The following is a 61788-nucleotide window of genomic DNA, read 5'->3' on the forward strand; positions in this document are numbered from 1 at the left end:
TTTATCTGTATTAGTAGTAAGCATTGTTTGTTTTAACATGGCAGATTGCAAGCGATGAAAGTGATGGCTGGTGGGTAATGCACTCACGGGTGAAATATGTTCAGGTTGTCTAGTGATTTGACTCCTGCAGGTTGTACATCGGAAGACAAATTGGGATTTATCTTAATAAAGATATTAGGGGGCTGGAAATAGCAATATTTCCATAACTATGTACTTTGTATACAGAACTTCAGAGTAGACTCGGTTACAAGTTACATAAGGAAACAGAAACATAAAACAATTGGGTGGATTGAATTAAAAGGGAAACACTTTTGAAATTTTTTCTCATAGATACTGTCCCTTTAATTCCAACCTGAGGTTCAATATTAGATGAATTGTCAGGGTTTGACCCACAGTCTCCTGATGAAGTGTTGCTTCTCTGGGTCTCTGGGTCAGTTTCCTTTCTCTGTAGGTAGGGAGGCGGTATTTGGACATGCCACCGCCCTCTTCCTTTGTGTCCAGCCCTGCCCCTTTTTGAAGTCACTCCCCCAGAAGAGGGAAATCTCCAGGAAGTTCCCAGGTATACAAATAAAGCCAGACACAGAAAGACTTCGCTAACTTGGGCTCTTATTCATATATAAATCCCCATGCTACTATGTAAAATTCCTGATGTCCTGCGTGGTATAGCTGTGCTCAGAGCTACGCCTAAAAGGTCCATGTTTGGCCATAATGGAAGGTGAGCTCGGCCATGGGCCATTTAAAGAGTCCACTTGGGAACTCAGAGCTCTGCTCCTGAGTCATCTTCTTCATAGCAAGGCATGATTAATAAAAGCAAAATGGCTGCACCCTTGTTTTACAGGAAGTGGGCAGCCAGAGCAATCAAGTGTGAATTTTACACCAATATTAATTGTGAGTAAGAAGATAAAAATCTGCCACATCAGCTACTTGCATTTTCAGAAGTGAAAATTAAAAAAGTAAAGTGTGGTTAGAGGACTAAATGCATGAGAGCAAGCTGAGAATATGAAGCGTTGCTTCTAAAGTCCTATGGATTATAGGCAGAGAGCGAGAGCTTCAAAAAGTCAATAGACATGAACACCTGTTAAAATAAGTGACAATACAACCCTATGAAATGCAGCCACAGTGATACTAAAGTGACCACGAGTAGTGTTTTCGCTGCTGCCATAGGGCGGCGCTCTTCTCCGCGTCTGCTGTCCGCACTGCTGAGCCCTGGGAAATGATGTCATATCCCAGTGCTCCATATAAGGTGAGCTGGACACACCATACTATGGATGCTGTTCTAGCTCAGTACAGCCTTCTTAGTGCAAATGGGCCAGTTGGGTTGCATGGTCACCCAAGAGGGTTAACTGCTCCACTGCTTTGTGGCAGAAGGCCTGCTACCTTAGGCCTAATTGGCCAAGGAGAGATTACACGGCTAGTGACCGTGAAGCACAAAACTGCTTTTCTGTCATAATTGTGTGGGCTCACAAACTTGTATCACAAATAATGATGGTTTCTGGACTGCGATGTCAATATATATTGTTTAATGTATACCTATATATATTCTTATTGTGTTATAATTAATCACTTTATGTTCTAAAATGTTTTCTCAATTTCTCGAATAAAATCTTTTCTGTGTGGTGTACCATGAAACTGTGTACGCTTTTGTATATTGTCAAGGGTTATGTGATTTGTGTTAAACCTAAATTATCAACCAAATTCTTCTACGTGTATTGATTTAAAGTTATAGCCTTGCACAATAATAAGGATTCACTTTTAGATAAAGAAAACCATTTTTATTGAAAAAGAAATCATGAACATACAGAAAAGCATCAGCAATTTGAATGAGCCAAATTTAAAAACCATCAAAATATTCTAAATGAACGACAAGAAAACATTTGGAAGGGTTAAACAGAAACAATACAAACAATACAAATTCTTACCGTATTTGCTCGATTATAAGACAAGGTTTTTTCAGAGCAGAGAGGTCTAACTACAAGATCTAGATCCCCCGCAGCGCTGCAGGGGACCTGGATCTTCCTCTCTGGCAGCCGGTGGAGGTCTGTGCGAAGCTCCGCTGCTGCCGGGGCTTCTATGACGGAGTGCCGGCATCACATGGCCTTCCGGTGGCGGAAGTGCCGACAGCAGTAGTGGAGGTAGTCTGTGCTCATCTCGCAGACATTCGCCGGCTGCCACCACTACACACCAAGGAATCTGAAGCACGGGGAGAAGTCTAAGGAAGCACTGGTAAGTTGGGGAGGGTAAGAGTGGTATATGGGGGGTATAAGGGCTTTCGAGAGGCAGAGCGGGATATAGGGGTTAAAATGAATATAAGGAAGGCAGACTGGCATATAGGGGGCTAAAAGGAACATCAGGAAGGCAGATTGTCATATAGGGGGTATAAGGCATATATGGGGCAGAGTGGCATATAGGGGGTATAAGGCATTTCTGGGGGCAGAGTGGCATATAAGGGGGTATACAGCACATCTGGGGGGCAGATGTGCATAATTGGGGGCAGGTTGGCAAACAAAAGGAAACAAAAACAAAAAATGCATTTTCCTCAATCATAGTTTTTATTTAATATGAAATAGTTTACATCTGAATTCATATTTACTGGTAAAACTTTTTTTCTTATAGGGTAGTCCTATATTCAGGCTTTTTCTTTTTTCCTAAATTAATATTCATATTCTGGGGAGTCGTCTTATAATCAAGCAAATACGGTATTAACCAATAAGAATATGAATTCCCATGAACTAATTAAGTCATTATTCAATAAGGATAAAAGGAACAATAATCAATATAACCAAAGACAGGTAACTAGAAATGTTAATGATGAATAACACCGAAATGCAAATACAGTGATATAAGAAACAATAACAATATACAAAACAATATATATTCTGAGTAATGTTGTAAAAATCCAAACAACCATTATATTTCTAGAACGTTCATCATTTGAATAGATTCTTAACAACACAATCAATATATTGAAAAAAAATAGATACAAGTATATGTAACATAGGATTAAATGTATGTGTTAGTAAAACATCTGATCTATATAAAAAAACACATATAAAGTACTATCGGCACCTAAAGTAAATGTTACTCTATGAAAATCCTGACATTATTTTTTATATTTATTTACTCCCATTTGTTACCCAATATGACACATACTTCTATGCATTAAAAACACGTATAATCGTGTTAATAGTTTACCAAAAAGGAATATATACATATAAAAAACATCTGATGTCTATACCTTGGACAAAGGTGTCTTAACATTATGTTCTCAGGGACTACATGATTACTCCTCTCCATTATGTTACCCTCCACCTGGTGTTACATTGCTGATTGTTGTTGATTGGTTGAAGCAGCCTTTGAGGACAAGAAATTGATCAAATAATGCTGGACCTGAGACCCATGAGGCTAACAGTTAAACCAATTGACAAACAAAAAAGCTCAAGCTATAGGTGGCTTTACATAATAGTCCTAATATACTACAAGCTTGACTTCTGCCAGGTGTTCCAAATTTTTATTTTAATTTCAGAAAAAACAGCCAGAGGAAACAGAGGCACCCCATCTCCAGAAATGTGACATATAGTACAATTATCACCCACCTGGCAGGGTACTGACCCAAATGGGTTTGATGGCATAGAAGGAAAGGCAGGGCTGAGGATTAGATGTAGGAGAAGAAGACCATAGGAAAAATAAAATCGATATCACACGTGGATTTTTTTTTTATTGTTTATTTGTATTTACTTAACATCCTTATTCACTTATATAAACACAGTAACTCATATGTTAATTGTGAATTATTCACACACTAAGTCATCCTGACATCATTATCTCTGTGCTCAAGTCCCATAGCTGCATTCTATGGATGGACAACTTCCAAAGCCAGTCAACCAAATCCTTCAAGATGAGTCCGTTCCAATGATCAAGGTTTCTTACCTTTTATATGCAAAAAAAGTCCTATTCCACTGCTCAGACCTGCAATGAATTAGTAAGGCTTATGAATCAAAAGAAATATAAATAGTTATCATCATTTTATATTGATGATCCATCGTTTATGATCACATGCTCTTACATAAAAAGTTACCAGCCTTTGTTTAGCCGCATGTATGATGGCTGTTAATGAAAATAAAGGATGGTTCATGGAAAAATATATATATAAAAACTACTCTAAAGTAGACCATATATAATAAACAACCCAAATTATTCCCAGAAGTAACATTGACAGTTTGAGGAGACAGAGATTCAATGTTTTTCCCCCCAAAAAACGTACATCTACATTAACCCACAAAGGTTAAACTAGAGTAGTGCGTGTTACAATGAGTAATGCATCAAAGAGCCACCAACATCCCTCCGCTCAATGAGAAATATACCTGGAGATCAGTCTTGATGAACGTATTTAATTAGACTCACATTAATGGTCTTCTGATGCTGGCTCAACCCAGAAGCTTTAAAAGTGTCAGCTTAATAAATGTTTATGCAAACTTCTCCACCTTTCTGTAAGAGGTGTTTTAGACATCATGACCAACCACTTCATGGTTGAAGCCCAATTTTCTTAAAAGGCTGCCAATGAAAATATGAATTAGATGCCTGTAAAGTTTCTGTAAACATTGCTTGGCTTCCTACACCTCTCTACTTCATATAAAAGGACTCCGTTTAAGAGAAGTCTCGTATTTCCCTTTTGCGACCAGACACCATTCTTGCGGTTTGATCTCCTGCCATGAACACTAACACCATGAGACAGAATGTCAGGCATGTGTTCTCTTCGTTTGCATCTCATGTATCCACATGTGGTGATTCTATGGTTTCCAATCATGGTAGAATCCATAAAGCCCATAAAGGAGATTATGATACATATCACCATGAAGTAAGCCATATTTCTAATGGGGCATTACACAGAAGCCGCCACAGACGATGCCACATGGCTGATGTTGTTGGACATCCTAACGCTCATCGTAATACTTCACATATTACCCGCAATGGAGTACCCTATATGTCACGTTTTCGACATTTCAGATCATCAAGTGCTCATGTTGGATCAGGACACAAGGAACAAAATCTTACATCGTTAGGCCATCTACCTGGAGTGGGAAATGTACATAGCACTCAGAAACATGAAAGTCGGAGAAAAGGTCAAGATGACTGGATGAGCCATGGCCTACTTAGTATTAACGAGAAGGAAACCATGCAGATTCTGAATGACCGATTGGCGTCCTACCTGGAGAAGGTTCACTCACTGGAACAAGCAAATGCCGAGCTGGACAAGAACATACGTGATTGGACTGCAAGCAATCAGCCTAGCTCCCTCCCTGACACCAGCCAATACTTCTCAACTATACAGGAACTCCAGGCTCAGGTAAAATAATTAAGGGACTATTTGCACATGGGTATTGTAAATCAGAGTAGTATCATGCCAGGACAATGGGCTTGTAAGCTTACTATGTTTTGCAGATATTTAAGATTATAACAGAAGACTTGCAGCTCATATTGTGCCACGACGTAGATTTACGTCTAGAAACCAATATGTGCTACTGGCATTAAGTCTAATGAGAATGATAATTAAAACATGTGAATGCATTTACCTATTCTTGATAAACCCATGGTACTTAACGAGATGGTGATAACCAATGTTAATATAATGAGATTCCTGAGTGGCAAAGTAACAGACCCCTTATTTGCTTGTCATCGTTTTTATAGATTGCAACATCTACCACTGGAAACGCTAATATTGCTCTTCATATAGACAATGCTAAGTGGGCGTTGGATGATTTTAGAAACAAGTAAGTTACATTTGAAGAGAGAATTAAAAGTATAGGTTAGTATTGTTAAGTAATCAGCCGTTCCATCACCATGATATCTTCCCCTTTCTAAAGGTACGAGATTGAGTTGAAGCTAAAGGCCAATGTCGAGGAAGATGTGAATGGTCTGCGTCGAGCCTTGGGGGGATTGAAGATAGAGACAAGTGACCTAGAGGCCCAGGTCCAAAACCTGCAAGAAGAGCATCAGGAAATGAAAAAGAACCATGAAGAGGTGACTTATCATTAAAACAGATTATATAGATATGGAGATATGGATATTAATGGATATTAAAGGTATATCTTATTTTTTTCTTTCTTATGAAAGGAGGTGAACAATTTAAAAGCCCAGCTGGGACAGAGGGTCAACGTAGAAGTGAATGCCGCCCCATCAAGGGACCTAAACACAACTTTGTCGGAAATAAGACAACAATATGAAAACCTAATGGAGAGAAATCTAAAGGAAGTCGAGAGTATGTTCCTTGCAAGGGTAACTAAGTTCTCTTCGTAACTCTCTAACATTCCACCGATGGAATATCTTATTTCTGTTAGCGGCAGTAAAATAAATATTATATATACAGTCCTGATAAAGGAAGGATACCAAATTTCCAGTAACATGAACACTCGTAAGACATACCAGGACAGGAGAAGATATTTCAAATATTAACCTATGCCATGAGCAGATATCGGATAACTAAACTTGCTGTTTCTGTTAGAATTATCACTCCTTTGAACATATTCCTTTATCTTGAAGAGTGAAGAGCTGAATCGTGAAGTGGCATCTGGTGCCGAACAACTTCAATCAGTACAAATGGACGTCATTGACTTGAAGCGCCGTATACAGACCCTGGAAATCGAGTTGCAAAGTCAGCTGAGCATGGTAAACAAACAAACAAAAAAAAAACAAAAAAACAGTGATTAGACTTGTAATTCATGTCGTTGCAAAAAATGCTCATATTTGTAGTGGAGGTCTCCAGAAAAGAAGGGAAGAAGAGGAAGCATTACATGAACAAAATGTACACAAGAAAGATAGAAAGGCATCACTAAGAGTTGCACCAAATGTTTTTAGGCAGATGAATAGCCACTAGACACGCTGACCAAACATTTTTGGTTTGTGGTCCATTTGTTTTCAGACAACAAATACAGGAGGAACAGGGAAAAGGTTGTACCCGTGGTGGGTGCAGAGGCTCTGTCCTGTTGCAGAAGTATTTGGATGAGTGTGTGGGGCCTCTGCGCATACCATTGGGGACCACCTCTTCTCCCAATTCCCCCTATTGGGGGAAGAAGTTGGAATGAGGGAAGAAGTTGTCCCTGTGGTGGCTCTGAGGCTCTGCTGTGATGAGCAAGCACACTGAAAAGTGCTGAAGAGGACAGAAGAATGCAGACAGGGAAGAGGTTATTGTAGAAGGTAGGAAAAGAGTGAGATAGAGGGAGAGAAAGTGAGGAAAAAACTGATTTCAAATGAAAATTTGGACCTTTCTCCTATCAAAAGACGTGCATTTTCTCCTTTATTTTAATAATATATCTCGTTTTGTTTTATTTTTTTCCTCCTCTCTTGTAATGTCTATCCAAATGCAGAAAGCAACTCTGGAGAGCACTTTGGAGGAGACACAATCCACCTACAGCTCTCAGCTCAACCTTCTTCAGGGAATGATCGACAATGTGGAAGCTGAATTGAAACGCATCCGATCTGAAATGGAACGGCAAAACTCTGAATACCGACGACTCATGGACGAGAAGACCCACATAGAGAAGGAGATTGCCACCTACAAGGGTCTACTGGAGGGACATGACACCAAGTGCGTAAAACATCTAGCATAGGCTTGAGGGACAGACTTAACTGAGACCCTTTCTTATTTGAAACACCAAAAAAAGGATTTGAAATATCTTAATTATTTTGAGATAGTGTGTTTATATCTGAAGCACACAATTATTTATCACAGCAAGAGTTGGAGAACATTCTATACACACTATAAAGATAATAATGTCTAAATAACCTTATCATTATATAAGCACTTTTTATTCCTTCAAATCACTGAAACCTGACATACATTTTGTAAAATAGACTGCTGCGGGGTAAATAGTTTGGTTTTTGTGAAGATTTTTCTTAGTTGATATATTTTGTGATTCTTCCTTTGTAGGCGTATCGAAAATAACATAACTACAGTCTCAGAAGGTAAAAACACATTTACTTGAATAAATTAGTGTTCCAGCACTATTACCGCTACACCTTTGCTTAAAATAACAAAAAAATTATATATATATATATATATAATTATTGTTACTACTATTTATACAATGCTAACATAATTTGAAGAGTATACCAAACCATAAAAATAGAGAGAAAATTTGAATTTGAATCTGGTACCTATGTAGTCATGTACTATCAGTGGCACATTTACCAAACCACCCCCTCCATGACCACATGACCATTGCGGGGAGCTAGGATATGATGTCATATCCGTGAGCTCAGTATCTTATAGATGGACGGTTCTTTTTTCTGCAGTCAATAGAGCTCTACACCGTCCTCTATGGTGTTAATAGCACAACTATGGAGATCAGAGATCTCGCTTGGGTCTTTGTCTTTCTCTTACTGGGCACTGGACACACAGTGAGTTTGGGGAGGTGTTCAGTAAAACCCAGGTAGTACTAAAAGAGTTTGCTCCAAGCCCTTTGAGAAATTACTGATTGCCAAGATGTTACTAGAAGATCCAAGCTGAAGCATCATGGACAATAGGTCACTGGTCCAAAATGTAAGCTTGGAGGAACTTAATTCAGTCTCTTACATTATTACTTGGCCAGCCGTGATTAGCTTTGAAAAGGAAAAGAGATTAATAAGACCCAAAGGTCAAATTGTTGAAGAGATAAATGTTATTTCATTTTCCCATTGTATAAAATTCTTGCTTTTGTGCTTTAGTGAAAAGAAATGTGTGACACTCAGATTATTTATTTTATTTTCTGTTATAATTATTGGGTTTTGCACATTTTTAGATCCTAAACCAACAGAAGAAGAACATACTCCAGAACCAACTCCTGAGACTGAATGTAAATAAGGGGAGACCTTTCTTCGGAAAAGCAAAACAACAAAGCAAAAAAAAAAACTACAACAAGAAACTTAAGAATTCTTAAACAAAGAGCCCAGAAACAACTTAATCACACTAAATTTTGGAAGAAACAATTTTAATTATTATCTCTCCAAAATGATCCTTGCTTTAAATGTAAAATTATGGTGGTAAAAAGTATGTGGTGCATTCTACGGTTTGTGGGGAACACTTTTACCTATGTTCATCTGTAGAGTTGACATATTCTTACCAGTGGAATTATGATTATGAAGACGTTGTTCACGTTATGGAGCAAGTCTGCATTTAATTAGCCACAGCTCTTCAGGAGCATGAAAGTGATGGAGTTCTTCTTATATGGATGACCTACGACCAATAACAGTAAGGGTACCTTAGACCACAGCCAGGTGAAAAGTGTAGTCACGTCTGAAAACGGGTGGAAATATATAGATATACAGCAAGAGACCTCACAACATTTATGACGTTCCAGGAAACGTTGCATATGTTGGGTAGTCAGTGGAAACAATATTGTTTCTATACCCACTTTCTCGCTCGCCAATGCTTTCCCAGGATTTGCAATGGAAACGGGTGGAAAAGACGGCTTTTGCAATTTTTTTTCAAAATATATATATTTTGCCGACTTCTTCTTTAGAAACCAAGAACCTTATGACTGTATTAGCTTATAGTCCATAGGTAAGTCCATAGGTGGAGTTCCAGAATTTCAGGATCGCACTTTGACATCTGGACACCTCTATGATGTCCATCTAGGATGAACTCCGAGGTCTTCCAGTTTGGATTAAGTTGTGTATTATGAAATTATGAAGCTACTACGGCCCATAATAGTACTACGGCCAGGCATACATATTTTACAGAGTCTCAATGGCTTTTGTACATTATGGGTTAATACAAGTTTAATGAGTTTTGAACTAAAACCGCAGAAAAGGATAGGCCGTGATTAATTATAGCAGTAAACGAAACGATTCCAGATTTATAGACTTACTCAACGATGTGTTGTTTCGTGAATTTAGTCACTGTAGAGGAAGTAGTTTAATTAACGCCAGATGACAAAGAGGTAACAGTGTGACCCACTAAGCACAACCTGTATGATGTCACAACGATCATGAACAGTGATCACATGTCATAGGACATAAACAAAGATGGGTTTTTTGGACTGTTTTGTCAAGACAATTATTCAGTTACGGTACTGATTGTTCCTTACAATAAACTTCGGGCTGCAGCATTCTGTTGCTTTGTGTGGTTTTTAAGTTAAAAAAACATGAATATTTACATTAACCCCTTAAGGACAATGGGCGGTCCCTAAACCCATTGAAAACAATGCATTTTGAGCCCGTATATGTACGGGCTTTGTCATTAAGGGGTTAAACCTACCGTGTTATAACAACGACATAAACAAATATAAAAAATAATTTCTCAGCACCAGATTCTTTGCGATCTGTGTCTAAATTGTAATCTGTGGGGGGTTTTTTAATGCGTATATATCCCCCACCTATAAATAAAGGCCTAGTAACGGTAGCTGAAAAATACAGATTTTGATGATTAAATCAATTTAAATTAGTGTTCTGGTGTTTCTATATTTTGTTAGTGCGCTATTTTCTGATAAAAAAAAAATGCATTTTAATTTTCTGGATTTTTTTTTAAAATTCATACTATGAAAAAAGTCTAAAAACAAACTCTAAATCCAAGAAAAACAAATTTTTTGGCCCAAATTGTAGCACGACTATTATTTCTCTAATCACCGTTTGTGGTGGTGTATTCTGGCTGGGGCCATTAGGCCTAGGTTTAGGGTGGCACGTCCAGGGGGCACCAGCCCCTCTGCCACATAACAGCGAGGCAATTGCCCTTCTGCTCAATCAGGCAAGCTTTATTGCCACTGCTCAATGGGCCCAATTAAAAGAGAGATCACTAAAATAGCGAGGGAATTTAAACACGCATGGGATAGATATAAAGCTGAATTTAGGACAAGACCAAGGCCTAAGTATGGTCTCGGTTTCTACATCGGGAAAAATTGGCAGACTAGATTATCTAAATGGTTCTTATCTGCCATCACATTCTATGGCCGTCCCATTAACACGATGTAAGTGGGGACAGTTAACGATGGAGCCCCAACATATGACATATCCCTAGCAGTAAAGATGGTGGTGATGAGGTGTCACTGCCCTGGACCTACACAATATTATGGCAGATCAGCGTATATTCTTTACATGAATGTGTTTTCGATTTCCTTTTAGGAATCACATTAACCAATAGATAGATAAAATGTTCATTTACCCCAAGGGCCAAACAATACCTGATAATGATATTAGAGGTAATTTATCATCATGATAAGGGCAATTAAGAATACTGTCCCACACACAATCACACATACACCCATGACATTAAGGTGTAACCATTATGGCTTTTAATTCATTGTCACGCTATTGTTTTGGCTGATGATCAATATTGTTCTTTGTTGGTTTTTAATCCAAAACATGTCCTATAAAAATGTATTAGAACATCCTTTATAATCCACTACAAAATATGAATCCATATGATTTCTCCAAGAGCTTCTATAAAACACCTTGGTATTTCACTGGATTCAAATTACTAACACCACAATGAGTGAGATAAGCTTAAGAGCCGTGATGTGGCTTCTCTCAAGTGCCTATGGTTTAAATCTACGGTAATCCCCAAGGAAACAAGTTATACGGGGTATTATCTATGATCTTAAGTAATTGTTTTGTAATGATAAGTTCATGAATCAGTGTTTCTCTTGGTGATCTCTGACCTTGATTTCATGACGGCGTGAAGCTGTGATAAAGGGTAGTAAATAACTGGAATAGACTTTTGGGGCAGGTTGTACGCTGCAAAGGAATTTATGAACATTTTTTAGGATGCTACCCTAAAGATCTTATAAGTAACAATTGATTCAAAAATGGCAAACAAGATGGGCCGATTGGTTATTTTCGGCTGTCACAGTCCATGTAACTATGCATGGTCTCCACAGGCCTGATCATGAATGTCCAGTGAAGGACATCTGCCCATTAGATGGTAGTGAGCATAAAACTGAATGTGCGCACTTGGTAGAAGGTATTTCAAACTTACCATCATTTCGAGAGTTTGCTGTGGTTTGGGTTGTATGTGGGAAGGTGGGTTGGAGGCAGGTCTGCCCTTTTACCATACTCAAAAAGCCACCATATGAAGACTAACTTCAGAGTATCAAGAGGTGGCCACGTAAGAGCTGCATTGGAGCAACACAGACCCTCCTTGATCTTACAGCTCCTTGGGCTGGTGAAAGGAGATCAGAGGACCTCTCAATCAGCCCATGATCCACACTGTCTGCAAACAAGGGATGGTGCAGCGGCTCCACGGGATGGAGGGACGATGTCTGGAAATCCATATGATATGGGGTTTATCTATAAAACTCTAGACATATTTCATCTTACGAGCTTCACATTTTAGGCTTGCTGGTGGTGGCCCTCCATAATACATGAACACCAGTTAGATGAAATGTTCCTGACTATAAAGGTTTATTAATTGAACAGTGTGTTGGGGCAATGTGGAACACTTCCACTAATCAAACGTTCTCAAATAAAACAGTAGGAACGCAGTTTAGTTACTTATGGTAATAACAGAAAGGTGTTTTGTGATGTGAAACACACTTCCCATTAACCCAGGGACACCAACCTAGATACTTAATGGCATAAAGCATTTATAGGTGATCATACTTTGATATATGGATTGAACAACGTACAATAGGTAAGAATATTTCAAAGGTGGAGAAATGTTTTGACAAAAGGGCGAAGTCCTAGAGGGTCAGAGGAATAGATGCCATGTAAGAAATGTTTTGTTTATTTTTCTGTACTTATATATATGATAATTTATGTATCTAGTACAGTATGATAATAGAACATTATAAGAATGAGTGTTTCACACTTTAATAAGCCTCACCCTTCCTTTCTCTAATGGGTTCCCCGAAAACATAATGGCGCATTAAACAGCTGATTGATTATATGTTAGGGCTGCTTATATATGTCCTCTTGAAAAGATAATTATAGAAAATTAAATATTCTCCTGCTAAAAAACCCAGCCTTTTTAATAATGGCCATCATTATCTTCATCATCACCCAGATCACAGAAAACAAGTATACTTATCAGTAATACGTCAAAAATCAAAAACGTTTGTTTGTTTTTTTTTAATTGTTTGTAACAATTAAAATTCACCACCAACTCTTCCCTTTCAACTGTGAGACAACTACATTTGTTTAACTTCCTTTTTTAGCATAAATTTTAAAAAAGTAAAAAAATATTATTATTTTATAAGTCTAGTAAAAATCTAGTAAAATAATAATAATAAAAAAAAAAATATATATATATATATATATATATATATATATATAATATACACACACTGTATATAAACATCTATATATGTATACATATATAATAAATATAACATAACTGCAAAAGGGTTTTCTAATAATTAATTCACTTTTTCGGCTTAAACATGGATTAGTGAACACATCGTGCCGCTGGAACACAGGGGTGTTAAAGGGGCTCTGTACACCTATGAAAATAGGCCATTTCCAGGTATAAAAAGGGAATTTACAACATCATCAACATCTGCGTTTTATTTCTGAAGCATTTATTTTATTTTATTATTTTAATAGACAAAATGAGATTTTCTTCAAAAAATAAAATGAAAAAAATAAACATGACCCCAAATTTTTGAACAGTAGTATATTATATATTATATACATTTTTTATTAAACCTTAAGCAACTATTATTATTAGTAGTAGTAGTAGTAGTATTGTTGTTTTTATTATTATTATTATTATTGTTTTTATTATTATTATTAGTAGTAGTAGTATTGTTGTTTTTATTATTATTATTATTATTATTATTATTATTGTTTTTATTATTATTATTATTACTAGTAGTAGGATTGTTGTTTTTATTATTATTGTTGTTGTTGTTGGTTTTTTATTATTATTATTATTATTGTTGTTGTTGTTGTTGTTGATTGCCCATACCACTAATATTTATGACATATCCCATGTCCATGTCCACCATTATTAAGACCCAAGACATTTATAGTAGGTGTGTTAACATTTTGGCTTTTTTTCTCCTTTGATGCTAATTTGCACCGGGTGTGGTAAAGCCTCATGTGTATCATTGCAACAAATCTGTAAATGTGTTTAGATCATGATTTAACCACCCGCATTGTTGTAAGATGTTTTTACGCAGTGTCACAAATCTTATTACTGGATGAAAAAGAAAAAAAATAGACGTTTATACGGTAATAGAGGTGGCTCATAAAGGATAAAAGCTTTTTAATCAACGCCCATCAACACGCTTTTAAAGGAGTTCTTAAACAGAAGAAAACATTTAGTCTGTTCGCTGACGAACTTGCCGGTTATCGTCTGAAGCTTGAATTGTCATCATGAGCCATAGCGTCAAGCAGAATAATTCACTCGCCGGAAAATTTAAAGGCAACCATCATGGTAACCTCTCTCCAAGGATTGCTGGTCTCATTTCTGCCATCCAACCTCAAGGTTTCAAGAAGGTCAATCATGAAATCCCTAAGAAACCTATTATCGTCCAAAAAGCATCCGAGAGCAAGGCGACCTCGGTCGTCAAGCACCACTCTTTTAGCCACGGATCTGGCTACAGTCGAGTGCAAGTGAACTTCGGGAAATACAACGAGCAGAAAAAGCATGGCCTGCTCACTGCCAACGAAAAGGAAACCATGCAAAAACTGAATGACCGCTTGGCCTCTTACCTGGAGAAGGTCCGCTCGCTGGAGCAGGAGAATGCCCGGCTGGAGAAGAAGATCCGAGAGTGGTGCGACACACATCGCCCACAGATGTTGCCCGATTTCAGCCATTATTTCGCAACCATCGAAGAGCTCCAAACTAAGGTAAAACAAATGAAGAAGACAAAATGATTGGTTAGACTAATCACAAATCGACGGTTTACGTGCTTTTATGATATTGAAATTATATTGAAACAAAATCTATAAATGTGTACAGAAGTAAAAAAAAGTATTACGAGAGGTCATATTTATTACGCCAATAAAAGTTCCATTTAGCTTTAAGCAAAAAATAATACTATGGTTTATCTGACCTTAAGTCAACACAATAGCCCTAAAAAAGGGATCTGATTTTATATAGATTTTAGTTTCATTTTTTTATTGTTTATAAGTAGCATAGAAAATGTCTTAATATTAATATTATATATTATATATTTAATATTAATATTATATTAAAAAATTAAATTTTATCGGCAGATCTGGGGGTCTCTATTGTGTGGTCATGTGATTGCTCAGCACTTACAAACTACAAAGCAGTAAGAGAAGTGCTTTGTATATAAATAAGACAACAGTAGTAGAATGGTAATAAAAACCCAGATATAAAGTATGTATAGAAACATTAAGAATAAATATAATACATAATAAATCATATTTATTTTTAAATGCATTTAAAAATAAATAAATACTTGTTTTGAAGCATACATTTATGTAATAATGGTACATTTTTTTTTAATATGAAAAAATAATAATAGATAACGATGTAATATGACGGTTTTTACTATATTAGCATAATGTTAATCATGCCTCATGTTAAACTCTGGCAGGTTTGGGTACTTTGAGGATCTGTCGGCTAGTCCTGGAGTGGATTTAGATCCAGAGTCCTGGGTGCTTCCAGTATTTTTGTACCCGCTCTAAATTGTGCCACCGATACAAGCCTCCTTTTTGGTGGCTTATCACAATATGTACACCACTTATCATGTAAACCCGATAAAATGTATTATTCATGTCTTTAGGTATTGGTAGCAACCTCAGAGAACACGCGGATCGCTCGCAGAGTTGATAATGCTCACCTGGCTGCAGGTGATTTCCGAAACAAGTAAGTACTTCACCCTTCAGTAGGTAGAAAGAAGATGGCAGATCCGTAAATACAGCAGGGAATAGTTTATTAGAGTGGAGCTAAAAATATGTGTTAACTAGGTGGATACAAGATACTATTTAACCCTTTTGTTGGCAACTGTGTAGATTGGCTGGTTTAGTGAGGTGGCACCCCTATTGGGTGATCAGGCTTTCGGGTGCGTCTGCTCAATGGGGTGGTTACAATTGAGATAAATGATCCCCAACCACTGGACTGGGAGCTGTACATCATTAAGAAAAGAAGCACCAGAATATGACATCATATCCCAAATGTCCAAGAATAAAGATGGTGACATTGGATACTGTGGGAACTTGTCGCCTTTTACCACCAATGATCAGCATAACGCAGGCTTGTTGTCGCATTCCTTTTATTACCACAGTCAATAATTTCCCCACGTAAGAGCAGAAGGATGACCCCATGGCTTAACAATGTTAACAAATAAGCAATAAAGACCACAGCTAATGACCTGCCGGTCTTCATCAGGGGACATATTGGACTTCTGCTGTGCTAGGATGGAGGAAGGACCTTATTTGAGAAGTGTGCTCTAGTAAATAAAGTTATTGCTGTCTTCATTGTTGTTTGTTTGTTGTCCATTTGTCTATTTGAAGGTGTCAAATGGAACAACGGCTGAGAAACGATGTTGAATTTGATGTAAAGAACTTGCGCAGTGAACTCCAAGATCTCCAAATAGAAGTCCAGCTTCTGGACAACCAGAATCAGAACTATCAGCAAGATTTGCTAAGCATGAAGAAAAACAACGAGGATGTAATGTATAGAGTCAAGAAGACTTGGCATGAACACTAACACTATGTCATGAAGGGGCAGTTATATTGAATGCATCCTCAATTTATATATAACGGAGCAAAAAGTGTCTTAAATTTACCCTTTAAAGTCTTTACTGACTGGTTGTAGGTGATACCTGTTACAGGGCCAACATAGAAAATGATGCAGTTACATATGCTTTTGGAACCCTTAGATGTCTCTTCATCAGATGAAGTGGAAGAAGAAACTTCCGAACTTCTAATTGCTCATGCTGCAAATGTTGGCCCAATAAAAGGTATCGCCTTCAACTAAAGACGCCATCTTCACCTGGACTAATACAGGTGTATCCATTTCCCTTTTCTGCTGGCCACTGAGTTAAAACACAAGGACAAGCTTAGCTTATTTGATAATGTTCCCTATCCGTCGAGTTAAATTGTATAATAGTGCAAGTATCGCCAGTCTAGTCTTCTTGGTTGAAGAAGAAAATCCAACAAAGAACTAGTGGAACGAGCAGGGTGAGACCTTTATCACAATGCCGCCATTTAAAGAAATGTAACAGAAATATATACTGTACTTGGGTATCAAAACAATTGATAATGCATATTATTTTTGCATGTGTCCTGAAGATGGTAAATAGTCTACGGAGCCAGCTTGGGGCCAGAGTCACCGTGGAAGTGAAAGCACCTCCATCGATGGATCTAAATAAACTTTTGTCCGACATTCGAGAACAATATGAAGAACTGATGGAGAACAACAAAATAGAAGCCGAGAAATGGTTCATCGAGAAGGTTTGCCTGTCTTTGATGTAATAAGGGTGGGGAAAATTAACTTTATTATTATTATTTATTTATATAGCGCCATCAAATTCTGTAGCGCTGTACAATGGGTAGACAGGACATTACAAGTAGTTTGTAACAGAAACAATAGGTGAGGAGGGCCTTGCTCGAAGGAGCTTACAATCTATCTTTTTCTATTCTTTCTTCATCTTTAGAGCGCTGAACTTAAAAAGCAGTCAGATGGCTCGCCAGAAGAACTGCCGTCATTGAAAAGTGAGATGATTGAACTGAAGCGGATAGTCCAAACCATGGAAATAGACAAGCAGAGTCAACTAAGCATGGTACATCTTCAAACCTAACCATAACCTAACTCTATGTGCTCAAGGTGACCTCTACCATTTAAGTGACCTAATTAGCTGCCTTGAGGCCGAGCCGTTGGGGCACCAAGTTCTCCTTTATGTGATCAAACAAGTGAATTCAGGAGAAGGGACAGAGACTTTCCAAAATGAGCTATACCCTAGCACCAACCTTGCATGTGCTAAAAATATAACGATAATATTAGGTCTATATGTAATCAACCACCAGGATGTGCGTTAAAAAAGCCAATCTACAAGTCTTCCATATTCTAAGTTACTTGAACACAGGCGGTGGTGGGCTTTCTCAAGGAAGCTTACAGATCTGGGTAGAGACCAGCAGAAATGATGGCAACAATTCAGTTTACTTTACCATTCCTTCTATTCATGATTGCAGAATTCAGCCCTGGAAAGCACCTTGACAGAGAAAGAAGCCAGTTACAGCTCCCAGCTGTCCCAGTTACAAGCCATGATTCACGAAGTGGAGGCTAAGCTTTCACAGATAAGAGACAAGCAGAGGCAACAGGGCTACGACCATGAGGTTCTAATGGATGTCACAATGCATCTGGAGAGAGAAATCACCACTTACCGGCGCCTTCTCGATGAACAGGACATCCGGTAAGTAAATACCAGCCGTCACTAGGAAACTGTTAAGATTACTCAGATTTACCCCTTAAAAGAAAGCAAATCGATGTTAAAGTAAGTGAGCAGCCACAAGTGTAGATTGTCAACCTATGTTATGTCACCTTTTGTGTTAATTGTGGGTTTCTTCAGCATTTTCTGCGAGGTTGTTGGGTAAAAGTTGACTTGGCTGGAGTCCTACATGAGTCCTGTAGGGATATCCCTATGGGCATGCCCTCATCTTTTGCATTTCAGCCATTAATGGTATTTATTAAGAAACCTTTAGTAAAGGGGCATGATATAAAATAATATATTGAAGACAAAAGCAGTGGTTCAAATAGTATCCTTCTATATCATATAAGTACTTTTACAATAGAGTGTTTACAAAATTGCTTAGTTATACATCATTCAAGGCCGGTCCTAGACTCTAAAAATGTCTGACTATGTAATTATTAAATTAACTGATAAAGCTGAATGTTAATTTGACTACATTTTTTATGTCACTCTACAGTGTTCCAAGACCGTCCGTTCCAGGAGTAGAAGGTAGGCACTGTATTTATAAATAAAATAAATATAAAAATAAAATTTTATATAAAATATAAAATTATAAATAAAATAAAGCTGACAATAAAGAATCGTATCCTTCCATGGAACACATGGACAAAAAAAATTGTATTTTGTATTAATGTCAAAGCAGACTGTAAACCTTGTGTGGTTATTAACTGAAATCGAATAACTAGCATCTTTAAAGATTATTAATGTGACATTATTTTCCCCAGGTCATTCAAAAATAGTGAGAGTTCTCTCCATCACTGAAGAGGTTGAAAGTCGAAAAATCCTGACTCCACGAGACAAATGCTAGGGAACGGAAAATGGCCTACGACTTCACACATTCTACCAGTTCTCATGAAAGAGTTGCTTATACTTACTTGATTGTTTTAGAGGTCTGTGAGGATGTAAGTTTTTCTTGGTGCTGGGGCATCAGTTTCAGGAACAATTTAGCTCTGTTTTTTTTTGCTACTTAGCATACCTGGGAACCCTCCTGGTTGCCGGGTGAGCGCTGCTCCTCCGGTTCTCCGGGTCAAGACCCAAATCCTCCGGGTCGCGGGAGCGGGGTCTGGACACGCCCCACTCCCCGCCTATTTTTCCTTTAAACGGGGGTGTTTCCCGCTGCCCTCAGCGGGAACTCCCCCGACGTCAGGGGGACCGCCCACCAACGTCAGCGGGACTTCCTGCCGACGTCAGTGTGCAGTCCTGGCCGCGTCCCGCAAGGGAAGGCTCCGGGTAGCCGGAGCCCAGAAGTTCCCAGGTATGCTAATTAGTAAATTATTATTTATAAGGTGACTTCCTATACTGTAGTGCTAGTACATTTTTCGTCTTGAGTTAGATTCACCTCTCTATGACTCACTATGTTACATTATTTACAATTTTATCCAGATTATATAGGTTAGGCTGGATACAATTATTTATGACGATATTTAATAATATTTATTGCTCATCTGAATGTTACGGGCTAGGTCAGGGTCAGATCTAATAGACAGCTTTCTTTCTGCAGGACATTCAAAGCTGTCCTAATTCTCCATTTTTACAGCATATTAGAGACAAGCCCACACAATGAGTCCAATAGCCAACAGCTCTGCCCAATAGCATGAAATTAGCCCAGAATTAGCGCAAAGTAGGACTTTCATGTGTTCTGAGTTGAGTTTCTACCAATGTATATGAAATAAACTCCTTGATGTCACAACATGAGACATTTCAGGAAATGCAGACCGGAGGAGGCAAAAAGCCAGCTTTTTTTGTGATATCCCCTGAGGAAGCGTTTTTCAATACTTCACTTAAACTTTGTTCTGCAGGCATAGGGGTGGCGAGATGGCAAGAAACCTAGCAAGGGGTAGGGGGGAGGGAGCTGAGATCTAGAAGGGGGTCAAGATAGGGAAGAGAGAGCTTTTATAAAAAAGGAGAGGTAGAAAAAATTATAATGGAGGGCAAAATTAGAAATTCAGTGGGCCTTAAACAATGACAATACTACTACATGAAAAAACACAGAGAACAGATGAGTTAACAATTGTTGATTTATTTTAGAAGGTTCAAGAACACATGGCAAGGGGCTATTCACTAAATTGGAAGTCGGTAGGACAGTTGGCAAGCGAGTTTAGAATACATTATGAAGGCCTAACCTCAGTGAACGTCTAATGCAGGAAGGCTGCATAAAGTATAGTCAAGTATGTGAAATTTCTCCAATGTCTCCTCACTCATTGAATGACGCATCATGAAGAGCCAGCTCAGTCCTTGCTTCACACCTTGTCAGTGTTAGCCCTTCATAATGACTAGGAACATGAGGGAGTTGAAACACAACTCTACTGCCAGCCCTCACGTTTGAATAAACACATTTACAAAATAAACACAAAAACCATGATGTGTTCAGCATCTGTAAAACGACCCAAATAAACATCTAGCTTGTAGCTCAATGGCTTCCCATTCCCATCTCTTACTCCATTCTGCACTTCCTGCAGTCATCTCAGCTGGCACTCCAGTGTCTCTGATTGAAATGCTGATTCCATGAGTAAGCACTTCCTGTCTGCATTCACTCAATGTCAGCTAGAGCTGCTGGAGGCTTCTTATCATATGTTACAAAATTTGAAAGGAAAAGGGAAGGTGAACTGTGATATAGAAAGGGAAGCTAACGTTATATGACGGGAACGGTTAGCGCACCAAAGAGAGTGTAAGTGGATCTCGCACAGAGGAAACTGAGAAATAGTGATATTAGAAGCCCGTTAGGAGGAACCCATTGCAGGTTCTGAATATGTATTTGCCTGCAATCTCCCGACCCCCATTATTTCTCATGGAATACACCAGTCAGTCGCTCTTAATAGCAAATCCTATTCCAAACTTTTTTTCCTATCAGTCTTTCTCCTCTTTGATGTTTCCTTTCGCCAAATGTTTCTTAATTTTAGGTGAAGGACAGTTGGTTGTGCCAAAAAAAGTGAGAGTGGGAGAATTTCATAAAATATACTCTGGAATATATCACCATAGCCTCTGATATTATGCATGCAATTATTATGAAATAAATTGCTTTCCTGTTCCCATGAACTGTTTCAATGTGTAAATGCTTTGATTATTGGGTATGTGATTATTTCCATCATCATAGGAGTAAAGCCTACATCACAGCCATGGTAATGGCTTCAAAGAGGGAAACCCTGTGCCATTCCGTTTTGGTGTTCTCTTGACTCCAGCCTTTGAAACAGGGGCTCTGTCTGTACCCCTTGATGCATCATAACTGTTAGGTAGTTACAGACACACAACAGACAGAAAAGCAGGACTGGAATCGAAGAATAAAGGGGAACTGTAGCGAGGACAGAGGAACTGTAGCGAGGACAGAGGAACTGTAGCGATGACAGGGGAACTGTAGCAAGGACAGGGGAACTCAGAATGGCAGGGCACACGGCTTGGAAGCCCTCAGGCAGGGCACATGACTTGGAAGCCCTCAGGCAGGGCACACGGCTTGGAAACAGCTTGTCAGGTAGGTAAGTCTGGGACACACCGGGGTCTGGTACACAAATCTGGATCATGAACGTAGCCAAGGTCATATACAGGAGATCAGAATGAAGTACAGGAACCCAAGCCAAACAATGCAAAGGCCCAGACTGAAGGGCAGAGCAGATATAAAAGGGCAGGGCTAAACTCAGGTAACGGGGCTCAGAAGAAAGGGGTGCTCCTGAGAGGGAAGGGTGGCCACTAGTGGCTGCAGGTGGACATGACAACGAATAATTATCACATAGTCCAGGCTGGTTACCCTGACACCAGGTTTGGGTATTTCTCCGTCTAGGCCCCAAAAAAAGTGAAAGGAGTCACCAATAACAAAAAATGTCTTAAAACTGACCTGTGGGGACCAACAAGAAAAACCTTCCAAAGAACACAGTTTTGGATGTGTAGGGCCTCATTAACGAAGCCGAAAGGTTAATTGTACCCAGGTGGTTTTATATCTCTTTTCAATTGCAATCTATTCAAGGATTGCTATTCAATTACTTGAACTCCCACCAAATTCTTGTCTGGCAATGTCCTGTTTCAGTGTGTCTTGTAAAAAATGTCATGGGGTATTTACCCAACGCAATAAAGTGAATGTCCAGTATGAAAAAATGTGTTGGTACTTTATGAAATATGACAAATCTTTTAGAAAATCAGAGTAATGTCTTAAATAATCCAGTTAAATAAGCAGGACAGGCATTTGCATGAGACAGAAAGAGTTTATTGAATACTTAGGCCCACTAAACAAAATACAAACTAAATTTGTCAGGAGAAGAGATACAGGAATGGTCCGCTAAACCAGGAGAAAGAACACAAGAGATAAAAAACGTTCTGATCTCCTTCATTCTTATAGAGATAGGGTTTTATATTTCCTCTGTTCTGAGCCTTTTCACTTTAGCATTTCATAGAGTGGTGGTGAGATCCTGAAAGAGACAAAAAAGAGAAGAACTAAATACAGTGATTAAGAAAATGTATATTATTTAGACTGAAGGGAGTTTTTGGATGTCTTTTAGTTTCCAAATCATTTGTCATCATAACGGTGACATTTCTCTATACGTAAAAGTTTGCATGTTTTGCAGAAATAAACTCAACTTCCACTAGAAAAAGCAATGTTGTAATGTAGTTGTCATATTAATCGAATCTTAAGATCTTTAGGAACAATTATCAAGCTCGCTGTTTTTGGTATGGATGTATTTTGTATTTTGCATTTTGTTTTCTGTTTTATAGAATAGAAAGACGTTGAACTTACCATCTTTTCCACTTGAAAACTGATGTCCTGAAACACTGAAATGATGCAAGTTTTTAGGGTTATACTCAATATACATTTAAATTTTTCATTTAATTCATTTAAAGCTAATTAACAATATCATTAACCCCTTAAAGCCTGTACATGTACGGGCATAAAATGCATTGTTTTCAATGGGTTTAGGGACCGCCCATTGTCCTTAAGGGGTTAAAAAACTCAGGGGTATTCATTATAAAATAAGACAAATATTAAGCCTGTCTATTATCTTTAGTTTGGAAACATATACTTGATTTTTTTTCTTCTATCCATGTCACGTACTTGGAACCCTTTTACCACTACCCTTCATAGAAAGTATTCCAATCGAATAAGTTTCTGGTGTTCAAAAATGATAAAAAAAAATATAACTGAACTATTATTAAGCCTTCAACAAGAGCAAGCATGACAACGGATCGTTGTTACTAAGAAGCTCATTTTCGTTATCTAGATAAGGAATGATGATTTACATACTGGATATCATGGCCATCAATGAGACGTTTGTAGGTAGCAATTTCCATTTCCAGGTGGGTTTTCTGGTCCATGAGGACTTTGTACTCGTGGATCTGGTGTTCCAGGTCAGAACGGACCTGTGACAACTGGTATTCAACATTGTTGATCAGACCTTGCAACTGGGAGAGCTGGGAGCTGTAAGTGGCTTCGGTCTCTGCCAAGGTGCCCTCAAGAGCTGATTTCTTCAATACAAAGGACAACGATGATAAATGAGTCAGCTAGTATAGTAACAAATGCTTGTTTGTTTCATTATTTCTTTAATACATACCATACTCTGCTGACTCTGCAACTCTATTTCCAAAGTTTGGACGTTGCGCCTCAGCTCAATGACTTCTGTTTGAACTGACTGTAGTTGCGCAGAACCTGAAAGGACTTCACGGTTCAGCTCTTCACTCTATTAAAAGTGGTGTATAAAATAGCTGTATTTTAGTTCACTGTTGTTGTTATTCCATAGATAGATATAAAGATAATGAGTGAAGTAAGTACCCTTTGAAGGAACATGCTCTCAACCTCCCTCAGGTTCCTATCCATAAGGTTTTCGTACTGCTGTCTGATCTCGGACAAGGCTCTGTTCAGATCTACAGAAGGAGCAGCGTCCACTTCCACATTGATTCTGGCACCCAACTGAGCACGCAGAGAGTTCACCTCCTATATGCAAGAGAAACAACGGGCTATTAAGGAATTGTTGGTCTAGAACATTTATATTAGTTTTATGCATCATCACAAGAAAGAAAGAAGAGTGACCCTTTAATGAAAAGTTATGATACGCTATGATGTCATGAGTGTAGGGGTAAACTGAGACACAGAGGAGTTACATCCGTTTTCAGAGGTGACCATATTTTTTCTCAACAATATTGGAATTTCTTTCCAGAACCACTTATCTTCAGTTTTTGCTAACACTCATAACATCTTCTCCTTTATTCTTTCAACTTGATACCTTTATAGCTCTTCAATGGAACTAAAGAATAAAGGAGATGGTCTTGAATATATTACCTCCTCATGATTCCTCCTCATCTGCTGCAGTTCTTCTTGAAGGTTTTGAACCTGTGACTCAAGGTCACAAATCTCCGCTTTCAGTCCCTCTAGAACTCTGCGTAAACCATTCACATCTGCCTCCACGCTGTTCCTCAGCCTGAGTTCCATCTCGTATCTGTAGCACAAGATGGAGGAAATATTACAAATTCATAAACCACAAATTGACTTTCCTAAAATGAGGGTATATTACATTGGATATAACAATAAGGTAACTGAGGGCACCAAATAATATCTTTAACGTCTAGGCAGGTCTCAAAGTTCAGCCTGTCAGGTAAATTAATGGGTCAATCCATCCAGCCAACTTGACCTTTAATGAATGAACCAATTAGTTATCATGTACAACTAACAAACCAATTAGTTATTTGTATCTTACATTAGCCTCCGGCATTCCATTGTCATAGCATTTTATCATAATATTCATATATTACCGTAGTAGTTATGTAGACGTTTACAGTAGAAAACCACCATTCAACTCATCTAGTCTAGTCTGCTTTAAAAACCTTAGACCTTATGTGGTCCTTGGTTTCATCAGGATAGTCATATGCCTATCCCATGCCTGTTTAAATGACCTCACTGTATTAACATCTACCACTTCTGCTAGAAGGTAGTTCCACCACTTCTTCTTACTTATTTCTGAAGTCATCAGCGGCCAGTCTGGCGTTGTCTATCTGTAGAACAATTCTTGCATTTTCCACAGCAGCTGCAGATATCTGTACAATGGGTAAAACACAAACACTTCTTAAAATACGCCTTTTTGTTGAATGGGCCCATAAAATAATGGTTATTCCCTTCGTAAAATGGTGTATTTGGAAATTACAGTACTGAATTTTAGAATACCCTTTTCTATATAAAAGATTAGCAATTGGATTGCCTGACAACGATCAGGTTTTTTATCAATAATTCTTAAAATGCAAATAGTTATCGACAAAAGATTAAATGATGCCAAATGTTTGCATTTAACGTTACCTGACTCTGAAGATCTTGGATAGTCCTGAAGAAATGGCTGAAGTCAGGAAAAGTACTGGGTTGATGGTTTTCATACCACTCCCGGATATTCCTCTCCAGCTGGTTATTTTCTTGCTCTAGGGAGTGGACCTTCTCCAGGTAGGAAGCCAGACGATTATTCAAATGCTGCATGGTTTCCTTCTCATTGACACTGAACATACCATCTTTCTTCCAACCCCCGTGGCTCACAACACTGCCAAGGTGGCTTCCATGACCATTGTGCATGCTTCCAGAGCTACATCCATGACTAAGAGTAGAGTGTTTAGAGACAGAGATGCCTTTTCCACCTGATCCACCATGAACACTTGGGGCTCTGAAGTGACCTCCATGGTGAGAAATGTGAGCGCTTCCATGGTGTTCTAAGTGGAATGCCCCAAGAAGAGAAAGGTGGGATCCTCCACCGTGGACTTTATGGGAACCCCCATGACTGAGCTTGTGAGATCCTCCATGACGGACTGAAGACACATGACTTGAGATCTTGGAAGAATGGCTAGCATGGCCGCTTCCCTTGAGAGATCCAGCAGTTGACTTAATACAGTGGCTCATGTTTAAGGAAATAAAGGATGCAGGTGAGCTCACTAGTTGAAGCAGAGACAGAATTCGCTTGATGTACTGATGTTTCCTTGCATCTGCTTTTATACAAAATTCAAGGGGCGTTACATACAACAAAGCACTTTTATGGGGCATTCACAAGCATCTTTTTGCAATTTAATTTTGTCATTATTGTGCTTGATATAAAAGACATTTGTTGATTCCATAGGAGAGATCACAGAAGGGAGCGATGTGAAATTTATTGCAATGAAGCATAACATACTAACAGACTAATTCACCACACCTTAACGGCATTGAAATGTAGCATCATAGAAGTATTAAAGCCGACGTGTATTCATCTAAGTATTTAAAATGTCATTTTTTTTTCTTTTACATTTTAACCATTGTTAAAGTATATCAATATATACTATATATAATTATTATTATAAAGTATAATATTGGAACAGACTTCTTTTTAACTTTTTGAGATATTTCACAATTGACAGAAAGACATTACTCTCGGACAAACTTGCGACAACAAAAGGTCCTTCAGAACAAGATGGCTTGAGGAACAGCATGACCAGCTCTCGTTCCCGGATATTATTATACTCAGGGATGGAGTCTAGAGGAGGCTAGAATATGATTAAGAGATGTGGACTTAATAATTATTTATTACAAAGGACAGGCAATCGATTTTCTGCAGTGCCATTCATTTTAATCTTGGTGGAGCCAAGAAGGTTAGTGGTTGTCCTTGATGTATGATAAGTTATAGTGTGGTAGCCCTGGTAAGAGGCACTGGCTCTTATGTGAAAGTTTTACATAGTCCTTTGCAACTAGAAACTGTGTTCTGATCCACCACCTAGTATAGATTTTGGGCTTGTGGACAGAGGGGTAACACAGAATCTTGGGGATCACCTACAAGCTGCATTGAGTGGTCTACCCCTCCTTGTATCTATCCTGTCGTATCTCTAAATATATCATTCCACATGTGTGAAAAAAGAACCCAATCATCTCTAGGTGCCAATTATTGACAAAATGTCCAGTGATGTGATACAAGCGCCTTGTATCTTATTGGTAGAAGATGCCATTGGTACCAATGTCAAAGGACACATTTGTGCACCATTTAGGGGCCCCTAAGCCTTGAAAGAGTCTATATATCATGAAAACTGTAAGATATTTACTTTGACTTGTTATGACAATTGCTTAAGAAATGTGTATTTTGTATGTTTGTCTTAAAATGTATAATTGCCCCAGGTTTTTAGAAAATTAATGAAATGTCATGTCTTAAAAATGCCCTTTTTTGTAAAGTTTTTGTGTTACGACAGAATTCCAGCTAAATAGTTCCTTGGCAGGTTGCTATACAAAAGCTATGTTTTTACATTCAAGAATTAAGGTACAGATCAAGCAATAATTGAACTATAAATGTTCTTAGTAGAAACGTCTTGTCTGTGTATGTAAGTGAATGGACCAACTCAAATGCACAAAACGAACAAAAACAATACAAGTTTACATGATACACAAGAAAAGTTTATTTATGAATGCTGAAAAGGCAAAACTAGGAGATCTGAATGTTGTACACTCAACCCATACATGTATCCGAACAGATTTAGTTAATTTCAACGTTGGGTCAATGTCTTATTCTCTGATTCTCCTGTTCATATTACTAAATCCGTCTACGCTCAGAAAACATACACCTGTATCCCAAAGACCTACTTTAAGTTTAGGTACATTCATTAAAGGATCTGTAGGTTTATACGTGAAAACTGAAAACACTAACAGTAATTACACATATATTCCTACTTAAATACAGGTGTGTCAGTCAGTGGTGTGAATTCTCCTACTTTAGCAGAGGCATCCCTTTTATATTGAGTTCAGTTTTCCCACCACAGACTCAAAACATACTAATTCCACCTTCTGTTGGTCATATTCAAATTTCCAGCATTCTAAGTGACAAAGTCAAGGTAAAGCTGAATCGCTAGTGATAAATTACACCTGAGCTGAAGCATGATACAATTTTAGAACTCCTACGGTATAGTAAGAAAGGAGGTAGATTCAAAAGACAAAGATAGCTAGGAAGTTGCTGGCTAAAGCTTGAAGCGATATAAGATGATGAAGGTCTGAGCTCTCTATGAATGGTTATTGGAGCATCCTCTCGGAGTGTCGCTTTCTTTATTTTTCCTGCTCCTGGCTGGAGACTGCTTTCCCGAGTTCGGGTTCATGGTGAGAACTCACATGATGTCTTAAGGTGCTAACAGAGACTGCGAAGAGAAAAAAAACATGATGAGCTTTGGGCAGAGGGCCCTAGTACCATTGGCTCTTCAAGACGCATCACAGATTTGATGGACCCTGAAAAATTGGCAATTGTGATACGAAACTTGGAATAAAATGCTAGAATTCTCTTTTAAAGTTCAGGTAAGCATATTCATATTCATGGCCCAAGTAATGTTTGAGGTCCTTGACCTTCCACCTTGAGTCAACGTCCAAATCCCAAATTAGCAAAAACCTTTGATTATTCCATTTATTTGATTTAGTCATCCATTCCATTCTCTTCGTACTCACCCTCCTTCAAAACTTTGAGTTTACTATCCGGGACACTGTAAAAAAAAAAAATGTTACAGTTTATTGTCTAGAAACCGACCACAACCTTCTTATAGGAATTTTACATCTATAAAAGTGGACACTGTGCCGTTGAGGTGATTGTATTGAAATTTGATATTTTTACATGAATAAATATTGAACAATGTTCTACCATGAGGCCTGTTCTACATACTGGAAGTCCTGACTCTCCATCAGGGATTTGTAGGTGGCGATCTCCATCTCCAGATGTGTCTTGTGGTCCATTAGAATCTTATATTCGTGAAATTGGTACTCAAGATCCAAGCGGATCTGTGTCAGCTGTTCCTCGACGTTGTCTATCATGCATTGCAACTGTTCAAGCTGAGACCTGAAACTCGCCTCTGTGTCTGCCAAGGTGCGTTCAAGGGCTGACTTCTGTAATCAGAAGGTTGAATATGCTTTTGATACACACACAGAACAACATATTAAGAAATAAACATATTGGTAAATTAGTATCAGAAACAAAGGGGCATTACTGGGTAAGCCAGATGAGATAATGCAGAAGACGTTCTAGCGTGCACAACTGGTTTTCATCACCAGTGGGCCAGATTATATCAAATTAATTAATGAATTAATTTAATTGATTTCCAAATAGTTTCTGGAACAAGTTCCTTGCCACAGTCCATAAACTTCCAAATGCATTTCATGGAGGCCACCTATTCTGAAAACACATTGGAAGACAACACGTACCATCCTCAGCTGGCTCTGCAATTCGATCTCCAGGGTCTGAATACACCGTTTGAGGTCAATGACATCAGTTTGGACAGTTTGGAGCTGTTCAGGACCAGATGACATCTGACGATTCAGTTCCTCACTCTGTTCAAAAAAGTCCAAATCAGTCATTTGTTCACAGTTTACTAATTTGCTTTTGGAAAAAAGTAAAGTATATTACCCTGGAAAGAAACAGGCTCTCAACCTCCCTCAGGTTTTTCTCCATCAGCTTTTCATACTGCTCTCGGACCTCAGACAGGACCCTGTTTAGATCTACAGATGGAGCGGCTTCCACCTGTACGTTGATCCTGGCTCCCAACTGAGTGCGTAGACAGTTCACTTCCTACATTGATAGATATAAAATTGGATCAGTGTTTTATGCTCTATGAACATTGTCTGTTTAATTATTGTATCCTATAAATTACCTCTTCGTGAGTTTTCTTCATCTGCTGAAGCTCGTTTTGAAGGTTCTCAAGCTCTGCTTGTAGATCACAGGCCTCTATATTCAGGCCATCTAGCACTCTTCGCAGACCATTTATATCCGCTTCAACATTGTTCCTCAGTCTCTGCTCCATCTCAAACCTGAAGAGACCAACAATAAACCATTTCGTTTGCCGAACTGAGATACAATAGTTACAGCCAATAGGTTTGTCACCGTTATGGACTAATTAGATTTAGCAAAACTTTATCATGATATTTTATTTAATGAATTCCACTTGCAGTGTTCATAGTATGTGATTCAAATATTTTCATTACTAATACATATGTATATTCTGTGCCGCAGAATATGATGGCACTAGATAAAACAATAAATAATAATAAGATATATAATCCAATTCCGGACGTACTTGTTTTTGAAGTCATCAGCAGCCAGGCTTGCGTTGTCTATCTGGAGAACGATTCTAGCATTTTCGACATTAGCTGCAGAGATCTGTAATAAATATTATGTTAAAGCTCAGTTCTCCTTCTCTGTATTGGATTGGACCAAAAAAAATAAACGTAAAAAATATATATTCCCTACTTTAACGCACCTTACTCTGGAGTTCCTCGATAATTTTGAAGTAATTTTGGAAGTCAGGCAATACTGCATGCGATTGATTTCCATGCCACTCACAAATCTTGCTCTCCAGGTTAGCATTCTCCTGCTCTAGTGAACGGACCTTCTCCAGGTAGGAAGCCAACCGTTCATTCAACAGTTGCATGGTTTCCTTCTCATTGACGCTGAACAGACCATCATTTTTCCGGCCATTGTGTCCTCCAAAATTGAGGTTGTCATAACTATGACCTCCTTGTACGTTTCCATAATCATACCCATGACCAAAAGTTGACATCTTGGAGTACACACTTGGTTTACCTGATCCGCCATGAGGACTGGTAGAACCATGGTGATGCTTATGAAACCCTCCATGGTACATACTATGGGAACTTCCATGGTGGACTGGTGAGATGTGGCTGGAAACCTTAGTAGGGTGACCATTGCCATAGCTGCTTGCCTTGAAGAGTCCAGATGAAGAGTGATATTGTTTGTATTGGCCTTGATTCATAATGAAAGAAATGCTGCTTCTGGACTTACAGGCTATATAGAAGCTTGCGTAGAAGTGAAGTACATCTGTTCCTTATTCTGGGTCTTTTTATATAGGTGACATAAGGAAGTGTTGAAGATGTCAGGCCACTTTTGCATGATGACTTAGGCGTTCAATTGCTCGGGACTAATTTCAAAAGCCCCAAAATTTGACCTAAAATTTCTCCGTATAGTTTTGAAAACATCACAGAAGGTGGGCACAATTGCAGTCTGTAATAGCACGGAAATGGTGATATACCTTTATGTCACTGGTGCAGCTCAAAACTTGTCACTCCCTAATTATTCTAATCATTAAAGCATCAAAGGGCTGTTTCTTAATGACTGGTGACTCTTGTTAAGGAGAGGCAACACATGAAAGTATATTAATACCTTCAAAAGTGTGATGAGAGTCAATCACGTACATCTTCAAGGTACATTAAATATTTAACATGAATCCCACATTTGAAAAAGCCTCAATAGGCAAGTTATTAAAAAAATAAAATAGTTTGTGATTTACTAGAGAAATGGATCTTTTCATTTCTGTACTTGTAGCTAGTGACTAAAATCTAAATTCCATCGTTAATTCCACCATATTTCTATAAACACGCTATCCCACATCTAGTCCCCCTACCTCATAATATTTCTCTATTCACACTTGTAGAGAGGGCCGCGCCGAGGTAGGTACACGGGGTGCACAGCGCCCAGGCAGCGGGGAGCGGAGGAGAGAGGCACAGATTGATCGCTCAGTTTTCAGCAACCGCTCTGCGCTCCTCTCTCTCCTCCACTCCCTGCCGCCACCCGCCATTGCTCTGACTGCGGAGGTGGGATGGCGAGACCTCCGCCTCGTTCGTGGTGCTGGCGCTTCATGCTGAACGCTAGAATACGGCGTCATATTACATAGTTACATAGGCTGAAAAAATAGGCTGAATTTCAGTTCTCTGTTGTCTTCAAGCTTCTGTACTACTGCAGGTCAAGCTTTTGAGAATCATCAGGACATTAGTTGACGGCAGGAGATCCAGGCACAAAAAGTCTTATGTTCCTCATTGCATTAACCCTTAGCAATATTGACATCATTTTCTTTTCTAGAAGCAGAGCTCATGTGGAAATGTTGTTGAAGTGATACGTGCACATTGTTTGTCATACATTGCAAGTCCAGTCCAAGTACTGGTTTTCTTCTTAGAAATTTATGAAAGCGTTATTGGAGTTGTCTATAGATGTTTCTTTTATTATTATAGCCTGTGCTATATTGCCAGGGTGGAGTCAATGCACTCGATCGTTTATATGTTTACGGTTCCAGCTTTTCATTAAGAGGTTTTCAAGCTATCTCACAAAATGTTTTATGTTCAGTCTTTATAGGAAACATAAAAATCAAAAGATCGATTGATATAGACGCGTATCAACTCTGAGACACCACCCCTTGATTCCTATATAATAGGGAATGAAATGAATAAAGCACACAAGCAGAATCACTTCTAGCAAGTCAACCACTACTTGTCTTTTGCTTGGACCTCTATATTCCAACTCAACATGAGTCGCAGTATTCATCAGTCTCATTCTTCTGCTGGATCTTTCAAGGGGATCTGCAAAATTGGTCATTCCTTTAGTAACTTCAGTCACATAGGATCTGAAGTCCACCGTGGAGGTTCACATGTTTCCCACCATGGAGGGTCACCTAAACTCCATCATGGAGGATTTAATATCTCCCATCATGGTAGTTCTCATAATGTCCATCATGGAGGCCACTACAGAGCCCCCAGTGTCCATGGAGGATCAGGAGGCAAGGGAATCTCTATCTCCAGAAACTCTTCTTTCACCGCACACACTAGCCATAAGAAGGGTATGCATGGCAGCAGCTCAAGTGGCCACAGTGGCTGGAAGAAAGATGGTCTGTTCAATGTCAATGAGAAAGAAACCATGCAATGCCTGAATGATCGCCTAGCTTCCTACCTGGAGAAGGTCCGCTTGCTGGAGCAGGAAAACAAGCAGCTGGAGAGGAATATCCGAGATTGGTACGAGAGAAATCAACCTAGTACTCTCCCTGACTTCGGTAACTACTTCAGGACTATCCAGGAGCTCCAGGGCCAGGTATGAGAATTCTAGAAGACCAACTTGATCTTAATTTAGGCTAGAGCTTACACATGCAAAAGTATCTAAGCTATAACATATACTTGTGTGCAATAAGCATGCATAACCGAGACACGAATTTGTTGAGAATATATCTATATAGCTCTTCTGCAATTGCTGTTTATAACACACTGACTTTTGAAGTTTGAGCAAACATATGTGGCTACAGAACACATACATCTAATAATATAGGGGCCACTTTGGAACAATGAATGCGTACTCAGTGGGATTCAATTCCCTCACATTTAGCCTTATAATGTATCCATAAATAATTATATATATTTAAAGCCGTTTAACATTCAAGAATTTCATCAGGTCTCATCGGCTGCGGTGGAAAATGCCAGGATTGTTCTGCAGATAGACAACGCTCGTCTAGCCGCTGATGACCTCAGAAACAAGTAAAAAAAAAAAAATCTTCTTTTTTCCCTTTCTTTATGTAGACAGTACTTATCACAAAATTAAACAATTTTTGGTAAACCAAATTCTGGGTTTATGTATAATATTTAGTATAATTTGAAAAAAATGAGATAAATATACATCCAGCTTTAGATGAAATAAATCATATATATATGTGTCATACTTGGTTGTGTATTCCTATTTCCAAAGGTATGAGATGGAACTCCAGCTGAGTAACAATGTGCAGTCAGATATAAAGAATCTACGCGGAGTTCTTGAAGGTCTGAATCGCGAGGTATGTGACCTGGATGCGCAGGTCCGTAACCTTCAAGAACAGCTGCAGCAGATGAAGAGGAATCATGAAGAGGTAATGAATCATTTAGATACTTTTATATAGACACATTAATAGTGGCCTTTCTTAATGTGGCAGACAAGTACAATTGGGAGGAACTAAGTACACCAAACATAAATGTCATCCTTAGATTGTTGGGATGTCTCTAAAGTAGAAGTTGAGCAGATGACTCTTGTAGAGCCTGACAATTAACATGTTGTTCTTCTTCATCAGGAGGTGAACTCCCTAAGAGCTCAGCTGGGGCAGAGAGTCAACGTGGAAGTGGACGCCGCTCCATCTGTAGACCTAAACCGAGCTTTGTCTGAAATCCGGCAGCAGTATGAAAATCTAATGGAGAGGAACCTGAGAGAAGTCGAGAGCATGTTCCTGCAAAGGGTAACTGATACCGCTGAATTCTAAAGATTCAAGTGTCCTCCTTGGTAACCATCAATCCTCAATATTCATATGGGCTAGGTGGAAATGGCTATGCTAACGTTGACTGGCTACACCAAATTAACTACGCAATTTGTATACCTGCAAACTTCCCAGCGTGGACTACCCAGAGCTAGCCCTAGATGGCCTTAAATGAGCTAGGGATGGGGAGTTGGTAGTTTCTCTTGCCCAGAGAAAGAGGGAAGTGACTCGAATATCTGGGGAAGCAGAGCTTTACCTGAAGGGTTCCAAAATATGGGGAGATGCAGTCAGACTCTACTTTATTGATGGCTCTTTCCAATACTTCTAGACAGAAGAACTGAATCGTCAGGTGGCATCTGGAGCCGAGCAGCTGCAGTCCGTACAGACTGAGGTCATTGACCTGAGACGCACTGTCCAGACCCTTGAGATTGAGCTTCAAAGCCAGTTGAGCATGGTATGTTCTACGGGTTGCCTTCTTATATTCTGAGTTATTACTATATACATTATAACAATGATTTAATGCAGGAAACATAATATGTAAATATCATTCTACAAACATCTCCTGTATACCACTAACATAAACCATAGGGTAGCCTAAGGTTTAATGGTAGTAAGCAAAAACACAAGGGGTAATTTGAGCTGACCTATTCATAATCTGATGTGCTATGTATTTCTTTACATTTATGATTTTAAAAACATTTAAGTAATGTAACATTGCAAAATACAGTTGAGTTCTGAGTTAGGTGTCTACCTTTAGATAGATACCACTGATGAGATGGAGGTGCCACCTATGGGTCATCAACACTTTCATAAAATAGTATGTCAATCATATCGGTACAAAATGTTCAGTTAGAATTACCTTTTTGTTTTAGAAATCCGCTCTGGAGGGCACCTTGGCAGAGACCGAAGCCACTTACAATTCCCAGCTCTCCCAGTTACAAGGCCTGATCAATGCTGTGGAATCCCAGCTGGCGCAGATCCGATCTGACCTGGAGCAGCAGAACCACCAGTACAGGATCCTCATGGACCAGAAGACCCACCTGGAGATGGAGATCGCCACCTACAAACGCCTACTGGAAGGACATGACTTCCAGTATGTCTTCACCCACTAATCTTTAAAATATAAATTGGCTTTGTCACTCTTACAAAATGTAACATTTTTGGGTTTTTTTTTTGTTCCAGTTCTTCAGGACACCATTACTCAGGAGCTCATGTCAGTAAGTGAAAATTCCAAGACTTATATATGGGGGCAACATTTTAAAACGATTTTTGACTTTAATATTAGTTTTATATACATCAGTAAAAAGAAACTCCTATGGCGAGAGAGAGCCATGTCAGCAAAGGATCAGCTTGTTTGATTATAAGGACTTAATCCCCCCCAATTCCATTTGAAGTATCGATAAATCCCTATACAGCTTGCTTGACCCTAGATCTACATTTTAGACTTCTTGCCCCAGCAGGTGCTTCTAACAGCTTACAGACTTTAAAGGCACTGTCTGCGGTAGTATGACATCACATCAGAATGACATCTGAGAACTGAGTCTACCAACGCGCTCATCATTAATGTTTAATATGTTGTTTGTTTGTTTGTTTTCCAGAGTCTCAGCACTCAGTGTCGATTCACAGTGTCAAAGGTCACGTAGCACACAAGTGCTAAAGATCAGCGGATGACCATTCTTGTTAGTGATACCTTTGTGATTTCATTGTTATTCCTTTCGTTGTCGTACATATTGACATCACCTGTGTCAGGGTGGGAGCTCAAAGCTTCTCCTCGAACTCATCAAATGGTGTTCATCGACAGTAAATGTACTCTGCTAGTTCTCTCTCATGTCTTGATGTCTGTATTTCATTAATAAATCCTTCATGCAAATATAATTCTGTGTGCTTGAGGACGTGACATTTATTTTAACAACTAGCAAGATTATTTTACATAAATCATAATGATACTGGGGCAAAGAGAAAACCTTGCTAATACCTGTTTAATACACATGCTTAACACATGGGCACCCATGTCCTTTTCACCAGCCCACCCCATGTGTATCCCACTGTCCCACCCATTGCTCCTCACCTCTCTTTGACTTAAGATCCTCCAATAAGCACACCATATGAGAACAAGGACAAGCCTATGCCCCGGGTGCAGCATACATACAAACACAAAAACTCGCTTTAACACCCACTCCAACACCGTACACGTACATCCACACTTTCTTTCTCCTGCTCCTCCTTTCTCCCTCCCAGGTGCCACTTACCCTAGCCTTACCCTTGACACACCGACACCATACGCAGACCCACAAACTCATGATAACATCGTATGCTGACACCCACACACACATGCTAACACCAAACACTAACACACATACACTCATGCTTACACCATACACTTGCACACTCTATAACACCATACTGAAACAGACAAACACACATGCTAATGTCATATGCCCACAAACATTAACACCGTACAGTAACATACACACATGCAAACATCATCCACTCACAGGCATGCTAACTCCATACACCTATACACACACACTCTAACACTACAATGCAGATACACTCATTCATGCTAATACCATACAGTAACACACACACAATAACATAAAAAAGCCCTTCCTCGATGCTCTCTCAGGTGAGTACCGGTTATCCCCCCCCTGATGGCGGCCCTGACAGCAGCGTATTTATTATTTGACATAGTAGTTAGCAAACATAGCATCCATTTAGTATCTGGCATTCTACTGGACTCTTTATTTCTTGTTGGCGCCTCCTGCCTCGATCCAACGTTGTAATTTTAGAAAGAAGCTTATAAAATCTGAAGAGCTAGTGGCAACAGCTATCGCAGCTCATAAAAATACCAAAATTGGGCTAACACATAATTTTCATAAAAATGACTGCTTTTTATATCAAACAGCCTTTGCCAAACACTTTATTGGACCTTTACTGTTTAACCAAACCATTGCTGGATTAACCTTGAATAACCTAAACTTCAAAACAATATATTAAATACAAATAAAGCTAATATTAATATCTTCAATCACTTGGAAGTCCATCTGATCCCCAAATGTTTTTTCTATAGTCCTTACATAACCCGAGCATGCAAAAAATACAACATGGGTGTAAAAAAAATATTTTAATGTCAAACATGTATAGATAACCCAACCAACGTTTCAGATGGATCTGTTATATAGCTGAGGTCTTCAAAGCCCATCACTACTGAATAGTTTTTTCATACATGGGTCAGGGTACTGCAAATTTCAAAATGATACAGCTAAAAAGATGATCCATCAATGCAGTAGCTTGACAAGGACGCATAATCACTTTATCAGCACATAAATAATGAGAGGTTAACGTCCCACTGTAATTATTATTAATTATGAGGAACGTTGTCTTCCATGCATGCAGACTCTGGAAGGGAATTTACAATAAAATGTTATTTCTTGCCCGGGTGTGACATACAAATATTTTATGGGTGAAATAAAATATTCAACAAAATGCACCTGAGAACCCAAAATGATGAGTTTTATGGGCAAAGGGACTGACACTGGTTCCGTCGACTTGATAGCACATGTTCCCATGGGAAACTAGACCCTGAATAGGTAACACCCAGTGTGGTACGGGTATAAAAAAGGGATTTCATTGCTTAAAAGAAATAAAGCACTGACTGTCTAGTTGAACATTCAAGAACAGCCATCATGAGTGTCAAGCAGAGCCATAGATCGTCATCTGGATCCTTGAGAGGATTAGGAGGTGCCAGCTCTGGTGTTACCCGTGTCACTCATGTGCGTTCTGGTGGGTCTTACAGATCACCAAGTATCCACGGTGGTTTTGGAGGCAGAAGCATAAACACCTCTTATGGCTATGGAGGCTTTGGGAATGCATCTGCTGGAAGCTTTGGTTTAGGTTATGGCGGCGGCAGTACCATTAGTATTAGTTCTGGGTTAGGTTATGGAGGTGGCCACGGTGGAGGCTTTGGATCTGGATTAGGTTATGGAGCTGGTGGTGCCTACTCAGGAGTCGTAGCTGATGGAGCGTTCAATATCAGCGAGAAGGAAACCATGCAACTGCTCAATGATCGATTGGCATGCTATTTGGACAAAGTACGTTCCTTGGAGCAGGAGAATGCCCAGCTAGAGAGGAAAATCCGAGAGTGGTATGAAAAACAGGTTCCATACACCTCTCCTGACTTCAACCCCTACTTCAGGACCATTGAGGAACTTCAGAATAAGGTATTTAAGTAGCCTATATGACCTCAAATTATCCAACTTATATTGTAACACATCAAATTGTAGACTTTGATATTTTTTGATTGACTGTTGTCTTGTTGGAGGTCATGTTTGGTCATTATCTAAGATTTAGAGAATGATGTTAATACAAACATAATGTCTCTTCGCAGATCTTGCATGCAAGAACAGGAAATGCCACCATTTTGCTGCAGATTGATAATGCCAAGCTGGCAGCGGATGATTTCAGAACCAAGTAAGTGCTTATAGATGAATGTATTACCGGATATTTTCTAAAAGATTTTACAAGATGTTTTCTGTTTCACTTTTGCTGAAAAATTCTTAAAAATCTTATGTATGCATACGCTGTGCCATTTTGGATGTATTTTTTTTGTTAATGTTCCTTGCGATCCTTACTAGATGGACACATTTGTGATATATTTTGACTGATTCTCCTCGTTAGATTCTCCTCATTAGAACATAACCAACGGTCAAAATGTCTATTTTAGGAAAAGTTTTTAAATTATGCAAATGGACATTCAATAAAACACTGTTATCATTTTCACAGATATGAAAACGAGGCTGCTCTCCGCATGGGGGTTGAGGCCGATACCAACGGACTTCGCCGTGTCCTGGATGACCTCAATCTTACCAAGGGTGACCTCGAAATGCAGTGGCAGACTCTGAACGAAGAGTTGATGTACCTGAAGAAGGAGCATGATGAGGTATTATTATAACCTATTTATACAGTGCCAAATTTATACAAAGTAAATTTGATCGGTACCAATAAAACCCAGGTTTTCGTTTCAATAAATACTTTACAAGAAACCATATATTACTCAGACTCTACGTAGTGTTGGCCATAGTCATTCATGAAGTCCCATTTGATCAACAGAAGATTTTGTTTCCTTTCAATTGTACCATCTAAAACAGTTCTAGGAATGGTATGGAATGGTATAACTGGCCATGACGCCATTTTCCCTTTCAACATAATTCATGCAGGAAGTGGCCAGCCTGCGCGCTCAGCTTGGAGCCCGTGTCAACGTGGAGATGAATGCTGCTCCTGCTGTGGATCTCAATAAGGTCTTGTCTGAGATAAGAGACCAATATGAACACCTCGTAGAGAAAAACAGGACAGAGGCAGAGCATTGGTTTATAACTAAGGTGAGCAAAGATCACGGCGCCAGATATCGAATAATAACTATGACCTAAATGGAAGTGTGACAACTTGACAACGTGGTCATTACAGAGTGAAGAACTCAATCGAGAGGTGACCAGCAGTTCTCAACAGCTACAGACGGTCCACACAGAAATCATTGAATTGAGACACACCTTTCAGAACCTGGAGATTGATCTGCAAACCCAAAATAGCATGGTAATTTCAAGTATTTATATATTTATCCCGCATACCAGCATAACCTTACATATTATATGTGACCTTTAAAGACCTAATTCCCTATTCCAGCTAGCCTTTATAATATATTGCTATTTTAATATTGTGTTAATATATCCCCTACTAGAAAGCAGCTCTGGAAAACACGTTGGCGGAGACAGAAGGCCGTTATTGTGCCCAGCTGGCCCAAATCCAGGGGCTCATTGAGAATGTGGAGTGTCAGCTGGCAGAGCTTAGGTCTGATCTAGAACGTCAAAACTATGAATACAAAGTCCTCATGGACGTGAAAACCCGTCTGGAGATGGAGATAGCGACGTATAGGCGCCTTCTGGATGGAGAGGACATTCAGTAAGTAGGATATATAAGGAAGGAAATAGGTAAATACACATCTGTGTCAGTTCAGAATATTACTGAAGTTCTAGAACCCAATAGTTACAAGCCTGATATAACATAACAAGGATAGGGAGCAGCATATACCTCTCAACATTTCAACTGACCAAACAGGGGCACGCTTTTGTTTTAGTCGGTGAGGTAAGAGGCATGGCAGGGGCACTTTGTTGTTATTAGGTTGTAACCAGGTAAGGCATTAAGAAGAATAGTCTATATGAGCTAGAACACTAAAAACATGACCATTGGATTCCAGTCCAGACACGGAAATACAGCTTCTCAGAAAGACATTCTCTTACTGCAACATTGTTTTTTTTCTTTCTGGTTTCTAAATGACCAATGTCTTCTTTGCAGACACAGCTCGTGGTACAAAAGGGAAGGCAGAGACCTGAGTTTGGGCAGTTTGAGTCATTCTGGCAGCGGTAAACCAAGAACAGTAGTAGAGGATGTTAAAGAAGGTATTTCCCAGTCCAAACGGGAATAATTAAACCACCACATTGTCTTAAAAGGAGCAGTACTACAAAAAAAAGTGATTTTACCTTTTGATGGTCCTCCCCATTATCATCTAATATAGTAAACTAAAGCCACCCATCATATAGTAACTAGAATAACGAACCAGAAACCATATTCATTGTTATGATTAAAGAAGGCCGATGTGTTTAGAAAACTTAGCATCCTAGAAAAAGCTTAGTTTGGTAAAGTATGGCGAGATGGAATGGTGAGGAGTCACCAAGAGCCAAAAGACCTCCCTGTGCTGGAATGTTACATAGGCAAAAAGTACTTAGTAAATTACTGAGTACTCTATAAAAAACACTGATTTTGGATTATGTTAAAGAGAATATATTATCTAAACATGCTTAAATGACATTATTATAATTATATATTATTTTAGGTGAACACAAACTTAAAAAAGCAGTTAAATGGATTAATGCCTTTTTAACATCGCATGTCCTCGCCTCTTTACTTGATAATTTCATATGTGTCACCTCGATACTTTAGTATCAAATTAGTACTGCTTTTTTTAAGTGACAAAAAACCTATTTTTTTTCAGAGCTGTATTTTCAATTCTGTTTATGCTGCAATATCTTTCCTTGTGATATTTTGTATCGAGTTGGGTGATTGTATGGCCTCCAGTGTTCTTCAGCTGCAAAACCTGTCGTCTTCCATATCTTCAAATAAAATTGTCTAAAGCAAACAAATCTTTTGTCATGTATTTATTCAATGGGTTAGATTCCTCTCTACCAGGCAATTACATTATACATTTACTTTACACTTCCCTTGTAAAATAGATGCGGGGGAAGGGGATAAACCCTCCTAACAATATGGTTTGAATACAGGGGAGTCAAACAATGGCTGTGTAACAAGAACTTGAAACAAAGGAAAAATTGACATTTTTTTTTTTAAATTCTAAGCTGTCAGAAGTAAGACATTTAACCCCTTAAAGACAATGGGCGGTCCCTAAACCCATTGAAAACAATGCATTTTGAGCCCGTACATGTATGGGCTTTGTCACGAAGGGGTTAAAAATATCATTTAACGCGAGATAATGGGAGGGAGGGGTGATGTTCTCTCTCACGATCGTTGGTAAAAGTGGAAATTGGATACTTCAAAAAAAGGCGAAAGCTTCCACCTTCAAAATAAACTCCAGTGACATTCACTTCTCACATAGTTAATGTCTGTTACTTTCTTTGAAACCAATGTCTTCTTAAAATACGATCTTCACTGCAAAACATGGTTTGTCTCTTTGAATAACTCTAGAAGAGCAATTACTTTACTGGGATGATGGTCGATTAATGGAACAGCCACCCATCACAAGTGGTAGAGGGTAATACAGTGAGGGGATTTAAGACAAGATCTAGGACTGAATAGGGAGACCAGTGCTACGGAATATGATATGTTACTATATAAAACAATAAATAATAACAGTACTTTTGGCAACAAATATATAAACATAATATAAATGAGAGGTTTTGGTTATTATATTATACATTTGTATTATTTGAGCCTGTGACTAGCTTAGCGCACCGACATTTTTTTCTTTTCCCTGTTTGCACATATTTGAGGTTGTTGGCTCCTCATCAGTCTGGTTGCAGCTTGCTCTCCAGGGGTTAATAGGGAGGAGGTTTAATTGCACCTCCCCCAACACATTAATAAGGTTTTGGTAGCCGTATAAACTGCTTTGTGTGCCCACTATGTAGGAGGTGAGAGTAGGTTCTCACCCTATTGAGAGTGTGCCTTGACGTGGCGGGTGAGCTTAATTATGCTTTGGCCAATTCATATAACCAAAACCTCTCATTTATATTATGTTTATATATTTGTTGCCAACTTTATTAGGGTAAGAAGCGCAGACAGTTTTTGTTTTTAATTTTTTTTAATAACAGTACTTTGTGTATCTAGTTTTCATATTCCAACAAAAGTCCAACTGGAAGCATGTTTTCTGACAATGGAGCCAATCGAAGCCATTCATTCTTATATTGTATTCCAAACGTAGAGGGTCGTTTCTTATATAATTTTTATACAATGATCAAATTCTCCTAGAAAAACGTTATTTCTTATATTCAAAGGGTCTGACAAAACTAGAACTGACAGCCTAAGACAAACCGGTATATTAGCTAAAGACAATCTTGCGTAAGATTGGCATTCCTTCTGTTTATGTCGATGATTATATTGTAGGAATATTTTTTAGAAACAGAAGGTTTTATATATATAGGAAATCCTTACTTTCATTAATTCTGATTTATATAGCACCCTCGTATTCTCCAGCGCTGAAACAGTCACCTTGAAAATGTTTGTTACGAAAACTCAATAATGACTCACTTTCTTCTTCCGTCAAACAAAGGAACCTCTTTGCCGGTATTTAATTAAGTCTGGCAGAGTTCTCAATGCCCAAATATTTCGCGGGCTGTCTCCTGGTTACAAGATTATAAGAGCGATGAATGCTTCTGTTGTACCTGCCAAGCAGTGAAGTTCCGGATTGGAAAGACAGAGATACTTTTATATATATAGATGATTGATTAAATCAAAAGCTGAATTCTAGTATGGTGTTAACAGGGGCGGACTGGCTTGACTTTTTAATGGCAGCCGCCGCCGCCGGATGACGTCTTTATATGCTAACGTAGTTTGCCGCTGAGCATATTCAGCCACTGGCTGCACGCTGCAACACCAGATCTTCCGCTGAGAATGGCTCTGTGCAAAGCAGCCCACCGGGCATTTGAAGAAGAGAATAGAGACCTTTGGGGTCTTGAAAACACTCATCAAAAACCAGGTAGTTACAAGAAATCTGTGATCGGTCTCTATCGCCACCTGCTGTCCAGCTTTGTATATGCAGTTGGAAGAAACATGTTACTGGGAGCAAGCAAAATACTAAAAAAAAGCAAAATTTGTGTTTTATATTTATATGATCCACTAATGTCAGAGCTACTCTGATTTCTGTTATTAATAAGTAAAGGACAGGTTCACAACTTTTCAAGGCATGAATTCTTGAGAAGTCCCAACAGAGGAACAACGCTTTCAACTACACAGGGCTTTGTATTATTATTTATTGTTTTATATAGCGCCATCAAATTCCGTAGTGCTGTACAATGGGTAGACAGGAAATAACAAGTAGTATATAACATAACAAATTGACTTACAGAGACAACAGGTGAGGAGGGCCCGGCTCATAGGAGCTTACAATCTAGGGTCATCTCTGATTTTATTTAGGTGTGGTCAGCATCATTTGTTGTGGATTTCGAAGTAGAAATTTTATTTAGAATTACTGTGTTCCGAAGCGTGGCAATCTGTATGAAGAATTCATGAGCTTGAAAGCCATTTAGCTCATGATCAGAAACATAGATGCAGAACGTTATAAACCTCAAGAACTGCATCACGTAGGGTAACTCTGCCCCCTGCTGTTGGAACTGAACATTACACTCAACAGTTTCACATATTCAATAATTAAAAGATCAGTAGATTCGATTTTTTTCCCCACCTATCGCCCTGTCTATATTCCTCACTACATAATAACCAGAGATACAGGGAGGGAGTTTATTTATTCTAATTCTTATTTTAAGTATCCAAAAAGTTCTGTTCAGAAATACGGATTTTATAGGCCGGTCAGCTGTTCATGTATTCTAGGGAAACAGATTCATTTAAGACGCATGCACAGCACCATGGCGAGGTCTGCGGCACAAGTGCATTAATAGACTTTATAGAATGTTTGATTCATAATAATGATACTAAACATAGATCTATGTTTGTAAACATTTTTTAAACATTGTTATGACAAAAAGGTAAGCAGTTATTTCAACTTCAGCGACAAATTACTATTATCTAGAGAACATATCTGTATTTATATATACATGTTTATATATATATATAGCGCCTGCAGATTCCATAGCTCTATTACATTAGTCAATGAGTAAAAAAGAACACATGTTAAGGCATACTGATAGGGGCCTACTCTTGCAAGTTTACAATCAATTATGACCTCATATTCCAGGATCATGCAAGTATTTTATATTCTGAAATATTCCACCACCACCGCAACCGCAACCACCACCAGATGGCAGGGCCATCATATAGCTTACTAGCGCTATATGATATCTAATATATTCATTCGGAATTGCAATATACAAATCATTTTTTTTTCTAAGAAATGTTGTCTTGGTAAACTGTATTGGTGTTGTATTGTTAATGTTATAGTGTAATAGTAATTATATAATTACTAGTAATTGCTAGTAATTTGAGACAAAATCCAGTGTAGGGCTTGAAAAAACCACTGTAAAATAGCATGCTGAGTTTTAGTGACAGTTTATGAACACCAGGTGGCAGCACCGCCCCATGAAAGTTTGTTTAACCCCTTAATGGCAAAGGATGCATTGTTTTCAATGGGTTTAGGGACCGCCCATTGTCCTTAAGGGGTTAACAAGTTTCCCCGCAGTCCAGTTAGTTTTGCAAGTGATGCTTGTTAACATTGGGGGCCTCAAAAATGGCGGCTCCTTTTTGGCCCGTTCATTTTCGTTCCCTGCCAATTCGGTTTGGCAAAAAATTGGGGGGCATTTTCGGTAACAAAATTTGTTCCCTGGTGTCCACATTTACTCTCACTCTTTAACACTCTCATTCACTCTCTCACACTCTCTAAATGTTTCCCTACCTTCTCTGCTGACTACTTCTGTTTCTACTTCTTGTATCTGCTATTTTCAATCTTGGTCCTGCAGACATAACTCGGTGGGAGAGGACTTCACCGCAGGCGCCATCATTTTGGCGGAAGTTCTCGCCGGGTTATCATCCTCTGGAAAAGATGCCCCCTATAGGGTACTTATTTATGGGCTGACAATCATGGGCTGGAACTGGATGTCATGTTTATCCTCTGTGCAGAAGACGCACTTTGGGCACACTTCTCCTCCTAGATTGTCACGTCTTTTATGTCTCTCCTGTATATGATGCAGCACCCAGTTTATGTCTTATGTTTGTCGCAAGTAGGAAGTAGGTGGCACCATGAAAAGTTGGTAATGGGTAAGAGAAACAAAGTGGGAAGAGGGGCAGGACAGTAAAAATAATATAGTTACAGTTGAGCCAGAAAATATTTGGCCTTTCCATTATGGGTTGAAGCGCGTTCTGCCAGGGGTACAAACTGTAAGATACCTACAGGTGTCCTGTGGATGTAGGGGTGTCTGTCTTTTACCGTGTTTGACCCTGGCCATCTTTGACTATGAGTACCTCTTGAAATCACAGATATGTTTACCATACTCCACCTGAGTATCTGTACCAGCTGAGTGTCTATCCATTAGAAGCCTAGACCAAGGCCCTTGAGAAATGTACTACAAAAAGTTACAGGACATATACGCCACAAAATCCATGATGTATATGTCATGAAGACTTGTGTGTGGCGTGATATCACTGGGCAGAAACCGCTGGTTTTTCTTTAATTAGTGATTGTTTCCATGGAAACCAGCAGCTTTTAGTAGTAAGATCTGCAGATGCTATTGTCCAATATTTTGTGAAGCTGTTCTATTCTACTCCAAAGGGGACACCGCCGAAAAAAAGGCCTGAACTTAGCTGTGAAGCTTAGAGCCACTAGGGCAAACTCAAGAATAGTTTAAAAGAATATTGTCAGGAGTAGGGACATTAGTAGGGGTAGTAAGGAGGTACATAAAAGTTGGAAACATTCTATTTTGTTCTTAGCACTTAGTGTTATACTGAGGTAGTCCACAATTAGGGACAGAAGTTAGATCCTTAGTTTACATTACTGTTAGGAAGGCCTCTCACAGGAGAAAAGGGATAATTGTTGAGAAGAAAATAAATGATATGAGAATAACTTCTTGGAAGAATCAGGCCTAATCTATCCCTCCATATCTGTTATCGCATCCCAGTTACCCCGAGCTACCCCGAGCCCCACTTGCAGGATGCGGCCAGGACTACCCGAGGACATCCCAGGCAGTCCCACTGACTTAGGTGGGCATTCCTGCTGATGTCACGGAACACACCGCCATTTTAGAGGGAAATGGGCAGGGAGTGGGTCGTGTCAGGACCGCGCTCCTGTGACCCGGATCATCTGGGTGCAGCAGCGCTTCTCCCGGAGTCTCTGGGCCAAACACAGCGAGTTCCCAGGTACGCTCATCAGGTTCCTCTTTTGAAAAGGGAACTTAGTTTAAATCTATAGGGATTTAATTACTTAAGTATCTGATTATGTGCGTTGCGTTTAGCCATCTTTGCCAGTGAAACCCAGTCTCTCCCACAATACTTTCTTGTGCTAGAATTCTATGGCAACAAAAGAAGAAGATAACAGAAGGACACGGCACACCTAGGGATACTATCCATTATCTTGCTATGAAACTGATGACAGGAGGAATATATAATGTTATTAATGGCTTATTTGTATTCCGAATAGAGTCCAAGTTCATGACCTGGGTTAAGCTACCTGTCCTACCAGGGGCGTATTATGCGCAGCCTGTAGAGTTTCATTGTAAAAAGAAGAAAAAACTTTATCTTAAAAGTTGTATTTTTTTCTTATTTACGCTGTTGAATCGATGTGTTGTACACCTATCCCAACATTGCAGTCTATATTGTTATATATTTGTAAACTGTATAAGTATCATAATGAAGAATAAACATTATAAAAAATATATTATTTGTACCCCGATATCTGTAGCCTACTGTACTTATTTGATTATACTGTAAAGCGCTAAAAGCAATTGATATATAATATATATGTAAAGAACGTAAAGCATTTCAAAAAAGTAAAGTAATAATAATAATAAAATAATAATAAATAATAAAATAATAATTCATATTATTATTATTATTATAATTATTATTAGACTACATAATCTATCAGGCAGTCAGCATGTTTAATGTAGTACCACTTCGTGTCCAGTAGGCGGTGGATTAAACCGAATACCTGCGTGTCCCAAGCTGTGCCTTGTATGAGGTTTTTTCTCACACTTCCTATTGAGGACAATCATTAATAATTCATGCATGTGTCTGTCTTTAATTTATTGCATTGCAATAAACCGCGTTATTTTTATTGGCAAGACATCATTGTCAAATCTCAGTAAGTCAACTAAGGAGCACAGGCTGAAGGAAGAACACCTACAAAAGTAGATTGCAGATATATAGATATATATATAAATGTGTGTGTATTTTTCATATTATATATGATTACATTAACAGTGGATTAAACCAAAATGAGACTTTAAACCTGTGAAACCATTTTGTTATGAGCTACCCACCTCTAGTGTTTCAGGGGTTAAATGATAAATGCATTCTAATGAAGCAGCCATATAAGGGGAGGATAGATACAGTGTACATGAATAATATCCAATATCTATCAGCAGATTGGGGGCCTCTGAATCTCAATTATTTTGAGTTTGTAGGGATTACACACTGTAAGATCATGCCCCATTAACGTTAACGCTCGGACAGATTCAAACCTTTTATTGGCAAAGGTAGTATCAGAAGTTTCAGAAAATCTCTCTCCAGATCTTCCCATTCAAACAGTTTTGAAGGCGGTAATCAGAGGTAAAGTTATTAGTATGGCATCTTATGGACAATGGGCAGTGCCTAAACCCATTGAAAACAATGCATTTTGAGCCCGTACGTGTACGGGCTTTGTCATTAAGGGGTTAAAAAAAACACATCAATTGTTAGATATACGTAAAGCAGGATGTCGAAGAAATTAAAGGTATCAAACTTAAACTCACAGAAATACAAGCAACCCAAACTGCCAAAATGCTGCTGAAACGTCGACAAAACTTTTATGCTAAGGGCAATAAAGCCAACACGATGCTCGCTATTAAGTTACATAGATCAGCTTACCACAGGCCTCAAGCCATTAAAGTCTTCCAAGGGACCGGAGATTAGGGATTCCTCTCAGATGGTGGAGGAGTTTGCCTCCTATTGCTGTCATCAACCCCAGGGGCCGGATGGCAAATACAGGTAATACAGGTAAAATACCTGAAGAAAATCTCCATGCTTAGATCGTTACCATTCCCAAACCAGGGAAGTCTCTGGAAACTTGCTGTCATTTTAGACCTATTTCATTTCAAATGCAAAAATTCTGGCCAACAGGTTCGAGCAGTTCCTCCCCACTCTTTTTACACCAGGACCAGGTGGGTTTCCATACGGGCCGTCAGGCGGTTGTTGTTAAAGCCATTTTTAAAGCCATTATAGCATCCGCTTCTGTATGCATGTCAGGCTTCCTTTCTTCCAGATTCTATATTACTAATGGAACACGCCAGGGATGCCCGCTATCCCCTCTCCTCTGTACATTAGCATTAGAACCACTAGCACAAAAGATCAGAGAAGATGCATACATTAAGGGATTTGCGTTTAATTCGAGTAGACAATACTAGGACTTTTTTCGGAGACCCAAAACTCTCCTTGCCAGCCTTATTCGACCAATTACACCAATGCTCCCTCATTTCATACCATAAAATATATCTAAAACGCAAGCTATGAGTCTACATCGTGACCAGCCCCTAAAGTCCGACCTTGCCTCCACTTACAATTTTGACTGGAGAAAAGACTTTATATCTTATTTAGGAATGAAATTATCTCACATCCCTCACAAATTGAATGAACTAATACCGGTTCTACATGGAAATAAATTCAGAATGAACTTTTCCGATGGAAATCCTTTGAACTTTCATGGTTCGGTCGTATAGCTGCTTCCTAAAGAACTGACATATTCTGCACTATTCCAATTTAAATATCTCATCTCCCTGCTTTGACTCACTAAGAGGCAACATCTGCATTCTTCTCTGGCAGCTGTAAAAGGGTTAATGAGACACATACAATGTTAGTGTCGGATTACCATATACGAATGCTATAAATACATGATCAGTGTCCTGTTTCTGATGTTGTGATGTCATCGGACGTGGAGATTCACACACACAATAGATGATGACTTGGCACACCAGCATGAAATTAGGGCAGGTTCCTTCATTCCCCTGTTGTTTTTGCCACCAGTTTGTTAATTCCTAACCTTCGCCCAGGCCCCAGGGATCTCGTCTCCTTCTCTCTCCCCGAAACTCATGTCTGGAATTTCTATATATTGATTAAGCTGCAACACCCAAGTCTTATGTCACTTCGGAGTGTAACGAAAGTGCTACATTCCAAAGGCAGCTAAAATGCTTTCCTATAGCAGTACAACTGATGATTGAAGGAATTTAACCCTTGAAAGGTCATTACTTTCCCCTTGATGCTATAGTGTCTGCAGGAGAACTCCTCTGCATCCAATCCATCGGTGTTGTCCTCTAAGCATTGCCCTGAATTTACAGTAAAGTCTGTGGGTTTGGTTGACCGAGGCATTCTCGTAAACTACCACTGGAATTTTAACCCCGTACAAACAATCGGTCCAGCAGTGAAACAATTTAAAGAACATCCATCACACACATATGAAGACATGATTGTAGGTTGTGTGATGCACTACTTTTTATGTACTGGTTGCTCATTGCACAGCACTGCGAAATATGACGGCGCTATATAGATCAATAAATAACAATAGCAATGAACAACAGATCAAAGGGAACTTCACACCAATGACCCTTATTTTGCTAGCAGAAACAGTTAATAGGTCTTAGAATTCAAAAACACTAGATGCCAAATGTTTGACATATTTATTCAAACTGTATATAGAAACTTGAACCATCTATGACATAATTGGAAAAAATTTAGTTTTTTTTAACATATTCCAATTCTGAAGACCCTTAACCCCTTAAGGACAATGGGCGGTCCCTAAACCCATTGAAAACAATGCATGTTGAGCCCGTACATGTACGGGCTTTGTCATTAAGGGGTTAATGTGCCGCTGGATGTTTCCATTGTGGTAGAATGCTATCTCGTTCCATTATTACCTATAGGACTGAACTGTCTTGAATTCAACCAAAAAAAGTTATTTTAAATATTTTGTTCTTCTACATACAGTTTTTAGATGTTGGCAAAGCAAACTCAATGAAATGCGTCTATTGCTGGACTTAAACACTTATAATAGACCCCCAATTGTTCACATAGTTAACTCTTGCCGAAATTCCACAAGGAGGTAAGTGTCTCTTGTTGCCGAACCACACTCCGGGTTATGAAAGGTGGCTCTGTCAGTAAAATGTCTTCTTTGATTGAAGACTAATCCAGAACCAGACTTTGTACCACTGCGTGAGAGCATTTTCTTTTAAGTTTTCTGTGTATTGTGTTTTCCGGCCCTGGCTCGCCAGCTGGCACATTGAGGCAAGTGCCCAACATCACTCCATACGCACCTGATTTGCCGCTGGAGCTATTGATCAAGTGCTCTTGAACGAGTCCTCTAGGGCGGCCCTCTTACAATTCCAGGAAAGTCTCATTATCGCCAACCCTGGGTTCTAGGTTTGATCATCTAGAACAGATTTGTCCATCCAGTGACCCAACGTTTAGACATCCCACAGCCTGCCTGAATAACTCCTGTGCACTATTGGATTAGCTCATGGATTATTCCGGGCACCAAAGTGGCAGCAAAAGTTTTTTTGTCTTCATTTTACATTAAACACTAAACATATATCTGTAAGGAACAATCTCTAAAAGAATCCTCGGCACCTTGTCGCTTGTTATTGTGAGCTCTGTTTAATCATGTAATTGAGACATTTAGTTCCATAAGTGTTTAAGTAGACAAAGTTATGAGTTTGTGGTCTACTAATTGTTTACCTCCATACCACAGACCTTACAAGGTAGTACATTCTTCACAAGGTGACTAATCTCTTAATAATGAGCGTGTGTCTTCAGGTCTTCAGAGAAGAGCATGGAGATGTATGTTCTATTTACATTACATGAATACTTATCAGTTAGATATTCGTGTTCCATTTGGAGATCTTTGGTAAGTGTTGACATGGTGGGTCAGTATCGATTCTTCCACAAGTTCATTTGGTTGCAAAGAGCTAAACACTCCTTCTTATTTATTAACACATAGCAAATGCTCATGTCTGCAACTACACTTAAGCAATGTGCATCAGTGAAATGAATTAAATAGTATTCTTCTAGACGGCTGGATACGCCACACATCACAGCAGAAAAACAAAATGTGTATCCGCGCAAATCCACCTGTCAGCCACACATACATGATCAGATTAATCCCACGCCTTTCTCTCACCGATGGCTGATTTGACCACTAATTTTCTCTTTAGCACCTATCACCTTTAGTCACATATTTCTGGTAGCTCTGCCCTGTCTTGGGTCTAGGGCATCACCGAAGGTAAACACGACACTGCCTACAGGGACATTAACCCCTTAATGACAAAGCCTGTACATGTACGGGCTCAAAATGCATTGTTTTCAATGGGTTTAGGGACCGCCCATTGTCCTTAAGGGGTTAAGCAAATAAAAACCTGCTTAACCTATCAGAGTAATGTTTGTACGAAGGTTACACTAGAAAAATAGCATAACGTCCAAAAAACCCTGCTTAGTTGGCTTAAATCCAGTATACGGTCAACCCAAAATACCAACAGCCAACATGGATCGGGGCTTTATAAGTTCTTCCTACTTTAATTAACACGTGATTCCTGTGGGTTCTGTAGTATTGGTCAGGTGCAAGACTATAAAGGGTTAACGGTCTAAAAGTAACGATGTCATTCATGTTCACAGTATTATTAGTGACCTTCAATGGAAATATTGGTCAGATCTCCGTTCATTTACATGCTATTATGAATCTTTATTTTGTGGTATGCCAAATATTGTACAATTATATATTAATTATTATTATTAAATATTGCGTAACCTGTTGGAATCCTTCTTAAAGCTACGTTAGCTTACATTACGAAGGAATTGGAGTGAGTATGCGCAGCTCTACGGTGCTGGAGGGATCTCCAGCTTTGCCATTGATCTTAAGTAGCAGCCTTTGTCGTCCTGATCGTTAATCGCCTGTAGATCTCGTGAGTCAACAATAAGACTGAACACGTCTTACCCGCACGCCGTGTGACAGCCTTGGCAAGAGAACCGAGTGTCTGTGGCTAAGCTGTGTTGCCGGTACCTGCAGAACTGATTGTCAGATCTGTATTTAACAAACACCCTTCTTAAATTCCCATGAGATATCTAAAGAAGCTTCATGGCAACCGTTGAGCGTTCCTGAAGCAGATTAAGGAGGGAGGTAGAACAAATATGCGAAGATAAATGTGTCCAGGAGTGGGTGAGGACAGCACTACCCGAAACCGTACCCTTTCTGTAAATAAACACAAGGTGTGTCGCTGTAGGTGTGTAGAGGGGGGGAGTACAGTCTTTGCTGTTGCATCCTGGGTAATTGGGTCAGTTTTACAGGAGACATGACCTCTGGCTACTGTTCTTGCCTGGAGATGTGTAAAGAACGTGTAAAAGAGACTGCTGTAAATATTTCCTTGGACGTTCTTCATTCTGTGCTCCTACTCCAACTCTAAGCTATAACTCCAACCTTAGAATTGGCGATGATTGGGCAGCCCTCGAACTTTAAGGCCAGCATCCGCTTGGCGGTGTCCATTTTCTGCTCACATAGCGGCGTATTTGCCTGGTGTGCCAGATGGCCAGTCCTGATCTGCGATCATACACAGCAAACATTCAAAGCGCTCAGAAAAGAGCGGCTTCAAGGGAGGAAAGAGTGATCTGGGGGTCAAAATAAGACCGATCACTTGGGAGGTGGTCCAAAAAAGCTTTCGAGTCCACTGGTCTCGTTTTGCAGGCTTAGGGAAATCGATAGTTAACCCCTTCATGACAAAGCCCATACATGTACTGGCTCACAATACATTGTTTTTAATGGGTTTAAGGCCAACCCATGATCCTTAAGGGGTTAAGTAAGGATGAGGCTTACAATTCTCCTTCTTAATTATCACAGGGAAGACTATGTCCTGTCTTTCTAAGCCACCCACTTCATCCTATACTTATCTTCAAAATATCTAACGGAGGTGAAAATCCCCGTCCTTGATGCGCCTCTTCCTTCCCTGCCCATAAACGTGTTTTAAGAGGAAACAGAAATGACATAATTACACACCCATAAAATCTAAAGGTGTGCAAAGCCAGAAAATAAGTACATTTGGTACGTATTAATGAAACCAACCGACTAAACCCTTAGACAGCCTGACGGACTGACGCTTCTTCAAAACATGCCAGAAATGTTTGTGATGATCACAGAGGACACCAACGCCCAGCAATGATTTAAGGCTCACCTGTTTACTAAAACTGTACACGGCTTTAACTGCTTCATGGCTTTGAGCTGTACACAGAGGGGTTTATCACGGTAAAAATAATACTTAATCTCGGCATGCCCTGATTTTCTCAGTTTGTTTCAGGGTAGATAATCTAATATTCAGGGTCCTGGTTTACCTCTAGACAAATCACTGTTTGTGATAATAACAATCATCCTTCTTGCTGCCATACTGCCTTCACGGTTCCCCGAATCACTTCATTTATATATAAATTCTAGAATAGAGCACTTAGTTTTCTTGTTCTTGTATAAATTAAGTGCAACGCTATAGTGATGATGATTTATCTTTCTGGTCTTCACTGCTCTCAGTATTGTTCACCGTTTTTTAGTTGTAGACCACATTTCTGGTGCCCGTATTTGAGAACTCTATGGGTTTCCCCCTATAAACAAAAGTGACACCAGCAGGAGCACCCGCAAAGTCAGCAGGACCTCCTAGCCACATCACTCAAGGAGGGAAAAAATAATATATATATATATATATATATATATATATATTTTATTTTTTAAAAAACATTCTGCCTACTGTCAAACTGAGCTTGACAAGCCCTGGGTGCCAGGTCGCCATGGTGACTAGAAACCACTTCCTGGCGACCAAGGTTTTGCAGGGCCATCATGAATCAGGAACCCTACCCTATAAGCAGGTGCGATGAGGCATCTAGCGGGGTCACATAATGGACGTTATGTGACCCAGCTGGACGCCTCACAGCACTTGCTTCGCCGCGCCCCTGCATTGGCCCACCCTGCTGTCCCACTGCTCCACCTCAGGGACCCATATGCATGACTTGCACAGCACTTGCGCCCAAATGCCAAACAAATCATCTAACTGGAGTTTACAGCATCACAATTCCAATATTGCCGTCGCCGACCTAGAAGACTTGACTTTTTGGTCGGGGCATTTTGACAGCCATATCCACATGAAGACTATTGGTCTATGGGCAAAAAAGGGGAGGAAGGCACCTCATGTCTGCATGCAGTAAATGTGGCTCCAGAAGAAGACTGGGGACCTCTCCTCCTCCTGGGGTTTCTCCTCCTTTTCTTGACCAGTCTCTCCCTTTGGGTTTTTGAATATCTGCCTTTCCCCCTCCTTATGTAAAGATAGACAAAACGTACACAAAACCCATTACCCTTCACAAAATGTTGTAAATGTGGATACTTACATAGTTTCTCCCCAACCGAAGTTTATTCAGAATGTTCTCAACCTTTTTCTGCACCAAGCACACCTCTGGAGGTGCTACAATATTAGGTGCATACCAATGTGAACACCACCGAAATTAAATAAATTATACCTTGTTTTATTAATTTCTTTGGATTTTTGCCTAGATAATGTATATACATGAAATTGTTTGGGCTATGCCTTGTTTGTATTACAAATATACTTTATAGCTATTGTGGCAAGGTAACGCAGTCTGTGTATATATCAGTAGCAGGTTGGAACTCTCATTATTCCCGGCATGAGGGGGTTAACTGCTGGGAGGTCAGCAGGTGGAACCAATTAACCTGCACTGAGGTGTTTAAAGGGCGGCCATTAGAGGCATTAGATGTCTGGAAACAGGGAGAGAGGCAGTCGAGCCAGAGGCCCTCAGACTTTATAAAGAGTTACGGTCCAAAACACTGTGTTGTGCTGCTATTACTTTTATGACTGGGACTGGATTAGCTGGCCGGTTAGTTAGTGAGGTAAGAACCTTGTATAGTTAGTCTCCAAGATGGAGAAGGATTTGTTTTGGTTTATTTATACTGTAAGTGCCACACTGTGGACCAAACAAAGCTGCAATAAACCACATTTTGCTTTTATTCTGCGGGTGTTTGGGGTTTCGTGTTTTGCTCGGGCCATCCTGTCTATGACTATAAATATGATGATAGAAGTATCTGTTTATTAACATAAGAAAGTTAACACCCACCAGCCGTTTCACTTTAATGCAATTATAGCCAGTCGCTGACTATAACGGCTTATCTTAAGAAGGCTCTCAGTCTTTTTTTTTTTTTTAAGACTTTTAAATACCATCTCAAAGCAATCTATATTATTAGGTCACCTGGAATTATCTTTGGGCTACACCTAACATTCTACTGTCACTTCACACATATTGTGAGCAAGGCTGATTTAAAAAAAAAAAAAAAAAAAAGGTACCGGGTCAACCATTACTAATTGTTCCCTGCTGTACATTGATGGTCCTTTCCCGCTAAGCCATGATGCGTTTGAGAAATGTTGCAAATAAATCTATTGGGGAACTTCAAAAGCTTTCTTGACCTGTTGTCCTTAAAATGAAAAAGGGCTGGCAAGCTTGCATGAGAATACTGAACAGTAGCCCTAACTTAGAGGATGCAAGCATGGTGGCCCTAATCTGGTAGGCTGTAATGAGTGTTCATGGAGGTATGCCCAGGGAAAGATGTTTACAGAGAGCATAATGGTATGGTCCCCTGGAATTAACATATTTGGCGGCCCTTCTAATGTAGCCCTTCTGGTTTACATAACAAGGAGAAAGGAGGGCCATTGATTATTGCAACCTGAGTTTGTTATCAGCGCTGAGTATCTACGTGTGTGGGAATAGCTACTAGCTAATGAAAACATTATATTGCCAAAAGATCACAACAAATTGCCCAATAAATGAAATTAGGTGCCCGGAAATCAGCTCAGGAAATTTCATAAACTTGAGTGTTGAGTAAAGTGTTGGGTGTGTGTCCATTAGCAGAATTCTTTGTAACCTAAAGCAAATCAATTTGTCCATATCGACAACTAAAAACCATTGGACTCCATTTGTAGTATAACTATTCCATCATCCTATGGGTAAAACAAACCTTTGTGAGGACTTTATGCCTTTTTAAAGTTCCACCAACATTTCCAAGTCAACTGGGAAAGTTGGATAGCTGTCTGGAAAATCAGTATGGGGGAAAACCATGGTTTAACTTTAGAAAAGAGGAACCTCAAAAGGTCTGACCAATCCCACCAGTTTCCATGTGTCCATGAGTTATGACCTTGCTATTTTTATAATGTAGGCATATGACTAGTGACTCTCAGAATGGAGAAACATTGACTGGTATTATAACTCTCCAAGAAGCAAAGATATATTAATATTATTGGCGATTGGGTTAAAGTAACCTAAAATGAGGTGTGAGAAAATCTTCTACCATTCACATTAAAAGATTAGAGGCCACGGTGAGAACAAATTGCCCAATTTCATAAATTAGATATCCGGGACAGTTTCTCCCTCGTGTCTGAGAATTTCATAAACTGTGCGTTGAGTGAAGTTGGGTGTGGGATAATTAATCTGATTTCTATCAGTATCTATTTGCATCCATAATATGACAATTAAAACTATTTACACATTTCGCTGAATGAAAACTAGGGTTGATATTTTGTACTCGGATTACCAGGAAAACCCAACTATATCCTATTAATTATGTAGGAATTAGGAATGAATAAATGTAGACTTTTAATTGCCTCTCTTGAGAGATTGGATCAAAGGAGGATAAAACGGAGGTTGTACAATACAAACCAATTTCAGTCCCTGCAATGTGTTCAACTTGCCATAGACTTAAAAGCAGAAGGGAAAGATAATAAATATATAAAGCCACTAATCTCTAGGCAAGCTGCCAGGCCCAGACTGGCAAAGTGGGCTATTGCCTGGTGGACTGCTGACCGACATCGCCCCATGCTCACCTAAACTGCTTCTTCTCACACTTCTCCAGGGTGTGGCCTCTCACGACTTATGTCGTTGGTGGCCGTCTGCCTTAAAGTGCCGGGGGACTTTATTTAAATTGGCAGTTGAGCACCATCCATCCAACCAGAGCCCAGCAATGGGAGCTAAGCCAATTCTCTGTGCTCGATTTCAATTGAATTGAAGTAAATAGGTTCTGCTATGGAATCCCCAAGCCTAAGAACACTTTAGGTGATATATGGATTCATCCAAAACCCTATAGACTGCTCAAGGTAAGAAGAGTTAAGAGAAAAAAGGAATAGCAACTTAAAGTATCTAGAGGAAGCGTACAAAACTGGGGCAAGCGTTCACTGGACAAATCCGGTGTAATTGATATTGGCTCAAAAGGCAGATATGGCAATAGGCACAAACAAAAGCAAATAAGCATTAGAGAAATTTACCAAAGGCGGTAGATGTAGAAAGAGCGAAGTATTTTAAAAGAAACAGACAATTAACCTGGGGTCAACGGAATTGTCATACAAGTTCAGCATTCTTGTTTGAAAGGGAGGCTGAATCACTAACATGGTAAGATAATATGTGGGATGGTAAAGAATGGGACGAGAGATGGAAGATGCACAAAGCGTGAGAATTGGTTATCTTAATGTAAATAATCAGAGGAAACATTCCAGTATAAAAGAGGGCAGGGAAGAAGGTGACACTCAAATACTCAAGAGTACAGATAGTGGGAAAGTAAACACGGCAGGAAAATCAATATCACTCAGGCCAATATTAGAGAGGTCATGCATAATTACCACAGCTACTATGATGAGGATTCAGTAAATGGAGCACAGGCACCAAGTCAAGGTGAGGGATGTTGACAATTTTTATGGAGGGGACAAATGTAAAAGGTATCCCTTATGCAGCCCCCTTTGGACCTAATAACCACTCATTTAATAAATCTTGTCCACACGTCATCATAAGAGAAGAACTCTGGACCACTGGTATTCCCACAACTGCTGGTAGACTTGGTGTCACAACAGAACTCCTCACAAGGTCATAGCAAACAGTTAATGATGTAAAGAATACCATGCTGATGTAACTGGCAGATCTTTGTATCTTCTTCTTACTTGACTTGATGGCCATGTGGCAATGGCTTATTTCTTGACATTTACTCTGACGTTCTCCACTTTTTCTTCCTGGAAACAGCAATGAAATATTAATTTTTTTTTTTTTTGCAGTGAGGTCCTTAGAACCTCTTACCATATATTCTTTGATCTGGCACATACTCGAGTTCAAATTTAAGATTTGATGCTATGTTTTCTCCTGGAATCCTTTTGTCTCCGCTCTACACTAAAAACACAGGTACAGGTGATTTCAGTGGCTAAAAGGATTTCTTAAATTTATCCGTAAGCAACTCATTTCTGCCTGCTAGATCCAGCAATATATCCTACCTGCAGGCACACGCAAGAGGACCACCATTTGCTTGTTTACCAATAGTAATAAAAAAACACAAGTTATAAAATTAGACTGTGCTAGAAGTAATTACCGATTTTATCAGATTTGTCAACTGCTCAAAAATGTAAGACCTTAAATTATATATTTTGTTTCTCTCCATTTTTGTTTATTTTAAAAGTCGGAAAAACTGGAAAAGACCGGATAGGTGTGCGCTGAATGAGTGATTGAGTTAATATGACAAGGAGGATCAATCTCATGCTCTTTAGCAATCTCCCTGATTCCATGTGGAACAGTCGGATTTTACCAAAGCCGCATATCCTCCAAATTCACTTGTATTAGTTCATTATTTGGCTGTTCGCTTGAAAGAAACGTTGTGGGTGGCTTAACGCAAGCAAGAAAGGGAGTATTAGGGTGTGAACAAAAGCCACAACACCTGACTGGGCAATCCAGGTGTCTGGAAGCATTTGTCTGAGGCACATCTTCCTTTGTACATAAACCGAGAATGAAGATACGGTCTTGCAAACCAAGTATCTCATGGATTATAAAGCTATGGATATCCCATTGTTGTGATAAACATTCTCAGGCCCGGTGCTTTTCCCTACATTCTAAACCGCCTTCCCGTAAACATGTCTTCCTCACACGTAAGAAGCGTCATTAAGTTCGAAGATTTTATTGGCCTGCAAAGTCTTTGACATTTGATACAGAATTGCAAGCAAAGTTATTGAACGAGGTTCTATAACCCAAAAAACATTCTCTTATTTGCTTCCATATCACCACGAATGGTCCTCTGTCTAACCATTTTTATAACGGTCATCAATCTGGTGGGGACCCTGGTGGCTGATGTGTCTAACCCAGGGGTAGGCAAACTTCGGCCCTCCTGATGTTGTGGACTACATCTCCCATAATGCTCTTACAGTCATAATGCTGGCAAAGCATCAAGGGAAATGTAGTCCACAACATCTGGAGAGCCACAGTTTGCCTACCCCTGGTCTAACCCATAGTCCATTAGCCATCGAATTTTAGCTTGATAGACAACAATGGATTTCCACAATTTTCATAAAGCTGCTTAATTCAATTCGTCTTCAAAATGGTTTAGACAACGTTAACCCTTGTTTAAATTAACTGCATTAATCAGGTTTTCCGTAGTGGCCCTTATTTTGTGGTTATTGTAACCGATGACTTCAAAGAGCTATTTCTGTAAACACAATGTTCCAAGCATATTCTATATGAAGTCATCATTTTATAGTGTTTTCTCGTCTGAGACAACCCGTTCTACCCTCTCAATGCAAGGATCTCCTCATAAAATTAATAATACCCTTTCGGCATTATATACTTGATTTATGTATGATTTATGCACTTAAACTTTGGCGGTAAGGTTAGAGTAACTTGACCGCCGAAGTATAATTGCCGCTTTTAACTCGGCCGTTCTTCCATAAAGAAAGACCTGACTAAGGTATTGTGCGTTGCATGTTTGTATGGTTAGGGAAGTTGCGTTATTAGTCAAATTGCTCTTTTGAATCCCATAATTAGCATCTAACCCTGTATTTACAGGATCTTGCCTATGGACCATAAATCAGACACAGCATAGATCATCTACTCATAGGTGTATAACACCCACAAATGCAAACAAAGCCATAAAATTGCTTCTGAGCCATGAACAAAAGACGCCTCAGAATGTCAACAATAATTGTTGGAATGAATAAAATGATTCTATCACATGGTGTGTGCTTTCATGCCACCCTACGCTGTTTGTATTGGCACTTAAACCTACATATAACAGATTTTTGATCCATACATTGTGCTAGGTAAATTAACGGTCAAAAGTAAACAGGGTGCTAGGGTGTATAACCAGCAGGCCCTGACTGGCCATCTGGCACACTGGGCAAATGCCTAGTATACGGATGGCCGGAGCGCCCCAAACTTACCCAGTGTGCCGCTCCTGCAGATTGGGTCTGCCGGCTGATCTCTGCTTAGACTTCATCTAAAGTATCGCGTTCTGAAGGAATTGAAAAAGTACAGGAGGAATTTTATTTCAAAGGGTGGAAAAATGATAAAACAAGGGGTCATAATGTAAAGCTAAATTGAATCCAAAACTGATTAACCCCTTAATGACAAATGCATTGTTTTCAATGGGTTTAGGGACCTTAAGGGGTTAAGATACAATGTTTGGAAAACATCTTCTAAAGCGTCTAGGAGCTAATCCTGCAGATGCTTTGATCAGTCCGGGGCAATTTCTCTACTTACGACACTTAAGGCACCTTAACCACGTTTGGCATAAATACATAATTTTAACTACTACTTATGGCTCCAGAAGATCAACTACTGGAGTTGGTGGGCAACCTTGCCGATTTAGCATGGGTTAGGCATAGGTTCCCAATTTTCTTCCTTACCACGTGTGCTCACGCCAAGGAAATACCATAAGACTCTAGTTGGCTATGATGTCCAACAGGTGCACCTCCGGCTGAAAGGTCATATCGGCCAAACGATTTAAGATGCCAGGGCAGCTTTGTTATCCCCAGCCCGGCCCCGGTGAAGATTATCGTGGATGAACTAGGATTTTAAGGAAGGATCATTTGGTATAGTAAAATTTGTATACCTAGTTCAATGTTGAATAGTCAAGATATGGAATATGTTATAGTATTAACCCCTTAAGGACAATGCATTTTGAGCCGTACATGTACGGGCTTTGTCATTA

At 39.3% G+C, this 61788-nt stretch overlaps 6 protein-coding genes across 6 annotated transcripts; 4 read left to right on the top strand and 2 right to left on the bottom strand.

Annotated features, from left to right (window-relative positions):
- Positions 1 to 4909: 4909 nt before the first annotated feature.
- Positions 4910 to 7604, top strand: LOC128470919 (keratin, type I cuticular Ha5-like). Its single transcript, XM_053452773.1, has 6 exons — positions 4910 to 5344; positions 5686 to 5768; positions 5862 to 6018; positions 6112 to 6273; positions 6538 to 6663; positions 7362 to 7604. The coding sequence occupies exons 1-6, from the start codon at positions 4910 to 4912 to the stop codon at positions 7602 to 7604; spliced, it is 1206 nt and encodes a 401-aa protein (XP_053308748.1).
- A 6644-nt stretch (positions 7605 to 14248) lies between these two features.
- On the top strand, positions 14249 to 19181 carry LOC128471030 (keratin, type I cytoskeletal 19-like). The gene is made up of 8 exons (XM_053452876.1): positions 14249 to 14760; positions 15666 to 15748; positions 16396 to 16552; positions 17176 to 17337; positions 17541 to 17666; positions 18076 to 18296; positions 18811 to 18842; positions 19079 to 19181. The coding sequence occupies exons 1-8, from the start codon at positions 14284 to 14286 to the stop codon at positions 19159 to 19161; spliced, it is 1341 nt and encodes a 446-aa protein (XP_053308851.1). The 5' UTR covers positions 14249 to 14283; the 3' UTR covers positions 19162 to 19181.
- Positions 19182 to 22523: 3342 nt separating this feature from the next.
- On the bottom strand, positions 22524 to 26243 carry LOC128471026 (keratin, type I cytoskeletal 19-like). The gene is made up of 8 exons (XM_053452872.1): positions 25618 to 26243; positions 25279 to 25361; positions 24610 to 24766; positions 24103 to 24264; positions 23885 to 24010; positions 23578 to 23798; positions 23074 to 23108; positions 22524 to 22747 (listed from the first exon to the last, which is right to left on the bottom strand). Exons 1-8 carry the CDS (start codon positions 26200 to 26202, stop codon positions 22719 to 22721), a joined length of 1398 nt encoding a protein of 465 aa, XP_053308847.1. The 5' UTR covers positions 26203 to 26243; the 3' UTR covers positions 22524 to 22718.
- Positions 26244 to 28232: 1989 nt separating this feature from the next.
- LOC128471027 (keratin, type I cytoskeletal 19-like) lies at positions 28233 to 31100 on the bottom strand. The gene is made up of 8 exons (XM_053452873.1): positions 30546 to 31100; positions 30363 to 30445; positions 29940 to 30096; positions 29696 to 29857; positions 29494 to 29619; positions 28958 to 29178; positions 28747 to 28781; positions 28233 to 28445 (listed from the first exon to the last, which is right to left on the bottom strand). The coding sequence occupies exons 1-8, from the start codon at positions 31056 to 31058 to the stop codon at positions 28357 to 28359; spliced, it is 1386 nt and encodes a 461-aa protein (XP_053308848.1). The 5' UTR covers positions 31059 to 31100; the 3' UTR covers positions 28233 to 28356.
- A 1454-nt stretch (positions 31101 to 32554) lies between these two features.
- LOC128471025 (keratin, type I cytoskeletal 19-like) lies at positions 32555 to 36226 on the top strand. The gene is made up of 8 exons (XM_053452871.1): positions 32555 to 33160; positions 33515 to 33597; positions 33806 to 33962; positions 34161 to 34322; positions 34669 to 34794; positions 35213 to 35433; positions 35523 to 35557; positions 35939 to 36226. Exons 1-8 carry the CDS (start codon positions 32603 to 32605, stop codon positions 35995 to 35997), a joined length of 1401 nt encoding a protein of 466 aa, XP_053308846.1. The 5' UTR covers positions 32555 to 32602; the 3' UTR covers positions 35998 to 36226.
- Positions 36227 to 38026: 1800 nt separating this feature from the next.
- Positions 38027 to 40299, top strand: LOC128471037 (keratin, type I cytoskeletal 14-like). The gene is made up of 6 exons (XM_053452882.1): positions 38027 to 38560; positions 38728 to 38810; positions 39123 to 39279; positions 39557 to 39718; positions 39804 to 39929; positions 40075 to 40299. Exons 1-6 carry the CDS (start codon positions 38027 to 38029, stop codon positions 40297 to 40299), a joined length of 1287 nt encoding a protein of 428 aa, XP_053308857.1.
- The last annotated feature ends 21489 nt before the right edge of the window (positions 40300 to 61788 follow it).

Source organism: Spea bombifrons, chromosome 13 (genome assembly GCF_027358695.1).
Source record: "Spea bombifrons isolate aSpeBom1 chromosome 13, aSpeBom1.2.pri, whole genome shotgun sequence".
In the NCBI taxonomy this organism is placed as follows: domain Eukaryota; kingdom Metazoa; phylum Chordata; class Amphibia; order Anura; family Pelobatidae; genus Spea; species Spea bombifrons.

Coding starts and splice junctions, on each gene's coding strand:
- LOC128470919 (XM_053452773.1), top strand. CDS start 4,910: ATGGCTGATGTTGTTGGACATCCTAACGCTCATCGTAATACTTCACAT. Junction 5,769..5,861: donor TTGGATGATTTTAGAAACAA/GTAAGTTACATT, acceptor CCCTTTCTAAAG/GTACGAGATTGAGTTGAAGC. Junction 6,664..7,361: donor TGCAAAGTCAGCTGAGCATG/GTAAACAAACAA, acceptor ATCCAAATGCAG/AAAGCAACTCTGGAGAGCAC.
- LOC128471030 (XM_053452876.1), top strand. CDS start 14,284: ATGAGCCATAGCGTCAAGCAGAATAATTCACTCGCCGGAAAATTTAAA. Junction 15,749..16,395: donor GCAGGTGATTTCCGAAACAA/GTAAGTACTTCA, acceptor GTCTATTTGAAG/GTGTCAAATGGAACAACGGC. Junction 17,667..18,075: donor AGCAGAGTCAACTAAGCATG/GTACATCTTCAA, acceptor TCATGATTGCAG/AATTCAGCCCTGGAAAGCAC.
- LOC128471026 (XM_053452872.1), bottom strand. CDS start 26,202: ATGAGCCACTGTATTAAGTCAACTGCTGGATCTCTCAAGGGAAGCGGC. Junction 23,109..23,577: donor ATTGATGGCCATGATATCCA/GTATGTAAATCA, acceptor GCATCATTTCAG/TGTTTCAGGACATCAGTTTT. Junction 22,748..23,073: donor GTTTTCAAGTGGAAAAGATG/GTAAGTTCAACG, acceptor TGTCTCTTTCAG/GATCTCACCACCACTCTATG.
- LOC128471027 (XM_053452873.1), bottom strand. CDS start 31,058: ATGAATCAAGGCCAATACAAACAATATCACTCTTCATCTGGACTCTTC. Junction 30,097..30,362: donor GCTGATGACTTCAAAAACAA/GTACGTCCGGAA, acceptor TGGTCTCTTCAG/GTTTGAGATGGAGCAGAGAC. Junction 29,620..29,695: donor AGAGCCTGTTTCTTTCCAGG/GTAATATACTTT, acceptor TTTTTTGAACAG/AGTGAGGAACTGAATCGTCA.
- LOC128471025 (XM_053452871.1), top strand. CDS start 32,603: ATGAGTCGCAGTATTCATCAGTCTCATTCTTCTGCTGGATCTTTCAAG. Junction 33,963..34,160: donor TGAAGAGGAATCATGAAGAG/GTAATGAATCAT, acceptor CTTCTTCATCAG/GAGGTGAACTCCCTAAGAGC. Junction 35,558..35,938: donor TTACTCAGGAGCTCATGTCA/GTAAGTGAAAAT, acceptor TTTGTTTTCCAG/AGTCTCAGCACTCAGTGTCG.
- LOC128471037 (XM_053452882.1), top strand. CDS start 38,027: ATGAGTGTCAAGCAGAGCCATAGATCGTCATCTGGATCCTTGAGAGGA. Junction 39,719..39,803: donor AGCATTGGTTTATAACTAAG/GTGAGCAAAGAT, acceptor TGGTCATTACAG/AGTGAAGAACTCAATCGAGA. Junction 39,930..40,074: donor TGCAAACCCAAAATAGCATG/GTAATTTCAAGT, acceptor ATCCCCTACTAG/AAAGCAGCTCTGGAAAACAC.